This window comes from Triticum urartu, chromosome 2A (assembly GCF_056163025.1).
Source record: "Triticum urartu cultivar PI428250 chromosome 2A, HENAU_Tu73, whole genome shotgun sequence".
NCBI lineage: Eukaryota > Viridiplantae > Streptophyta > Magnoliopsida > Poales > Poaceae > Triticum > Triticum urartu.
The window spans coordinates 127,266,076-127,338,164 of NC_141874.1; the positions used below are offsets into that span (position 1 = coordinate 127,266,076).

Below are 72,089 nucleotides of genomic sequence, written 5' to 3' on the forward strand. Positions count from 1 at the left end.
CACATGGAGCAAATTGTGAATATATGGGCTCTCTCTCATGCAATTCACCTTGTGTATGACACTAAGGATGACATCACTTGGAAGCTTACGGCAAGCGGTCACTACCCCACCACTTCCGCTTATAAGCTCGATTCCTTGGCGCCACCCGCTCGCACTTGACTTATGTGGTTTGGAAGACTTGGGCGCCTCCCAAGGTTATTTTTTTTCTTGGGTTGCCATACAAAACCGGATTTGGACTGCGGACAGATTCGAGAGGCGTGGTTGGTCAAATTGCGGCTATATCCTCTTTGTAGGCAAACTGAGCAACCAGTGAGCCACCTATTCTTCAAGTGTTAGTTCACCTTGAGGCTTTGGGGCATGATCAGGGCTTGGCTCAACCTCGTCCACACTGATACTTCTCGTTGGATGGATGAGCGTTCCATCAAGGATTGGTGGATTAATATGTCTGAGAAGAATACGGGGATTCAGAAGGCGATGGCGTCCATCACCATGCTATCTTGTCGGACGATTTGGTGTGAACGGAACGCTAGGGTATTTCGGCACAAGTCCATGGTTCCGTCTATCATCTTCTCCAACATCAAAAGTGATGCCACATTTTGGGTCACTACCGCGTGAAGCATTTGGGAAACATCATGCCGCGAGAGTAATGGCTTTGTAATAATCTTTTTTGTTTTTGTCTGTAAAAGTAATTCTAAACTCCTTAATTAATGGATGAGGCAATATTTTGCCTCCATTTCGAAAAAAATAAATTACATGCCAATCATGCAAGAGACAAATCCCTATTTTTATTCAGGTCTCTCATTCACGAACTCATCACCAAGTTTTTTTCCAAAATCATTCCCGATCGTCAAATCATGATGTTTTGAACACTAACCAACAAAAGAGGAGACTAGATACTGAAGAACATCTGTATCGCTAATAGTTGCGAACTGAAAGCTATCATTGTCGCTTGGACACTACCGACATTGCTCACGGTTTTAAAGGATTGGGCGTCCTTGCAAAGCCGATCCAAGTCTTACTTCAGTTCAATTGGGTTTTCCCGATTTTCCACCGCATTAGCCTTCGTGGCTAGCAGATCCGCAACTTCTGCCTCATCGGCGCTAGGTTTTGCACACCCCATCATGTATTGAGTTATCTGAGAGGAATTTTTTGGCCAAAATGTAACCCGTACAGATATCTCAATTCCTATCGCCGCCCTGTTAATTCACCACTGAAGCACATCACCACCCGTTGCAGATCCTGGGATTTCACCATCGAAATTGTTCCGGCAACCAGTTCTACGACCGCGAGTTGTCGCGACCACGACCGCCAACGCCACCGAGAACTAACATCGCGGCCGTCACAGAAAGTGCGAGGATGGTGGGATTTCTCTTTTGTTGCCCAAATCGATTTCAATGTCAAGGAAAGACTACGCTCTAGATACCAACCGTCATGACGAGAGAGGTTTTCGATTGAAGATTTGAGGATTGGTCTCGCTAAGGTTTGGCTTGGGAGCGAAGATGAAAACGAACTAGTGAATATCCATTCCTATACTCTGATGACAGAATGACCATCACAACCACATAGCTCTGCTTATATAGCTCGGTGACAACGGTAAGATAAGCAAGGTAGAAGGCGAGCACGCAGCGAGCCGTTGGGTTCACTTGACTCCAGATGATCACAGCCGTTCGTTATCTGAACCGGTATCTGGGTTACTGAAGAATATAACACTAGCGGAGTGGTCTGAGAAGCGAGAAAATCAATCACCATCTTCAAATCGTGATGTTTTGGACACCAAACGACAAGAAAAAAGTTGATCACAACTTGTTTATAACCCATCAACAGACTCAAAGATACCCTCTGCCGCCGAAACGCCAGCACGGAGTTGGGCCAGTCAAAATCCACACGGGCGCGTAGCTAGGATTATTCCCGCTGCTGTCAAAAGCAGGCAACGTCGCCCGTCCCAACCAGTTGTTCGTGCGTGCAAGGCTGACCATCACAGGCGGACCTCCTTGGGGAAGGAGAAAGGCAAAGCGGCCGCAGCAGCTCAGCTCAGCTCAGCTAGCCACGCATTGCATCACATCGCCGGACTAAAGTCGCACGACATGTTCGCTTCTCATCGATCTATCTATCATCCACGGATAGCTCCCGCTCGTGCAGGTCATTTCCTCTCACACGTACGTACTCTCTGGCCTGGCGAACCGGTAGATTGGATAGGTCTCTCTCTCTCTGAGGTCGATCGGTCGAGAATGGCAGCTACGTCGCCGTCTACTCCGCCGCGGTGCAGAAGCCATGATGCATTCCAGTACTTGTGTTGCGCGTAGGTTCACACATCTTACATCGATATCCGACCGCCGGCCGGCCGGCCACCGCTGCCGCTCCTGCCTGCAGGCGACAAAAGCGCGAGACGGATGCATGGCGCTAGCCACCCTAGCTACCTAGCTAGCCACGACAAAAACTAAAGCGCTTTGCTAGACGTCGATTCTAGATGCCATGATAATGGTCCGCGCTTATACGTGAGGAAACTGTGGTACGCAACACATGCCATCGACCCCGATAACCCCTACATAATTATGGTCTCTGTAACATGACAAAAGCGTTACTCCTTCTACTAACTGCATGCGGTAACCAGAACAGCTTTCTCGAAAGAATTAGAGGTTCGATTACTGCTGCTACGTACAAGTTCAAAGAAAGAGCGCATATGTGCATACAAAAAGTGTGCATTCTAACTAGGGTTATAATTGCACCCGCGCAGCCTTAAACATGCTTACTTGCATGCATGTCTACATGTGTACTTATGCATGGTTGCCGTTGGTATCTATACCAGGTCTCAAAAGGCGTACGTTTTTAAGGTTCGATTCTTGGGTTATACTCAGTTGACGGTTGCCGTACAAGGGCTGCTGCAAGTGTGATGAGTGAGCCAAGTTGAGCAGGATGACATGTGTTAGGCTAGGCGAGACAAGGATTAAGGCTGCGGCTTAAGCTCGCTTTAACAGTATCCAAGGCCAGAAGAACACAGTATACTCTACTTGGCCAGCTCTCTCCTTTCGTGAGTACCAATGAGGAGAAGCTGCCCTCAGTCTCTGTCTCACGTGTGAAGCCAATTGTATATGTTCCATGACGCACCCAGGGCCGTCCTAGGGCAACACGGGCGGCGAGTTAAACTCAGTTGCCGGACGAGGCTACGGCTCGATCGACAAGATTTCCGGTCGTGGCCTACTGACAGGGGCTATTTCCGGTGGACAACTCTTACCTGACCATGGTGGTTTTTTGGGAGCATTGGATGCCGTCGCTCTTGGAAGATCTGTCAACAAAATGGTGGCTCGAACTCGAACATCCTTTGATGTCCATGCCGGATGGTTGAATCCATCAGCTACACGCTTGAATCTTTAACTTGTTGAATGTAGTGTTTTTGTGTTGTTCTTCCGGCCTTTAACTTGTTGGACTAACACTTAGAATGTAATTGGACATCGACGTTGTGTATGTTATCCCTTCTTGAAGGTGTTGTTGTCGAAAAACAACGACTTAGTCATGAATGTTTCGATTGTCTCTTGTCATATGTTCCATTATTAGTATGTGTTCAATATATTTTGTTTGTTGATGTAGATGTGTGCATCTAAGGATGCGCGGACTTATCTTTTGGCCTTTTTTTTTGGAAAACAAAACCATATATGCACCATCCACAAGCCTAGGTCGGCGGTACCCAACGTATCCACGCACCTTGCTCGGCGGTGACCACTGACTAATAAGTTACGTGGACCTTGCATGTCAGTTCAGATAACCAAAGTCAATTGAATATTGGTATAACACATTATAGTATGCGAATATGTAAATTTGAAGTCACAATGCGAATATGTAAATTTGAAATCACATATACATGAAGTATAAGGTGTACATTTAGTTCTCATTGTTCATCACATTCGAACATTAAATTATAACTACGGAATATTTGACTGCATGATATACAATACACAAACTCATGAAATTTATAAGGATAGAAAGTACTATATCTTCAAAGATAAGATGCCACATAGCCTTAAACCAAAAACAATAAATAATAAAGTAAAAATAAATGGAATTCGTTTGGAAGAAAAATAAAATCAGATAATCAAAGTATGAAGTTGTCTAGAAAAAACTGTACATTAAAATAACAAAATAATAAATGAATGTAAAAAAGTAAAAGAGAAAATGCTAGGGAACTAAAAATATGAAAGAGTCTAGAGAATAATGGAGGTTTGTTTTTATTTTCAGGTACTCCCTCCTTTTCCAAAATAATTGAAGTTCTAGAATTTTCATAATGAATCTAATGAAGTACATTTGGTTTTGTAGATGTTGATATTTTTATATATACTTGATCAAACTTGATGAAGTTTGACTTTCAGACAATTCTATAACTTCAAATACTTTAAAACGGATGGAGTATGTGCATATTATACATTGTGTTTAAACCCGAGCACGAAATCTACAAATAATGCATGCGGTACCGATGTAGTGGAGAAAATATCAGTGGTCAAGACTAAACGACAATCTCTCAACCATTGGATATAGGACAGCCGTCATTCAAAAGTATTCATACAATATATAGTGGTATAAATGTTGATACTGATATAGACATAGATGTCTACCGTGCCACAATACCCTAAATGTATAACGTGGTTTGATTGTTTATCTGTGTCATGATCTACACACTATTAGGCGTAAGATATTGAACTATACAATCTAATCATGACACATTCACTCTCTTCCAGTTTAAAAGGCCCAATTCAAAAATCTTCCCAATCCAGTCACATGGTGAGTGGTGGAATAATTTTTATAGTTTCTTTTTGCGGGAAATAATTTTAGTTTGCAAACAACATCCATCATTGCGCTCGCTTTGCCCAAAAATTTATGTTTACCGACGCATTAATTGCAAAGCATGCATGTATGATCACCAAATGACCAAAAATATATATGTGCATTTATGTGATTTCCCTTAATCTCTGCATACGTCGATTCAGTGCGCCTCAGAATTTAAACAAGTGATGGGGAGAAAAATGAGACTTAAAAAAATGAGATAGGCCCTCCGAACCGGAAAGAATGGAGTATGTATACTTCTAAAAGGAGCGAGTAATTGACTAAAATGACATGTTTCTATAATCCCAGACAATTAGATTGAACTAATCACGCCCTATGTATATTCCGAAACTGGTATTTAATACTCTGATTTTCCCTGTTTCGGATGCTTTCTGTTTGTCGCCGTGGCAACATATTAATTAATTAGCATAGTACTAGCACCACTTGATGGTGTAATTTCTCTCCTTTGCTTGCAAACTCAGCATGTCATTGCGTGGCATGCAGGAACAGCGAGGCGTCTCTGCTTTTGCGGCTTGTGTACGCTTTACGCTTGCTGTTGCCGCCACTATTACTACTCCTACTTGACAGCATTTTCATGCGAGATTATGATGGAGTTAAAAGCCGGTTTTGCACGCTCGCATGATTAGAGTAGGTTGCCTTGCCATATGGGGCAGCGTGTGCGCTTGACCGTTCCCAGTTAAAAGGCCTTTCTACTGTTCTACTTGTCGTAGTGCTACCAAACAGGCCTAATGACATGTGTTTAACTAATAATAATACTGCTAGTTTGCCCTAAAAATAATAGTAATAATACTGTACTTGGTAGTATGTCCTGTGCGAAATAAGCTTGGTATATATGAACTACAGAAGATGTATAGTGACTTAATTGAAAGGATCGGCACGACGCTCAGAGATGCTGAGGGAGCAGAGCAGGGCGACACAAGTGAGCAGCATGCATGTGTATCTCGCAGTCGCAGGCGGATATTTACTCTCGATTTCCACCGAAACCCCATGTTCCGATAAAACTGACGACGCAGCAACATGCATGCACTGTAGTGCAAACCGGACGAAAGCACGGCGCCATGTGTGATCTGTCCGGGCGCCACAACATACACACGTACACAAACACCCAGGGTCAACTGGAGCAGCGCATCGCGGGATTAAAGTGAGCGAGGTCCCGGCCATTGCAGCTACAGCACACACACGGGGGCAGGGGCACGGCTCACGAACGCGACAGGAGGGGGAGCGCACGTACTCGCTCGCTGGCTAGCGGGCCGTAGAGGGGGGGAGGCGCTACGACGACCGTCGTGCGGTCACGTCCGCCCGTGGCGCGCTTTAGTTTTCTGTACCGTGGCAGAGACATGCAGGGCTGCTGCCTGCTGCGGGATGCTCACCAGCAGCGCCAGCGAGCGTAGCAAATCTATGCGTCTACTTGCGGCCACAGCCTGCCTCCGCTCCGCTGCGGCGACTCATTGCGTAGCTTGGCTTTTGTCAGTGATTGTTGTACTAGTAGTAGTACATGCATGTTTTACTACTGCCACAACCTAGCTATAGTATGGATGAGGTTTTCTCGCTTGCTTGCTCGTGTGCTTTCTTTATCGCCGGCTTTATCTTTTTCTTGTTCATCGCCGTTCGTCCGTCCCTCATGCTCATGGGTCACTGCTTCGTCGAGTAGATGTGTGCTCCCCTCCCCTCCCACGTACGTACGGCGCTGCAGCATCTTTCTTGGGTTTCATCAACTCTTGGATGCTTCTGCCCTCTCTCTTGAGCTCTTTTACAGTCTTTACTAGTAGTAGTAGTACTGCCGTTTGCTTGCTACAGAATCTGATTCTAATTCATCTGTCCACGTTACACACTCTACACCTCTTATAGAACTAGCCTACCAGGCATTGAACATTGATATCCGTCCGACTACTCCTTGTATTCGAACCGAATCGGCAACAAAATCATCTTAAGCTACAGCACCGGAGAAGAGAAGAGCCGAGAGCAATGGCCCGTTCGCCCGGGTACAACGGCTCAAGATGGCAGGGCACGTTAACTCCGAGGAGCACTGCACTGGCGCCACTAGACAACGATTCCTAGCACAATAAAAAAGAAGATAAAAATGTACTACTGCCATTTCTCTGCTAATCTGCTTCAAGTTATGGTTGCCTCTGACAGGGCCAACCCATGCTAGAGGCGTTGAAAACTTTAAGAATCTGACGGAGCGGCTGTGCCCGCCCGCCTGGCCTGGCCGGCGTTACGCACCGTCAAAGTGTCAGGCGCGGCGCTCAGACCTCAGACCTCACAGAGTCGCAGTGCCACAGGCTGCTGCCCGCCTCTGAGTCTGCATCATGGCTGAGTAGTAAATGAACTCGGGCCAGCACGGCCAGCGATGAGTGAAGTGTACTGAGCCTAGACACCAGCTAATGGGGGGTCCCGCGCACGCACAGGCACAGTCAACAACCGGCCACTGGCAGCGACGCTCGCTCGCCGCAGATCTGCACGACAGATTAAATCGAGTTTACGTACGTACGGTGTAAGCAGTAACAACAACAACCTGTGCTGGTTTTCTGCATGCACGGATAGTTCTTCTTTTCTTCGAGAGCTTCTGCATGGATAGTTAGTTCAAAATACTATTATACGTACCCTTTGTTGTTGTCCATGCAAAATACAGTACGTGCTAGAGGAGAGACGTGCGATGTCTCCGACGCAAAATGTGGAGTGTCTTCTTCTTTTTTTTGACTCCTGGTTAGTGTAAGAGGAGTGAGTAAACTATGCTGGAGGTTCAGGCTTTTGGTTAATTTTTCCGACAAAGAAATCAAAGGGACCGCATGCACGCAGCCGGAGGCCCCCACCACGCCTTCTGTTGCTCCGGCGAGCGGCCGGCCGGGCGGGGCCCCCGTCCGTTTGACTTGCGCAAAAGCAAAAGCCTCCGTCCCTCCATGGCGAGAGCGCGCGAGACCACCGCATAGAGTAGATGGGTTAGAAAAACAGAGGGAGAGATTCCCCCTACGAGGAGGTGAGAGAGAGGAGGAGACGATGCGTGTCGTGTACAGCTTGTTTTTACATTTGTTTATGTCCTAGCTGCTGTTGCAGTGGGCGCCGGCCGGTGGCTTTCGCTTTCGCCAAGGTCAGCCATGGATTCCGCTCCCCTCCCGTCCTCTCCTCTCCTCGCGCGCAGCAGCTGAGCTGGGACTGAGACTGAGACTGAGCTGAGCATATGCGCGTGTGCACCGAGCTATACTATTATCAGATATAAGATAGGCAGGATGGAGGACCTGATTGCAATATGAAATGCGTGCAGTGACACAGGTGCTGCTTTCTTGTTTCTCTCTCTCTCTCTCTCTCGTCCTCGTAGTAGCCTGTCTGTTTTGTCGCATGCGTTTGGAGCCACTTGGCCAACTTGCTGTTGGAGTGTTGGGTCTTGGCTCCCACGGCCCCTCCCACCCTTGCACGCATGAGCCTATATCCATCTTTGTACTATTGCCAACCGTAAAATGTTTTCAAGGAACCATCGCATGTAGTAAAACGCACGTAGTACTATGTACGATACGCCCTGTGCATGGCTCTGGGTCCTACTTCCTCCGTTCCGAATTACTCGTCACAGGTATGGATGCATTTAGATGTATTTTAGTTCCAGATATATCTATTTCTGCTACAAGTAATTTGGAACGAAGTGAGTAGATGCCATGTGCACCATTATAGATTACACAGGTCACCACGACATACTCTGCGTATGGTCATAGATGCGATGCCTTCCCGCTGAGTGCTCACGCTGCCTGCGTGACTCGGCCATGCACCCCATGCAGGCAGACGAGACCAACGGATGTACGAACCGGTTATCGATGGCAGATGGAATTGAAACCCACCGCCGTAGCAGACGTACTAGGTACGTGCGTCAGCGCTGGCTGGTGAAACCTGTATGCGACGATCCCGAGCTGGCAAGGTCAAGGTACCGCGTATGGTGGATCGTAGCTTGCGGTACCGCCTAGTATACCAGTAGCTAGGGGTGCAAAATACGGCGGGGCATGCATGGGGGCAGTGCGTACGGGGATTGCATCGAGGCTCAAGGACGACGACGAACGGCGCTCTGCCTGTGTCGTGACATGGATGGAACGCGGAGCGGCCGGTGCACGCCATCGAGACTTAATATAAAACCGGTGCACGCACGGACATGTCGTGACATGGACGGTCGGGCTCGTTCGGTGCATTGCTTCTGCCATCCTTGCTTCTTGCGGTGGTCAGTCAGAGTCAACATTCACACGCCCCACGCATGCACGGCATTCTTTGCTGTGGTGCCACTAATGCTCGCGTAATTGCGACCGTGCTGTTGTACTGCCCGCTGTACAATGTCACGTGCTGGCATTGAGAGAGAGCTGCGTACTGCGATCGGTTTTGATCGGAGCGTGCTGACGACGGAGAGCACGTACGTACTCCACAAGTATTCAAGAAAGCAGGGTCATACGCCCAGAGGATTGGAGGAAAGATGCTCAAACGCAGGCTGGGAGAGACCGTGCACTCGTGGTCCGACCAGCACCATGCTACGTCACGTACGTACGTACATACATAGAAGTCTAGACTCTAGAGTTGGTTTAATGAAGGTATATACGCTAGCTAAGCACCATTTAGTACCCCAGTACTGCCATACTACCTACTCTACTACACAGTTGGTTGGCTCGATCGACACAGAGACTATTATGAGAAGGGAATGCCAAAATCCGACCCCAAGGACACACGCACACAAATCGGGTACACAACTTCAAATTCAAGTTGATTTTAAAGGATCTTTTAAGTTAATTAGCGTCGGCAACGGCATTTTCTTTACCCCATTTGCATTTCGCAATCCACTCGATCTTAAGATATTTCAAAGATCCCCTGATTCGGGCGGCGACGACACATTCGTGTCGTGTTCCTTCTTGGAGGCGCAGTCCAGGGATCGCAGGGGCGGCCAGAGAGTCGGGTTGTGGGTGTGATGGTGGCAGGTGGCAGCTTGGCTCGACACTTCACTGCCTTTTCTTCGGTGGCTCATCGTTGTTACCCTTGTTGCTGCGACTGTGGCCGACAGCTCTAGCCTTTCGGTGTAGCTTAACCGCGGACGACGACGGTGCTTGGAATGGTGTGCTCTGAGCTAGCAGGTCTGCTCCTAGTTCCTTCTTCATGTGCAGCTTAGACGTCTTCCTCTGGGTTCTAGGGTGAACCGAGCTGCCGCCTGCCGGTGCGGCATCCTTCGAGCCAGGATGAGAGGGCAGAGGCCCTTTGTAGTGGCAGTTCCAGAGGAGTGTCAGTGCTGTTTTCGAGTTTGGCTACGATCACGAAGCTTGCGCGGTGGCGCATCCTCTCAAGTCCGTAGCTTGTCCGGTTGGTGTAGGTCGTCCTGTAGGGTGTTGGCGGCAGCATGGCGTGCTTGCTATCGCTGCTGCCTTTAAGTCTGTTTCGCTTTGCTCCTTGTATCAGCAGCTTGTTTCTCTTCTTACTTTTCCTTATAAGTTGGTGATCTTGTAATCCTGGCCGATTGTTGGCTTTGTTAATTCAAAGCCGGACTCTTATTGAGTCTTCGTTCTAAAAAAAATATTTCAAAGATTTATGGTTGAAATTAATGTCAAATTCCTTAGGCCAAACATAGTGCTGTGAAACTTTCATCACCCAAACAAGGGCGGAAACCTCCTTGTTATGGACGGGATAGTTGAGTTGATCACCACTCAACTTCTGGCTATGGTAAACCAAGGGTCTTATCTTATGTCCTTAGAGCAACTTCAATCGGATGACCCATTTCGTTTTCCCGTTTGGGTCGACACGAACAAAAGTGGCAGCCCAACGTGCCGACACAAACTCAAATTACGTCTGCTTCGCGTCCGCGCCGACGCATTTGCGGCCCAAATTTGCATCTCAAATGCGTCGACGCGGACGCAGAACAGACGACACACGCGTCTTCACGGCGTCCGCCTCGTCCCCTCATCCAAACTACTCGCTAAACTACAGCGCGCGCGAGCAGCCGGCGCTTGCAATATGTTCATTTTGAAGACAATATGGTGATATTTCAAACATCAAAACAAGACATAGCATAAAATCACCCAACCAAGTTCATGACATAAAAGTTCAAAATCATGCCACATCACATCATCATCCAACCAAGTTCAAAATCACCCAACCAAGTTCATGACATAAAAGTTCACACAAACAAATGGCACATCGACAATCATGCCACATCCTCATCTTCGTCCGATTCTTCATCCTCATCCGAAGACGATTCTTCCTCCTCCTCTTCATTGTGTCGCGCCGCATTATCATGGGGAGCTCGGAAGGTGTTGGCAAGATCTCCAGCGGCATCATGCGAAGGTATCATACGAGGTAGTCCGTGGCGTCATGAAACGGCCGCGTGCGAGACCGGTGCTTGGAGGATTACCGGCGGAGGCGAAGCCAAAGCTCTCCGCGCTATGGTTTGCGTTGGCGGCAGCGGCGGAAGGGTCGCGGGTGTAGGAAGGGGTGAGGGGGATGTCGGCGCGGCCGTCCATCGGGCGAATTCGCTGGCGGTGGCGCGAGCGGGGCGAAAGCCGCGCGGTGGAGAGGGCGCGACGCGTGCGCTTGAGTATGCAACACACAAGAGCGGACACGCGAAATAAGTGGTGTGCGATGCTGTTTCGCCCCGCGCGCTGAACCACTTATGCCGTGGGCGCGTTATTTGTGCCTCAACGAGTATAAGGATTGCATCGAGGCTCAAGGACGAGAACCAGCGGCGCCTGTGTCGTGACATGGATGGGACACGAAGCGGTGCACTGTATCGAGACTTAAAATCAGTGCACGTACGGACCGGAGAAGATATCCAAGCATCACATGATACCATGTTTAAAAATTCAAACTTTTGAGTTTCAAAGAAATTCGAAGAAAATCAAGAGAACTCACAAGACATATGTCTACTAGCCCTAAAAAATCCAGATCCAAAATCGAAACACAAATTGAGAAATAAAAAAGACAAATTCTGCATGAATTGTGTCCCGAAAGACAAAAGCAAACACGACAGTATTCACATGTAGAATTGCCTTTTTTTGTTTCTCCATGCATATGTCAAATCTGAATTGGAATATCTTAGGGATGGTAGACAGATGTCGTGTGAACATCCACAAATTTTTTTAAACGCAAATTTTGAGGTTAGAAATATGGTATCATTCACTACCGGAAAACGGCCCTACCCCGACGGCCAAACCTATACCTACGGCAGCCGTCGGCCTAGTTTGAGATATGCCGACGGCCCTGTCCCGGCCGTCGGCTTAGCCTGGCCGTCGGGTTACACGGATCTATGCCGACGGCCGCCGTCGGCATAGGACGGCCTTCGACCTAGGCGCAGACATGCCGACAGCAGCCGTCGGCATACATCAACCGCCGGTATACCTGTGGGCCCGGCGACCCCGCCCGTGACTAGCGGCTAACGCCGTCAAACCTATGCCGATGGTCGGGACGGGCGGCCGTCGGCATATCTCCGCATGCCACATCACCGATCCGCGGCGTAGGTATGCTGACGGCAGCCGTCGGCATAGGTGCCACATCACCGATCCGCGACACGACGCCCACCAGAACCCTGCCGTCTCTATGCCGACGACAATGCCGTTGGCATAGCTATTTTTTTACATACTTTTTTGCATATGTTTTTATGCTTTTTTTTACATATGTTTTTATGTTTTTTTAAATATGTTTTCATGCTTTTTTTTATGTATTATATGAATATATATGTAGTTTGTAATTTTTTCCATAGATTATAAATATATATATAGTTTGTATTTTTTTCAAGCACATTAATAATGTGTCGTCATGTTCTTTTGAATATAGGTCCTTATATTTTATTAAAATCAAAAACAGCCATGCGACAGAAGTTGAGTGGCGATTGCAAACGCCTGGCACCCGTCTCCGGAGTGTGACCCCCTCACGTCCGCGGTGTGCCCCCCTCACGGACGGCGCCGCCGCCAGCATCTGGAGGGCGGAAACAGCCGCATCGGGTCTATACAAAGGGGACGTTGCTGTTGGAAATATGCCCTAGAGGCAATAATAAAATGGTTATTATTATATTTCTTTGTTCATGATAATTGTCTATTGTTCATGCTATAATTATGTTATCCGGAAATCGTAATACATGTGTGAATACATAGACCACAACACGTCCCTGGTGAGCCTCTATGGACTAGCTCGTTGATCAAAAGATAGTCATGGTTTCCTGACTATGGACATTGGATGTCATTGATAACGGGATCACATAATTAGGAGAATGATGTGATGGACAAGACCCAATCCTAAGCATAGCTCAAAGATCGTGTAGTTCGTTTGTTGTAGCTTTTCTGAATGTCAAGTATCATTTCCTTAGACCATGAGATTGTGCAACTCCCGGATACCGTAGGAATGCTTTGGGTGTGCCAAACGTCACAACGTAACTGGGTGACTATAAAGGTACACTACAGGTATCTTCGAAAGTGTCTGTTGGGTTGGCACGAATCGAGACTGGGATTTGTCACTCCGTATGACGGAGAGGTATCTCTGGGCCCACTCGGTAATGCATCATCATAATGAGCTGAATGTGACCAAGTGGTTGATCACGGGATCATGCATTACGGTACGAGTAAAGTGACTTGCCGTTAACGAGATTGAATGAGTTATTGGGATACCGACGATCGAGTCTCGGGCAAGTAACGTACCGATTGACAAAGGGAATTGTGTACGGATTGATTTAATCCTCGACATCGTGGTTCATCCGATGAGATCATCGAGGAGCATGTGGGAGCCAACATGGGTATCCAGATCCCGCTGTTGGTTATTAACCGGAGAGTCGTCTCGGTCATGTCTGCGTGTCTCCCGAACCCGTAGGGTCTACACACTTAAGGTTCGGTGACGCTAAGGTTGTTGAGATATTAGTATACGGTAATCCGAAAGTTGTTCGGAGTCCCGGATGAGCTCCCGGACATCACGAGGAGTTCCGGAATGGTCCGGAGGTGAAGATTTATATATAGGAAGTCAAGTTTCGGCCATCGGAAAAGTTTCGGGGATAATCGGTATTGTACCGGGACCATCGGAAGGGTCCCGGGGGTCCACCGGGTGGGGCCACCTACCCCGGAGGGCCCCATGGGCTGAAGTGGGAGGGTAACCAGCCCCTAGTGGGCTGGTGCGCCCCCCATGGGCCTCCCCTTGCGCGTAGGGTTGGAAACCCTAGGGGTGGGGGGCGCCCCACTTGCCTTGGGGGCAAGCCACCCCCTTGCCCCCCCCCCCTTGGAGATGGCATCTCCTAGGGCCGGCGCCCCCCCCCTTTAGGGGTCCTATAAATAGTGGGGGGAGGGCAGCCGCACCCTATCCCCTGGCCTCTCCCTCTCCCTCCCGTGACACTCCTCCGTCTCCCTGTGCTTGGAGAAGCCCTGCCGAGATCACCGTTGCTTCCACCACCACGCCGTCGTGCTGCTGGATCTTCATCAACCTCTCCTTCCCCCTTGCTGGATCAAGTTGGAGGAGACGTCTTCCCAACCGTACGTGTGTTGAACGCGGAGGTGCCGTCCGTTCGGCGCTAGGTCATCGGTGATTTGGATCACGACGAGTACGACTCCATCAACCCCGTTCTCTTGAACGCTTCTACGCGCGATCTACAAGGGTATGTAGATGCACTCCTCTCTTCCTCGTTGCTAGATGAATCCATAGATTGATCTTGGTGATGCGTAGAAAATTTTAAAATTCTGCTACGTTCCCCAACGGTGGCATCATGAGCTAGGTGTATGCGTAGTTTCTATGCACGAGTAGAACACAAAGCAATTGTGGGCGTGGATATTGTCGATTTGCTTGCCGTTACTAGTATTATCTTGATTCGGCGGCATCGTGGGATGAAGCGGCCCGGACCGACCTTACACGTACGTTTACGTGAGACTGGTTCCACCGATTGACATGCACTAGTTGAATAAGGTGGCTGGCGGGTGTCTGTCTCTCCCACTTTAGTCGGATCGGATTCGATGAAAAGGGTCCTTATGAAGGGTAAATAGAAATTGGCATATCACCTTGTGGTTTTGACGTAGGTAAGAAACGTTCTTGCTAGAAACCTATAGCATCCACGTAAAAACTTGCAACAACAATTAGAGGACGTCTAACTTGTTTTTGCAGCATGTGCCCTGTGATGTGATATGGCCAAAATGATGTGATGAATGATATATGTGATGTATGAGATTGATCATGTTCTTGTAATAGGAATCACGACTTGCATGTCGATGAGTATGACAATCGGCAGGAGCCATAGGAGTTGTCTTTATTTATTTATGACCTGCGTGTCAACATAAACGTCATGTGATTACTTTACTTTATTGCTAAAGCATTAGCCATAGTAGTAGAAGTAATAGATAACGAGACAACTTCAAGAAGACACGGTGATGAAGATCATGATGATGGAGATCATGGTGTCATGCTGGTGACAACGATGATCATGGAGCCCCGAAGATGGAGATCAAAAGGAGCAAATGATATTGGCCATATCATGTCACTATTTGATTGCATGTGATGTTTATCATGTTTTACATCTTATTTGCTTAGAACGACGGTAGCTTAAATAAGATGATCCCTCGTAATAATTTCAAGAAAGTGTTCCCCCTAACTGTGCACTGTTGCGAAGGATTGTTGTTTTGAAGCACCACGTGATGATCGGGTGTAATAGATTCTAACGTTCAAATACAACGGGTGTAAGCCAGATTTACACACGCAATACACTTAGGTTGACTTGACGAGTCTAGCATGTACAGACATGGCCTCGGAACATGGAAGACCGAAAGGTCGAGCATGAGTCGTATAGAAGATACGATCAACATGAAGATGTTCACCGATGTTGGCTAGTCCGTCTCACGTGATGATCAGACACGACCTAGTTAACTCGGATCATGTTTCACTTAGATGACTAGAGGGATGTCTATCTCAGTGGGAGTTCATTGAATAATTTGATCAGATGAACTTAATTATCATGAACTTAGTCTAAAATCTTTACAATATGTCTTGTAGATCAAATGGCCCACGTTGTCCTCAACTTCAACGCGTTCCTAGAGAAAACCAAGCTGAAAGATGATGGCAGCAACTATACGGACCGGGTCCGGAACCTGAGGATCATCCTCATAGCTGCCAAGAAAGATTATGTCCTAGAAGCACCGCTAGGTGACGCACCCATCCCAGAAAACCAAGACGTTATGAACGCTTGGCAGTCACGTGCTGATGATTACTCCTTCGTTCAGTGCAGCATGCTTTACAGCTTAGAACCGGGGCTCCAAAAGCGTTTTGAGAGACACGGAGCATATGAGATGTTCAAAGAGCTGAAAATGGTTTTCCAAGCTCATGCCCGGGTCGAGAGATATGAAGTCTCCGACAAGTTCTTCTGTTGTAAGATGGAGGAAAATAGTTCTGTCAGTGAGCACATACTCAAAATGTCTGGGTTGCATAACCGCTTGACTCAGTTGGGAGTTAATCTCCCGGATGACGCGGTCATTGACAGAATCCTTCAGTCGCTTCCACCGAGCTACAAGAGCTCTGTGATGAACTTCAATATGCAGGGGATGGAAAAGACCATTCCTGAGGTATATTCAATGCTAAAATCAGCGGAGGTGGAAATCAAAAAGGAACATCAAGTGTTGATGGTGAATAAAACCACTAAGTTCAAGAAAGGCAAGGGTAAGAAGAACTTCAAGAAGGACGGCAAGGGGGTTGCCACGCCCGGTAAGCAAGCTGTCGGGAAGAAGCCAAAGAATGGACCCAAGCCTGAGACTGGGTGTTTTTATTGCAAGGGAAGTGGTCACTGGAAGCGGAACTGCCCCAAATACTTAGCGGACAAGAAGGCCGGCATCACTAAAGGTATATGTGATATACATGTAATTGATGTGTACCTTACCAGTACTCGTAGTAGCTCCTGGGTATTTGATACCGGTGCAGTTGCTCACATTTGTAACTCAAAACAGGAGCTGCGAAATAAAACGGAGACTGGCGAAGGACGAGGTGACGATGCGCGTTGGGAATGGTTCCAAGGTCGATGTGATCGCCGTCGGCACGCTGCCTCTACATTTACCTACGGGATTAGTTTTAAACCTCAATAATTGTTATTTAGTGCCAGCTTTGAGCATGAACATTGTATCAGGATCTCGTTTAATTCGAGATGGCTACTCATTTAAATCCGAGAATAATGGTTGTTCTATTTATATGAGAGGTATGTTTTATGGTCATGCTCCGTTGGTGAATGGTTTATTCTTAATGAATCTCGAGCGTAATGCTACACATATTCATAATGTGAGTACCAAAAGATGTAAAGTTGATAATGATAGTTCCACATACTTGTGGCACTGCCGCCTTGGTCACATAGGTGTCAAACGCATGAAGAAGCTCCATGCAGATGGACTTTTGGAGTCTTTTGATTACGAATCATTTGACACGTGCGAACGATGCCTCATGGGTAAAATGACCAAGACTCCGTTCTCAGGAACAATGGAGCGAGCAACCAACTTATTGGAAATCATACATACTTATGTGTGCGGTCCAATGAGTGTTGAGGCTCGCGGTGGCTATCGTTATGTTCTCACCTTCACTGATGACTTGAGTAGATATGGGTATGTCTACTTAATGAAACACAAGTCTGAGACCTTTGAAAAGTTCAAGGAATTTCAGAGCGAGGTTGAGAATCAACGTGACAGGAAAATCAAGTTCTTGCGATCAGATCGTGGGGGAGAATACTTGAGTCACGAATTTGGCACACACTTAAGGAAATGTGGAATAGTTTCACAACTCACGCCGCTTGGAACACCTCAGCGTAATGGTGTGTCCGAACATCGTAATCGCACTCTATTGGATATGGTGCGATCTATGATGTCTCTTACCGATCTACCGCTGTCATTTTGGGGCTATGCTTTAAAGACTGCCGCATTCACTTTAAATAGGGCTCCGTTGAAATCCGTTGAGACGACACCGTATGAATTATGGTTTGGGAAGAAACCTAAGCTGTCGTTTCTAAAAGTTTGGGGATGCGATGCTTATGTCAAGAAACTTCAACCTGAAAAGCTCGAACCCAAATCGGAAAAACGCGTCTTCATAGGATACCCTAAAGAAACTATTGGGTATACCTTCTACCTCAGATCCGAAGGCAAGATCTTTGTTGCCAAGAATGGATCCTTTCTAGAGAAAGAATTTCTCTCGAAAGAAATAAGTGGGAGGAAAGTAGAACTTGATGAAGTATTACCTCTTGAACCGGTAAGTGGCGCAGCTCAAGAAAATGTTCCTGAGGTGCCTGCACCGACTGGAGAGGAAGTTAATGATGATGATCATGAAACTTCAGATCAAGTTACTACTGAACTTCGTAGGTCCACGAGGACACATTCCGCACCAGAGTGGTACGGCAACCCTGTCTTGGAAATCATGTTGTTAGACAACGGTGAACCTTCGAACTATGAAGAAGCGATGGCGGGCCCAGATTCCGACAAATGGCTGGAAGCCATGAAATCCGAGATAGGATCCATGTATGAAAACGAAGTATGGACTTTGACTGACTTGTCCGATGATCGGCGAGCCATAGAAAATAAATGGATCTTTAAGAAGAAGACAGACGCGGATGGTAATGTGACCATCTATAAAGCTCGGCTTGTCGCTAAGGGTTATCGACAAGTTCAAGGGGTTGACTATGATGAGACTTTCTCACCCGTAGCGAAGTTGAAATCCGTCCGAATCATGTTAGCAATTGCAGCATTATATGATTATGAGATATGGCAAATGGATATCAAAACGGCATTCCTTAATGGTTTCCTTAAGGAAGAATTGTATATGATGCAGCCGGAAGGTTTTGTCGATCCTAAGAATGCTGACAAGGTGTGCAAGCTCCAACGCTCGATTTATGGGCTGGTGCAAGCATCTCGGAGTTGGAACATTCGTTTTGATGAGATGATCAAAGCGTTTGGGTTTACGCAGACTTATGAAGAAGTCTGCATTTACAAGAAAGTGAGTGGGAGCTCTGTAGCATTTCTCATATTGTATGTGGATGACATACTGTTGATGGGAAATGATATAGAATTCTTGGAAAGCATAAAGGCCTACTTGAACAAGTGTTTTTCAATAAAGGATCTTAGAGAAGCTGCTTATATATTAGGCATCAAGATCTATAGAGATAGATCGAGACGCCTCATTGGTCTTTCACCGAGTACGTACCTTGACAAGATATTGAATAATTTCAAAATGGATCAGTCAAAGAAGGGGTTCTTGCCTGTATTGCAAGGTACGAGATTGAGCACGGCTCAATGCCCGACCACGGCAGAAGATAGAGAAAAGATGAGTGCCGTCCCCTATGCCTCGGCCATAGGGTCTATCATGTATGCTATGCTGTGTACCAGACCTGATCTAAACCTTGTCGTAAGTTTGGTAGGAAGGTACCAAAGTAATCCTGGCATGGAACACTGGACAACGGTCAAGAATATCCTGAAGTACCTGAAAAGGACTAAGGATATGTTTCTCGTTTATGGAGGTGACGAAGAGCTCGTCGTAAAGGGTTACGTCGATGCTAGCTTCGACACAGATCTGGATGACTCTAAGTCACAAACCGGATACGTGTATATTTTGAATGGTGGGGCAGTAAGCTGGTGCAGTTGCAAGCAAAGCGTTGTGGCGGGATCTACATGTGAAGCGGAGTACATGGCAGTCTCGGAGGCAGCACAAGAGGCAATCTGGGTGAAGGAGTTCATTACCGACCTAGGAGTCATACCCAATGCGTCGGTCCCGATGACTCTCTTCTGTGACAACACTGGAGCTATTGCCCTTACCAAGGAGCCCAGGTTTCACAGGAAGACCAGACATATCAAGCGTCGCTTCAACTCCATTCGTGAAAGGGTTCAAAATGGAGACATAGAGATTTGTAAAGTACATACGGACCTGAATGTGGCAGATCCGTTGACTAAACCTCTCCCTAGAGCAAAACATGATCAACACCAGAACTACATGGGTGTTTGATTCATCACAATGTAACTAGACTATTGACTCTAGTGCAAGTGGGAGACTGTTGGAAATATGCTCTAGAGACAATAATAAAATGGTTATTATTATATTTCTTTGTTCATGATAATTATGTATTGTTCATGATAATTGTCCAGGATTGGAGGAGAAATGCTCAAACGCAGCCTGGGAGAGACCGTGCACTTGTGGTCCGATCAGCACCATGCTACGTAGGTAGAAGCCTAGAGTCGGTTTAATGAAGGTATATACGCTAGCTAAACAAACATTTAGGCCTCCTTTAGTTTAAAGGAATTTCATAGGAATTCTAGAAGATAGGATTCTTATAGGATTTTTTCCTTTAGAGCCCTTTGGTTCATAGGAATGGATTCCTATTCCTACATAGGATTGGTTCCTATCCTCCACATTTCATAGGAAAATAAAAAAAAGCCTAGACTCAATGAAAAAATTCCTTTGATGTCAACCAAATGATATCTTGTTTCCTATTCTTACTCATAGGATTTGAGATACATGTCATCTCATTTCCTACAAGATTCCTATTCCTATGATAATCCTATCCTATGAACCAAAAGAGGCCTTAGTAGTAGGGACCTTATGCAAGTACGTACCACACAGTTGGTTATAGCTCGATCGGAAGAGCGACTTGTGAGAAAATCCGCACCCCAAGGATGCACACAAATCGGGTATGCCTGGTGTGAGAAGTGTTTACCGTTTGGTTTCGGATGAACTCCGCAATGGGCAGGTGGCTACTTCAAAGGCATCATCTAGTCTAGATGCCCTTTGGTCATGCCCCCTGCCCCCCCCAATCCTGAGGTTGCATGGCGCCTTGCAAACAATTCCCTTGCGATGTGGTGTAATAGAAAGAAATGTAAGTTGGAGACGAGTTCAATTTGCCCTATTTGTGTTGCTGATGACGAAGACTCCTTCCATACGGTTTGTATCTACACAAATGCAAGAGTCCCATGGCAAGCTATGGCTACTGAATGGACACTCCTTGATGTAATGGTGATCAAACCAACTAGGCTTGATTGGTTCATCCAGCTGATCTGTGATATTGATGAGCCCACGCGGGTTGAATTGCTGATGCTCCTCTGGAGATATGGCACATTCAGAATGAGCTCATGCAATTGAAGCCTGCTCCCCCAATGGATGTCTCTGTCAAGTTCCTTATGAGCTACTTAGCTATCCCTTCACCCTTTAGCAATCCATCCTGATGCCGGCCATGTTAAAGGAAAATCCCGATACAATATTGCTTCGCTCTCACAAGACATACATGCAATAATAGTACCACTGATCTTCTCCCTTGGAATCGATCGGTTATCGGGTGTGTTCAACTTAACACTGATGGATACACCCTGGATGGAGTTGAAGGATCTGGTATGATGGATCTATCCTTAGCAGACCGCCAACCAAATCGGTTGAACAAATCCCGAGAGAACATCTCCCTTCGGTTGCACCCAAAGACCGTGGGGGTCTCCTCCTGTCGTGATTCTAATTCCGGGAGAGAGGGAGAGAGAGAGAGAGAGGAGAGATCAGGGATGGAAAGGGAGAGAAGAAATATAATAGGACGGAAGAGACAACTTACATGTCGGCCTCATATGTAAGTTAACAGTCAAACAAAACAATCAAACAAATGATTTGTTTAGAAGCGGGCCCGACCTGACATAAACAGATCAATTTTAAACCACATGTGTCATTTGGGTGTCTTGAAAAAGCAAACCACCAACCTGCTAGGTATGTGCGACAACAAGAATGGTACATTTTTGAAACCCTAACCCCAAAATGATAGTTTTATGCTATCCACCCATTGTGCATCCAATTGCCCATAATCGCTTGGTGCATCCGGTGCCCTTGTTTTTTTAGAGAAAAGCCATAAGCCCGATTTATAAATAAAATCCCCATACAATATTCATAGACACAACAAGCCAACATACTTATGGCTTTTCGACACTCTTACTTTAACTTCTCAACAAGCCAACATTTGGGTGTCCAAGTAAAATAATTTAAGGAAATATTTGTTCTGCGTTTAACTTCTTAATGGATTCGTCACTCTTAGTTATCGAAATAGGCTACGACTGATCCCCCTACACTTGTGGGTTAGCAGCGTGCGCCGCGCGCCGCGAGAGGCAACGTGCACGGGAGAGGGACGGGGTGGAGCAGTCCGCGCGCCGTCACCGTGGGCCAGAGACGAACCCTGACGAGGAGACGCGTCTCCTCGCATGGGTCTACCGTCGGCCCCTCACGACGACGAAGACAGACACTTGCTGCCTCCGACGGAATAACGCCAAGGCGCTCCGGCTTGCTACCGAGCAGTCGGAGCGCGAGGTGAAGGAGGCAGCGGCAGAGAAGACTCGAGAGAAATTTGTCAATGTCTGTTTGCAGTCGATCTTGTGTTTCTTTGTAGCCGATCTTTGTTGTCCGTCGTTTGATCATGTATAGTAGATCAACATGGATATAAGGTGCCGGATATGAGGTATGCGGATGCAAAGTGGCAAATATGAGTGTGTTCGGTCAGTGCCCTGCAGACGTTTGAGGTTCTAGATTTACCACGAGTGTTGCTACACGTACGATGAAATTCATCCAAAGTTGTGTACGATAAGACTGATCTAGGTTTGTGGGCCACATCAGATTGAATCAAGCAGGTGTCTAGTCGTACAGAATCGGATGAGAAAAGATCGTATGCAAGGCAATTCCGATTTGCCACGGTTGTAGATGCTCTAACTACTACTATTGCAGTCTAAGTCAGAAAAAAAAAACACTACTCGGCAGGCTCTCCTCGCTGTCATTTCCCATCTCACAGCGGCGCCGCACCGCTGGCCTCCCCTCGGCCCTCAGCCGCTCGGCTATATATGCCGACGACTACGACGGCAGGAGCAGAGCACAGGCAGCGCACGCGCCACGCTCACCCCACCACCACCACGACCGGCGCCCACGCCCACACGCGCACCCAGCTCCTCCCTTCTCCCTCCTCCCCACACCTCACTTCACCTTCCCAAAGTGCATCTTTCTCTTTCGCTTTGCATGTCAACGCGAACAAAAAGAGCCTCCTCTTCCACCTCCACCACCACCGTCTCCTCCGCACGAACCTTCCTCCCCACCACCACCACCACCACCCCTCTGCCTCTGCGCCTCCACTCACTCGGGCGCCAGATATAAAGCCGGCGACCTCACTCGCACCGCCAGCGCCAGCTTCTTCCACCCGCTTCTTCTGTATTTTCTCCTCTGTTCGGTCCAAGATCTTGGAGCTGGCGGACATGGCGGCGGCGGTGGCTTCGAGCGGCGGTAGGAAGCGCAAGTGCGAGGAGCTGTCTGCGCCTGAGCTTGGGCAGCTCCACGAGGACATGCTCGAGCGCGTCCTCGCGCGCCTCCCGCCCGCCAGCTTCTTCCGCCTCCGCGGCGTGTGCCGGCGCTGGCGCGAGGCCGCGGGGTCGCCTGCCTTCCTCGCCGCCTGCGCGCGCGTCCCCGCCCGGGACCCCTGGTTCCTCATGCTGTCCAACCAACAGGAGGAGGAGGAGCCGCGACCTCCCTGCCCCGCCGTCGCGTTCGACGCCGCCGAGAAGACCTGGTCGCAGTGCTGTGCCGCCCCTGGCCCCGTGCCGGTGGCCGCGGCGGGCGGGCTCGTGCTCTACCGCGCGCCTGAAACCGGCGCGCTCACCGTGGCCAACCCGCTCAGCGGCGTCTCCCGGGCGCTCCCGCCGCCGCCTCCGGCCGCAACAGACGCGCTCTACGCCGTGGCCATGTACGGATCACCCTACCGCGTGGTCCTCATCCTGGGCGAGCTTCCGCACCTGTCCATGGCGGTGTTCGACTCCTCCAAGAACGCGTGGGAGGACGCCGTGCCTCTGTCGCGCAAGACAGAGGCCTCGCCCGCGGACACGCGAGCGCCGCACGACGACGACGACATTGACGAGGACATGGACGGCGACGGCGACGGCGCGGTCTATTACCTGAGCAAGTCCGGCGACGTGATGGTGTCGAGCACGCAGCGCAGCGCGTCGAGGCAGTACTCGTCGGCCGTGACGTGCCGCAGCGACGGCGGCGAGGCCGTGGCCTACTTCCTGAGCCACTCGGGCGCGGTGGTGGCGTGCGACCTGGCGCGCCGCGTGTTCGCCGAGCTCCCGCGGATCCTGCCGGTGCACTTCGAGTACTCGATCGACGTGGTGGCGTGCGGCGGCCGGGCCTACGTGGTGGTCCTCTCGGACTACCTGGACACGGCGAGCCTGCGCCTCTGGGAGTTCTCGGACGGCGCGTGGCGGCATGTGGCCGCGATGCCCCCGGCCATGTCGCACGCCCTGTACGGCAAGAAGGCGGACGTGAACTGCGTGGGGCACGGCGGGCGCGTGATGGTGTGCGTGAGCTCCGGCGACGCGGGCGCCAACGGGTGCTTCATGTGCGACGTGGGGAGCAACGCGTGGGAGGAGCTGCCGCGGTGCGCCGGCGGCGACGGCGAGGCCATGGACTTCGTGGCCGCCTTCTCCTTCGAGCCGAGAATGGAGGCCGCCGTCTGACCGGATCCCCTCGCCGTTGCTTCCGATTGATGTGTGTAGCGTAGTGTAGCGTACGTGGTAGTGGTCGTAGTAGTAGTACGATGATTTGTTGCAGTAGTAATTCGGGAGATGTTTTCATGGAGATCAAATCAGCCGTCTGTCTGTCTCCTGGGACGTGCGCATGTGTCGCCAATTCTGTAGCTGCCACCGGCTTCCGTAGTTTTTCTCGATTCCCGTGCCGGCGGCAGAGCTCAGTGGCGAGTGGCGACTGACTGCTCTTCTCTTCTTTCCTTAACAAGCAATTGACCATTCTATGCTATGCGTCATAGTAGACCTTTTATTGTAGTATTATTTTTTATCTTCAGACCCCAAGGATTTCAAAAGAATTACTGTGCACTCCTGCTGAATGTACATGAACTAGAGAAGCACTGTACCCGGCTGATCTACCGACGGGGGCAACCAATATCTAGCATCTCTTCTTTTTTTTTTTTGAAATGAAAGGGGTCTAGCATCTCTTCTTAAACTAACAACACATGAAGATGAAGCAAATGGCATCGAGATGCAGCAAGCCCAGAACGATCGTGTGCCATTGCAAGTCTCCATTACTATCTTGTCCAAGAAACTAAACGAGTTGAGTCGGAGGAGGAGAGAAAAAGTAAAAGGGAGGGAGGAAACGGAGAGGAGCACTATAGAAGAGAAGAGCGGCAGGGCAGTGATCCTTTGTCTTTGGCGCAGCGCAAGTGCGCGCCCACCCACCCAACCCGTCCGTCCATGCAACAGCGAAAGCGAGCGCGCGAGAGGCTTTGCTCCCGAAGGGGGCAGTGCGGCCGGCCGTCACTGACACGGTGTCGCTCGCTCTAGCTCGGCGTCAGAGCCTCGCCGCGAGACACGACGGCCGGCCGGCCCGCCCGCCGGCTAAAGTCGCCGGCAGCCGAATCCCCACGGGGATACCGCCTGCCCCCTGCTCCCGGCGCCGCCCTCTGCTTGGATTCGTTCAGTTGGGCGAAAAAGAAAGACGGGACGAGGCGAGATCTGGGCGCGGAATTGCGCCGCTGCTGCATGCGTCGCTCGCCCGCTAGGCTGTCGCTGCGTGCGCGCCTAGCGTACGTACGTGCGTGTTGGCTCGCTTTTGTTCCTCCACGGCTTTGCTTGCTTTGGGCCGTGGCTGCGCTTTAGCCGCAAGTGCAAACAAAGCTCCGCCAAAGCGTGCTTACGCAGCTTTAGTAGCTAAGCAGCATTTTTTTTCTTTGCCGCCTCTAACCAACACCAGTGACAGCATCTCAAAAAAAAAAACACCAGTGACAGTGAGCGCCTGTTCACCGCAGTAACCCCTCCTCCCGTGCGGCGAGGGGGCCCCTCCTGCGCCATCGGGATCTCGATCTTGGGCTCGCGCGGGGCGTGAGTTACCACTGCCGCCGAACCGCGTCGCGGTCCATGGGCCGGCATGCAGCGTAGACGTATGATTTTCACCCGGCTCTGGACCGAGCGTCCCCTCAAAAAAATAAAAATAAGTACTGGATCGAGCGGGGCGTGGCGTGGCGTGGTGGGGTGGACTTTGGCGGTGTGGGGCGCAGGGGACCGGGAATCATGAGGCCACGCAAAGGAAAATGATGGAACGGTTGACAAGGCGACGGCCTGGGTTTACCATCCATCATCCGCCACACCGTATCATTGCGCTTACATCCCGCGGCCACCGATCCAGGGACACGCGCCACCGCGTTTTTCCGCCCTTTTCCTCTTCTGTTTTTCTTCTGCTTGGCCTTGGGCTGGGCGTGCGGAGCCGCAATCATCCCCAGCTAAACCAGCTTCGCCGCTGACTTGTGGCCTCTCTCTAAGCTAAGCTAGCACTAGTAACATTTGACAGTCAGACAGTCTCGGCCTGAATCTACCGGTAGTAACAACACAATGCTGCTTCATGGAGCGTCTGGAGCAGGACAGGCTGCTGGTCCAGGACGGTGGACCGAGCGAGACACTTTCGGGCCCATCGGAGTAATGTATGCTACTGTGGGTGGACCATATGCAAGTGGGCGGCCACTCGAGTCACATGGAAACATTTCTACGCATCTACCGTGTCTCGGTCCCTAGAAAAATACAGTATCATTGCTCTTTTAACACTGCGCTCATTGCTCCTTTTACGCAGTTAAACGTGCATTTGCAGGTTTTAAAGCGTGCTGTTTGACAAAAATAACCAAAAAGGTTTTAAAGTGTGCCCGTTGATGCGCTCCTTTCATAACAATGGCCCCTATTGGGCTGCTGGAGATCGTCTTATGTAAACTGACAGGCCCGCTCATCAAACATCTACTATCCGTTCCGTTCTGATTTTATAACATGTCTTTTACAGGTAGCATGGTCCAGAAGCAGAAGAAACTCAAACCTCCAGTCACAGAACTGAACACCTGGACAGTGAGATTCCCCCCCATAACATTACTCAAAGATAGGATGCGCTGCCGATGCGACATCTCAGTTGATATCAAGGTTTACTACAATCTTGCATCCCCCAGGCCCTAAGAACAAGGCAAACAGCGCATGGTTTTGCAAATATACAATTCTCGAGATTTTGTAAGGTCTACTTCAAGGGCTACATGTAAAACAAGCCCGCACAAGTTAGGTTGATTCATCCATTGAACGGGGGTGGCACAACTGCATGACCTTATTTTGACAGAAAGTTTAATTGTATCCAGAGTTTGAATTGCCCGTTTAATCTCCTCCGCTTTCAATCGTAGTGCCGGTGGGCGCTTCATCACGGCTAACATCACGGAATTCGTCCATGAATTTCTCATGGAATTCCTTGAATCTGGATATGATTGCAGGGATTTTGTCCTCCTGAGGCAAGATCGTGCATCTGAAGTGATATGTTCCAGGAGCCTATACAAAATTAAAGATGCAACAGAAAATGTTAGTGAAAAGTCAGTTAACGCTCTGAACCACAAAAATGAACCAAACAGCTTTTAGTGAGGCTTTGAGACTACCAACCTGACCAAATCCAGATCCAGGAACGACGACAATTCCAGTCGCTTGAAGAAGGTGGAGAGCATAGTATGCATCTGGGGCAGCACCAGCTGCTTGGGCAGCACCAATCGCCTTCTGGGGTAAATGAAGGCGAGGGAACAAATACATTGCACCCTCAGCTTTGTTGCAGGTGATGCCTTCTAAACTGTTGAATGCTTCTTCCAAGGCCTATGTAAGGTGAAGAAAGTCAACAAGGATAAGGTCCTTAAACATCTTCAGGTGATAAAGCATAAAAGATGGGAAAGGGAAGTTATGCTTTAGGTTGCAGTTCAACTGGAGCATTGACCAATCTTACAAATCAAAATAGGTGGGAGCACTAAAAAAAGGGCGGAACAAACCTTTGCACGCCGAGCTAGCGATGAAATAATACCATCTCTCTCTACCATGAAGGATTCATAGGATTCATCCCCTACCTGTAAAATGAGTAATCATTTGTATAGGTGCCATAACTATTCCACTTTGCAACTGCTCCATACATGATATACTGACCTTGGGTGGGTTCATTATGAGGCTAGAGAGAATTTGGCCAGAGATATTGGAACAAAGATTCACTGATGCCACCTTGTAAATCTGTTCTCTTACATCGGCATTAAATCCAGTTACTTCCATGTAGCCTCCTCGTTTACCACATTCTCCATAGTAACCTAGCAGGACACAGAAAAAGCCTTACCATGTGCCAAGAGATGCACAAAGAAAAGGACCGCAGACAATAGAAGGATTCAATTACCTTTCGAAACTGACTGGAATGATACCAAAGGAAGATCATCATCGGTGTATCCCATTGACCGTGCAATCTTTTTGAAAGAGTGGAACTGCTTATCCTCAACATATATGTTTTCTTGGTAAACCTAGGGTAAATGAATAAATGAACAAGTACACTTAGAATACCCATCAAATTTATATGGCATTTATAGTAGCTTGTGCATATTTACACAGGCAAACCTTTGAATACAGATTCTGGACTCACCTCATCTGCAAGAAGAACAAGTCCTTCGTTCTTGCAGAATTCAACAATTTTCTTTTGGTTTTCCTCCGCAAGAACCTTGTGAAAGTAAAAGGTGTCAAATAACCACTCCACCGAGATCAAATTTCATGAAAAAGAAGACTTAAAACAGTATATGTCCGTAAGTTATCTGTCTGTCATGGTCTATCTATGTAAGTATGTACCACAGCAATAATAGCTTACTGACACACAAATTTCCCGAGTATATCACTGGGAATGTCTTTTAGGCTTTTTTGCAGATAAAAGTTTCATCAATAATAACCTGTCCAGTTGGGTTTCCCGGATTTATGACCACGAGCGCTCTGACAGTGATACCCTTAGATCGAGCCTCATCTACTTGTTTTTTAAGCTCGTCAACCTCTAGCCCCCACCCTGTCTCTTCATCAAGGAAATAAGGAACCTGAAGCCAAAATTATTCCAGAAATTAAATCATCAAACGTGAAGATCCAACACTTCAAAGCATCAGAAGCACTGTTGTAGAACATACAAAAGAACCACCATGAAGGGCAATTGATGCAGAATACAGCGGGTATTGTGGAAGAGGGCAGAGAATGCCATCCTTCTCAGACCTTATCAGTAGCTGCATCATCATGTGGACCTAGGTGAAAAAGAAACTAGACTGGATTAGTGATGACAAGCTAAAACAATGTGTACAGTCAGGCATTGACTTCTAACTGGAAGAATCAATGTCCTTGTTGCTAGTAAATGATTCACCACTGTTCATATTAATCCAGTATACAATATACATACTGCTGGGCTTGCCCCATCTGTAAGGAAGATGTTATCTCCACTAGCATGGAAACCATCACGGGCAGCAATACCGGCAGCAATTTCATCACGCAAACCTTTCACACCCTGAAATAGACAGCTGGGTGAATGATCAAGATTGGAACCATAACAACATTCTTCCAATAGTATGTAGATACCTGACTGTGGCTATATGCTCCTGTCGCTCTTCCTGGGATCTTCTCTAGAATTTGCCATGCTCTCTCTATAGCATCTGAACTGTATGAAAACATGTATATCAACATCCCAAAATGCAGCAAGGAATATGAGTAGTTAGGCTACTAGCTATCACCAAAGTGATCCACAATATGGTGAAACAAATCAGTTAAAAGATGAAAATTGAATTCACTATTTTTTTCGTGAATATGTTAAAAGATTTTGGTATCATTTCATTAAAATAGAGGGAGAAATAGTTCTACAAAACAGGCCTCTAAGGGAGGTAGAAGCCCGACACCCAAATACACATGCCACTATTCTCCTGGGATGATCGTGTACAACCCTAGGGCGCCAGCTCTGCACCAGCCTGAGCCTCATCTTCAATTGCACGAAGCAGCTGGCTGACGCTTGGCATTGCGCTGTTGACAGTGCAGTCATTTCAATGTTTCCAGAGAAGCCAGACTGTGAGGATGATAAAAGAGGCCATGCCCTTCCACCGGTGCTAGAATTTGTCACCAATGGAGGATCGCACCCACAAAAGCACCTCGTGACAAGGAGCGATCTACCAGCACGTGCGGCATGGACTCCGGCTATTGATCACAGTGCACGCATGCTGGGGAGTGGGGCAAACCCCGAATATTCGCTATTAGCATGCAACTAAACTCAGAATATTGTGGCAATTCCTTTCTGGGAAATTTCAGCTCAGTGCCATAGCAATGCATAATTAGGAAAGTATCCTCCAGTCTGAGGATGTGATTTAGTTATTGATTGTGAATCACAGACTGTTCTGGTTTCTATAAGCTGAACAGATCACATGGATTTTCATTTTTTTTTGTCAAAAAGGAGCTAAAACCCTGGCCTATGGATTTCCATATCTGCCTTAGCCTAGTGCCTCACTCTAGAAATTTAGTCCCCTTCATCTTCCTTCAGTCATTCAGTGTATGCACTAGAAAATAAGTGTCTAGGACAAAAGTCTACAATAAGAGAGTGAAGAAAATAAAAAGAACTTTTCCTCAAGCAAAGGCAGGCTACATAACTACATAAGGGGGTATGCAAAGCAGCTACTGTACTTCTTGCACTTAGGGTCATCCGGTGTATGCACTGCTAAGTTGCAACCTGTTTAAAATGACCGATACAAAATCTAAGCCATGTTGCTAGGCTTACCGCAGCGCAAAATCATCAGTCATTAGTGTTGAGACAGCCTATTGTTCGAAAAGGCCGATACAATAACTTTGTCAGCTTAATACTCATCCAAGTATAGAGTGGTTTCCAACTTTCCATACCTGTATAGAGCATGAGTTTCACTTTTGTCCAAGAGAGCTGGATGATCACATAAAGAGAGGACCTGACAAAGGCAATGAGCAAATAAGCAACAGTGGAGCAAGCATTCATCACACAACTATAATCCAAGGCGGACAAACTCACTTCTCTGAAAAATGTAACAGGTTGTTGACCAAGGGAATGAGGATTTCCAATGTTACAATAGAGTATCTGCATCAAATTAGATAAACGAAGGTAAATCCATCGATAAAGTAAGTGTAGTGGAAAAACCTTCCAACAAGCGTCGAGTTGATGGAATAACAATAAAACCTCATCAAAAGGAAGCGATTCTGGATTTTTGTGTAACTCTTGTTCTAAGTTCTGCAGGACAAAAATACAAAGACCATGATTCAGGTTTCTAAACAATCATACTAGAATTAAACATAGGAATGAAGTAGCACAAATAAGTATAAATTCTGCAGTTGAGTATGGCAGTAAGACTAATTAGTACTCTGTATTTGACATCTGTAAATATACTTGGGACAACAACAAAAAACTGCTAAATCTGAGGAGAACATTCAACATACCTGAGCATGTGTAACAATCTCTCCACGAACAGCATATTTGAACTCCAAGACCTAAATGAACAGACCAAATCACATCAAAAAATATAATGCCATGTGCCAGTATGAACGTTAAAGCTTAAATTTGTGCTATTAGAATCCCATCGCTGCTGAGAAGTACACATGTTATTTATGCCCAATCATACAGTACACACACAGATTCGAGCTCCACTTGCACGCGTATCAACATCGAATGACTGACTTTAGCATCCCCTAGCAAATGTCGGAAATTTGTAACTCCTATCCTAGGGTCTGATTGCTCGTTTGACCACGAACCGAGCAAGCATAAAAGGGGTAGGTAAAAAGTTTAAGGTCGCACCTTGGGGTTGATGGTGTCGAGTGACACTGGCGGCGTACCGGCGGCCGAAGTGGACATGGCCCTCGCCATGTAGGCAGCCATCGCCGAAGGGGAAGGTCGAGACAGCGCCGCGGCCGGAGCCGGAGCCGGAGACGGCGAGGCTGCTCTGGTGGCGCCGCGCAGGGAAGCGGCCACCGCGCGGCGCGCCCTGTCGGTGAGGAAGCGGCGCATGGTGGGGAGGAGCGACTGGACGCGGCGGCGGTGATGCTTCGGGCGACGCAGAGATCGCGACGGCTATTGCAGAGGGAGATGCGGAGGTGGTCAGAGCACAGCGCGACCCTTTTTTGGGGGGTCAGTTTTGTTTTGCGTCCCCTCCAAGAAAGAAATGAGACTACGCCGATATAATTCCTCAAATGAAAATTTTGCTTGCCCGGAAAGAAATAAAGTGTTTAAATTTGTTTTTCTGGTTATTTCCGAACCTTTTAGGGTCTGTTTGATTTAAAACGATTTCAAATGGATTTTGGAGTTACATTCTTCAGGTTTTTTTTGAACATTAGTACACACACAAGTGCTCATGTACACGCACATACACTCACCCCCACGAACGCAAGCACGCACACCCGATCCCTATGAGCACCTTCGAAAGACTGAGCCGGCATATCATCTTGAGATTTATGAAGTCACCGTGGACGCCTCGTCGTCGACAGGAACGTCTCCTCCCACTGAATGTGCATCGCCGGAAATTCTAAAATAAATCCAGGAATAAATGCGAGCACCAGGATTTGAACCCTACTGGACTGGGATACCACAGTCCTTCTAACCATTCAACCACAGAGTTCTTCAAGGTTGTTACATGTGTCATTTCTTTTTTTAAGAGAGAGAGAGAACGAGATTTTTTTTATTGCTCAATAATACTTGTATCTCTTATTAAAGTGTGCTATTCTATAATGTTTCTTTAGCAGACCCCCCGCTAATCTGAAGCGATACATTACTCAAGCAACAGCCTTCTCCTCAAGAAGAAAAAAAGTAGGGTTTCCCTGCCTCGCGCTAGCACTGCCGCCGGTCTACCTCATCTCCAGTGGCCCTAGGGGCATGGAGGCGTGGTGAGCATGGCCCTTGCCGGCGGGAGAGATCTTGCTCCGTTTTTAGGTGTTTTTGTGTTGTTTGGAGTTTGTGTCTCGTTCAGAAAGACGAGGCGGTGGCAGCTCCCTGAAGATGGAATAAATTTCACCCCGCCGTCTAGCGTCGTTGGAGGGCATGTGGATGAGTGTCTACGGCGGATCTCACAGGATTCGCTTGAGGCTGGTCTTTGGTGGATCTGCTTGGACCCAATTTTCGTTCGTCTTCATAGGTGTGTCTACAGATTGGATCCTTTCGATCTATATTTCTCTTCATCGGCGATGGTTGCTGTTCTGGTGCGCTGGTCTTGTAAGGCCTTAGCAGAACGACTTCATGACTGTTTACTATAACAAGTTTGGCCCGACTCCGGTGAAGGAGAGGTGATGATGGTGTTGCGCCTTCGGCTCGCTCCAATGCTTGTAGTTGTCGCTAGGTGGTCTACGGACATCGATGTAATTTTTATTATTTCTATGTTCTTTGTATTATCATGGCATGAATAGATAGAAAGTTTCCTCACAAAAAAAGGATTATCCTCTATTCCAGGCGAGTGAATCTCGTCAAGAACTCTTTGTGCTTTGAAAACAGACATAAAGATACATTTTTGTGCTCTAAATCAGACTGGGAAAGTCAAAAAATTTAATTGCCCCGATAATCAAACATGTCTCCCCTCGTTGAGGAGGATGAGGATTTTAGTAGGGCATGTGCATCCCTATTGTACTCTCTCCGCTCATGGTCAAACATGACAAATTGCCTTCCCCCTATAATTCTCCTTCGGAATCAAGCCATAGTTGGTGAGTTTATTATTGTATTGCAGAGTTCTAATCACATCCAAACATTTAGAGAAAACTGTTGGGAGATGTAGAAGAAAACAAAAAGTTTCACGCTTACGCACACCCAAGATTAATATGAAGATGTATAACGGGTTGGGATCAAGATCGTTGCCGTCACCAAGTTGCAGCAGATGAAGAATGTGTCGGTGTAGATCGTATTTGGAGTCCCTCGAACAGTCCCTCGAACCGAAGACCGAAAGCGCACGGCCTCTCTACTTGGTTGCAAGCGTGCAACCTTCACAATCCGGCAGCGCTTTGCCGTCCAGAGCTAGTCGTCGCCGAAGAATTAGAACCACACTGGGCTTCTAATTATGAGGATTAGAGGAACTAGATCAAGCCCTAATTAGTCAATTATGACCAACTAGAACTAGGGCTAGATGAACTATAGAAGGCTCCAAAACTTGTGTGCACAATTGTGACCAATACCTCAAGTATATATAGGTTGGAGGGGAAGAGGAGTGTCGTTACCAAGGAGGGAAAACCTCCTTGGGGCGTAGACAAAGGGGGGAGGAGTTGGACTCCTGACCTAGTAGGATTCGGGCGCCCACAAGGAAGGGGGGGGGGCATCTCCACTTGGGCCCTTATGGCCCAAGTTGCCTTCCACCTCTTGGCCTTTAAAGGTCCGTTGACATTTAAATTAGTATAAAAGCCTTCAAATAATTACTAGACCCTAATATATATAATTTAACATCACTAGAAACATTTTACACCTATATATTAATTATCAGTAATACCCGGGATTACCCGATACGTACTCTCCGAAACCCTTCCAGTGACCCTGAAACACTTCCGGATCTTCTCAAAACTATTTCGAATATTAATGAAATAATTCCAAAAATTTATTATCATCACTCCTGTCCTACTAACACTCAGCAAATTGTGATTGCCTTAAACTTGTGATCCCATAGGTTTGGTAACTCATAGACATGAACGAAAGCGTTCATTCAATGACCGATAGCGGAACCGTGGACGTCCATATCAATCCCTATGAGCACACGAATGATATTCGAGTAAACCTTTGGTTTCATGCGATGTTCCCTTTGCTTCGCGATACTTTACAAAACCTAAGATGCATCGGTATCCTCCTGAGTCATCACATGCTCACTATACCGAAATCGTCGTTACGGGTTTTGTTCTTCTTTCTCGTTGTCATGTTCCTGCATCCCCTTGACGTAGTCACCTGTGTCTAGCCAGACAATGATGGATGTCGTCACACCGAGAGTGCTCTAAGAATATCTATCCATTGTCGGAGGACAAATCCCACTCTCGAGCTATCTAGTCCCTTGTCAAACTTTCCGACGAACCTATAAGTTGTCGTTATGATCACCGTGTTATAGGTGATGTTTGAGCAACCCCAAAGTCCACCATACGGTAAGAAGTGACTATGATACTTTCATGGTCTAAAGAGCAAAATCACATGTTAACACTTCGTGTTATTACAATTGATTACAGACGATATTATCTCAATTCATAACAAACAAGTTTGGGTTGATTCAATGTGATCGTTCTTCCAACATCATAATCTCAATGTTGTTTGAGGATGTCCTTACACTTAACGATATCCTAAGATCCGGAAAACGTGATCACCAACAACACTTGAGCTAGTCTTAGGGGCGAGACTTGGAACCTTTGTTTTGTCCGTTTATCATTTCACACGTGCATACGAGTTTTCAACTGAATCGCATATTCTAGGATCATAGTGGTTATAGCATGAAATATAAACTCTTAATTATGAGCATGGAAATATAGTAATACAATATTATTGCCTCTAGGGCATATTTTCGATAGTCTCCAACTTGCACTAGAGTCAATAATCTAGTTAGCATATTTTCTTTTACACCAGTGGCAATCTGGTGTTTGTTCATGCTTTGCTTGTGGTATAGCCTTCGTCCTATCAGATCTTGACAACTTCAGATTTGTGTGTGTTATTTGCATATCCATGCACCTATCATGCTTTCACAAGAATTCATAATTTATGTGAAACGACCTTTGTATATATCGAATCACCGGTAGAACCTTTGATTCCTTAGATTGAGCTACAGAACCTATCGAGAATAGTGTTTTATTTGCACAATCATCTAGAAATACCAAGTTCATAAATGAACCTTTGATTCATCACCCTCTATTGTTGCTTCTAAACCAACAACATATTCAGCCTTCTGTTATATAATTTACCACAATAACTTCCTTGGACCAATTCCGACTTACCGTGCCACAATTAATCATTTAGTTGAAAACGGAAATCATTTGGAGCATTGATGAAGATTTTATCAATGTACTACCTACAATGAGTCTGTATTGATGTAACTGTTGGGGAACGCAGTATTTCAATTTTTTTGCCTACGATCACGCAAGATCTATCTAGTAGATGCATAGCAACGAGAGGGGAGAGTGTGTCTACGTACCCTCGTAGACCGAAAGCAGAAGCGTTTAATAACGCGGTTGATGTAGTCGAACGTCTTCGCGATCCAACCGATCCAAGTACCGAACGCACGTCACCTCCGCGATCAGCACACGTTCAGCTCGATGATGTCCCTCGATCTCTTGATCTAGTTGAGGCCGAGGGAGAGTTCCGTCAGCACGGTGGTGTGGTGACGGTGATGATGTAGTTACCGACGCAGGGCTTCGCCTAAGCACTACAACGATATGACCAAGGTGTGTAGCTGTGGAGGGGAGCACCACACACGGCTAAAAGATCAACTTGTGTGTTCTAGGGTGCCCCCTCCCCACGTATATAAAGGAGGGAGGAGGGGAGGGCCGTCCGGCCCCTAGGGCGCGCCCAAGAGGGGAGTCCTACTAGGACTCCTAGTCTCTACTCCTAATGTCTCGGTTGGTAGTCTCCGTCGGTTAATTTTCGTCCCACCTATCATGGTTTTTTTCGTCCTCCCTCCCACCTCACTGTTCCAAAAAAATCAACCACAACCATAGTTCTCTCGCACGGCAGTTAATTTTCGTTGGTTCTTTTCCGTCTCCCTTCTCACCACACCGCTTCCTCTCGCACGTCGCAAAAAAACCAGGAACTGAGCCTCGTCGCACGAAACGAAATCAGAGGAACGAGGCCCCCTCGACTCCTCACTCGATCTGTTTCCAAGGGTGTGAACGCCGCCGCCGCCGATCCCATCTTCCCCGGCCACATGCCTCGTCGGCAGCCTCCTCTCCCCCATCCACGCCGACGACCTCCCTCTACCCAGCCCTCTTCGTCAACCCATCTCTCCAGCCCACCCGATGCCACGATGACCTAGCAGGCAGGTGGGAGGAGCCCTGCACGGCCATGGAGACAGCACCGACGGCCTCCTCCTCCCCCTCACCTTCTCTCCCTCTCCCAAGGGAGGGAAGGGAATGGAAGGGATCCGACGGCAAGGGGAGGCAACGCCCAGATCCGCAGCCGCACCGATGGGCCGCCGTCCCTCGAGGTCGTCCATGGAGGTCCAACCCGGCTGCAGCCATGGACTGAGACGCCCAAAACCCTAGCTACCTGTGGAGGTCCGAAGCCTCAACCTCCAAGGAAAGGACGCGCGCCAGCTGCAGGCCATCTCCGGCGACCTCCGACCATGGTGCGCGCGCCTCCTTCCCTTGTCTTGTCGGTTTCTTCATGCCCCTCCTTGTGATTCCTTCCCTTTTCTTTGTTTTCTGTGCAGGTTGCTCGGATCTGGACCAACTGCTGCTCCTACTGCTTCAGGTGGACGAGGACAAGCCCTCCCTCATGGTTGCTGCGGCTGCCTACTCCCTCCTACCCCCTGGCTTGGTGTGGTGAGCTCCACCCCCTTCCCTGCACATCTCATCTTTTGATTGCAAATGGTCTGGACACAACTTGGTGGTGTTTGCTAATGTGCACGTATCCGTCCAGTTTGAACATGCGTGCAATCAAATTGCTATATATTGTGTTGTTTGATTCTTACTTGCTTGCTTGAGCAGAGGAAAATCGTGTATAGATAGACACAATCATTGTTCTTCATTTTTGCTAGCCCAAAGTCATTCTTCCGCACCACATAATTCTAATTGCTCGTTTGTATGGATTTCAAGTAATCTCTCTAGCATCCTTATTCTAACAAGTGGTTTGGTGCATGTTATTTATTAATGAACTTGATCAAAACTTCTTTATTTTAAGTACATTTGTACTTCCGGTTTATTCATCCAATTAGATTTGCAAACAACTTGCTTTTCTAGCATTGTCATTTCTTGTTGGCATTAGAAGATGTCTCTGCTTCAAATTATCACTTGCAATTGAAGGAAATATGCCCTAGAGGCAATAATAAAGTTATTATTTATTTCCTCATATCATGATAAATGTTTATTATTCATGCTAGAATTGTATTAACCGGAAACATAATACATGTGCGAATACATAGACAAACATAGTGTCACTAGTATGCCTCTACTTGACTAGCTCGTTGATCAAAGATGGTTGAGCTTCCTAGCCATAGACATGAGTTGTCATTTGATTAACGGGATCACATAATTAGGAGAATGATGTGATTGACATGACCCATTCCGTTAGCTTAGCACTTGATCGTTTAGTTTACTGCTATTGCTTTCTTCGTGACTTATACATGTTCCTATGACTATGAGATTATGCAACTCCCGATTACCGGAAGAACACTTTATGTTCTACCAAACGTCACAACGTAACTGGGTGATTATAAAGGTGCTCTACATGTGTCTCCAATGGTGTTCATTGAGTTGGCATAGATCGAGAATAGGATTTGTCACTCCGAATGTCGGAGAGGTATCTCTGGGACCTCTCGGTAATGCACATCACTATAAGCCTTGCAAGCAATGTGACTAATGATTTAGTTATGGGATGATGCATTACGGAATGAGTAAAGAGACTTGCCGGTAATGAGATTGAACTAGGTATTGAGATACCGACGATCGAATCTCAGGCAAGTAACATACCGATGACAAAGGGAACAACGTATGTTGTTATGCGGTTTGACCGATAAAGATCTTCGTAGAATATGTAGGAACCAATATGAGCATCCAGGTTCCGCTATTGGTTATTGACCAGAGACGTGTCTCGGTCATGTCTACATAGTTCTCGAACCCATAGGGTCCGCACGCTAAAAGTTCTATGACGATCGGTATTATGAGTTTTTGTGTTTTGATGTACCGAAGGTAGTTCGAAGTCCCGGATATGATCACAGACATGACGAGGAGTCTCAAAATGGTCGAGATGTAAAGATTGATATATTGGACGACTATGTTCGGACACTGGAAGTGTTTCGGGAGGTTTTGGACATATACTGGAGTACCGGGGGGTTACCGGAACCCCCGGGGAGTATATTGGGCCTAATGGGCCCTAGTGGGAGAAGAGGAGGGGCGGCCAGGGCAGCCGAGCGCCCCCCTTTCCTTCTCTCCTTTCTCTCCCTTCCTTCCCTTCTCCTACTCCTACTTGGAAGGGGGGAGTCCTACTCCCGGTGGGAGTAGGACTCCTCATGGGGCGCGCCATAGGAGGCCGGCCCCCTCCCCCTCCTCCACTCCTTTATATACGGGGAGGGGGGCACCCCTTGGAGACACAACAATAGATCATTGATCTCTTAGCCGTGTGCGGTGCCCCCCTCCACCATAATCCACCTCGGTCAAATCGTAGCGGTGCTTAGGCGAAGCCCTGCGTCGGTAGCTTCATCAACACCGTCACCACACTGTCGTGTTGAGGAAGCTCTTCCCGGAAGCTCTACTGGATCGTGAGTTCGCGGGACGTCACCGAGCTGAACGTGTGCTTAACGCGGAGGTGACGTACGTCCGGTACCGAGGATTGGTCGATCGTGAAGACGTATGACTACATCAACCGCATTGTCATAATGCTTTCGATTACGGTCTACGAGGGTACGTAGACGGAACTCTCCCCTCTCGTTGCTACGCATCACCATGATCTTGCGTGTGCGTAGGAATTTTTTTGAAATTACTACGTTCCCCAACAGTGGCATCCGAGCCAGGTTTATGCGTAGATGTTATATGCACGAGTAGAACACAAGTGAGTTGTGGGCGATACAAGTCGTACTGCTTACCAGCATGTCATACTTTGGTTCGGCGGTATTGTTGGATGAAGCGGCCCGGACCGACATTACGCGTACGCTTACGCGAGACTGGTTCTACCGACGTGCTTTGCACACAGGTGGCCGACGGGTGTCAGTTTCTCCAACTTTAGTTGAACTGAGTGTGACTACACCCGATCCTTGTTGAAGGTTAAAACAACACTAACTTGACGAACTATCGTTGTGGTTTTGATGCGTAGGTAAGAACGGTTCTTGCTCGCTCGTAGCAGCCACGTAAAACTTGGAACAACAAAGTAGAGGACGTCTAACTTGTTTTTGCAGGGCATGTTGTGATATGATATGGTCAAGGCATGATGCTATATTTTATTGTATGAGATGATCATGTTTTGTAACGGAGTTATCGGCAACTGGCAGGAGCCATATGGTTGTCGCTTTATTGTATGAAATGCAATCGCCATGTAATTGCTTTACTTTATCACTAAGCGGTAGCGACAGTCGTAGAAGCAATAGTTGGCGAAACGACAATGATGCTACGATGGAGATCAAGGTGTCGCGCCGGTGACGATGGTGATGATGACGGTGCTTTGGAGATGGAGATCAAAGGCACAAGATGATAATGGCCATATCATATCACTTATATTGATTGCATGTGATGTTTATCCTTTATGCATCTTATTATGCTTTGATTGACGGTAGCATTATAAGATGATCTCTCACTGAAAATTTCAAGGTACAAGTGTTCTCCCTGAGTATGCACCGTTGCAAAAGTTCGTCTTGCCGAGACACCACATGATGATCGGGTATGATAAGCTCAACATTCTTATACAACGGGTGCAAGCCAGTTTTGCACATGCAGAATACTCGAGTTAAACTTGACGAGCCTAGCATATACAAATATGGCCTCGGAACACTGAGACCGAAAGGTCGAGCGTGAATCATATAGTAGATATGATCGACATAGTGATGTTCACCATTGAAAACTACTCCATTTCATGTGATGATCGGTTATGGTTTAGTTGATTTGGATCACGTGATCACTTAGATGATTAGAGGGATATCTATCTAAGTGAGAGTTCTTAAGTAATATGATTAATTGAACTTAAATTTATCATGAACTTAGTACCTGATAGTATTTTGCTTGTCTATATTGATGTGGATAGATGGCCCGTGCTGTTGTTCCGTTAAATTTTAATGCGTTCCTTGAGAAAGCAAAGTTGAAAGATGATGGTAGCAATTACACGGACTGGGTCCGTAACTTGAGGATTATCCTCATTGCTGCACATAAGAATTACGTCCTGGAAGCACCGCTAGGTGTACAACTTGCGCCGGCAACTGCAGACATTGTGAATGCCTGGCAGTCGCGCGTTGATGACTACTCGATAGTTCAGCGTGCCATGCTTTACGACGTAGAATCGGGACTTCAACGACGTTTTGAACGTCATGGAGCATATGAGATGTTCCAGGAGTTGAAGTTAATATTTCAAGCAAATGCCCGGATTGAGAGATATGAAGTCTCCAATAAGCTCTACAGCTGCAAGATGGAGGATAATATTTCTGTCAGTGAACATATACTCAGAATGTCTGGGTATTGCAATCACTTGATTCAACTGGGAGTTAATCTTCCGGATGATAGTGTCATTGACAGAATTCTTCAATCACTGCCACCAAGCTACAAGAGCTTCGTGATGAACTATAATATGCAAGGGATGGATAAGACAATTCCCGAGCTCTTCGCAATGCTAAAAGCCGCGGAGGTAGAAATCAAGAAGGAGCATCAAGTGTTGATGGTCAACAAGACCACCAATTTCAAGAAAAAGGGTAAAGGGAAGAAGAAGGGGAACTTCAAAAAGAACGACAAACAAGTTGCTGCTCAGGAGAAGAAACCCAAGTCTGGACCTAAGCCTGAGACTAAGTGCTTCTACTTCAAACAGACTGGTCACTGGAAGCGGAACTGCCCCAAGTATTTGGCGGATAAGAATGATGGCAAGGTGAACAAAGGTATATGTGATATACATGTTATTGATGTGTACCTTACTAGAGCTCGCAGTAGCACCTGGGTATTTGATACTGGTTCTGCTGCTAATATTTGCAACTCGAAACAGGGACTACAGATTGAGCGAACATTGGTTAAGGATGAGGTGACAATGCGCATGGGAAATGGTTCCAAAGTCTATGTGATCGCCGTCGGCACGCTACCTCTAAATCTACCTTTGGGATTAATTTTAGACCTAAATAATTGTTATTTGGTGCCAGCGTTAAGCATGAACATTATATCTGGATCTTGTTTGATGCGAGACGATTATTCATTTAAATCTGAGAATAATGGTTGTTCTATTTATATGAGTAATATCTTTTATGATCTTGCACCCTTGAAGAGTGGTCTATTTGTGTTGAATCTCGATAGTAGTAACACACATATTCATAATGTTGAAGGAAAAAGATGCAGAGTTAATAATGATAGTGCAACTTATTTGTGGCACTGCCGTTTAGGTCATATTGGTGTAAAGCGCATGAAGAAACTCCATACCGATGGACTTCTGGAATAACTTGGTACTTGCGAACCATGCCTCATGGGCAAGATGACTAAAACGCCGTTCTCTGGAATAATGGAGTGAGCAACAGATTTATTGGAAATCACACATACTGATGTATGTGGTCCAATGAATGTTGAGGCTCGCGGCGAGTATCGTTATTTTCTCACCTTCACAAATGATTTGAGCAGATATGGGTATATCTACTTAACGAAACATAAGTCTGAAACATTTGAAAAGTTCAAAGAATTTCAGAGTGAAGTGGAAAATCATCATAACAAGAAAATAAAGTTTCTACGATCTGATCATGGAGGAGAATATTTGAGTTACGAGTTTGGTCTATATTTGAAACAATGCGGAATAGTTTCGCAACTCACGCCACCCGGAACACCATAGTGTAATGGTGTGTCCGAACGTCGTAATCGTACTTTTACTAGATATGGTACAATCTATGATGTCTCTTACTGATTTACCACTATCGTTTTGGGGTTATGCTTTAGAGACGGCTGCATTCACATTAATTAGGGCACCATCGAAATCCGTTGAGACGACGCCTTATGAACTACGGTTTGGCAAGAAACCAAAGTTGTCGTTTCTTAAAGTTTGGAGTTGTGATGCTTATGTGAAAAGCTTCAATCTGATAAGCTCGAACCCAAATCGGAGAAATGTGTCTTCATAGGATACCCAAAGGAAACTATTGGGTATACCTTCTATCACAGATCCGAAGGCAAGACATTTGTTGCTAAGAATGGATCCTTTCTAGAGAAGGAGTTTCTCTCGAAAGAAGTGAGTGGGGGGAAAGTAGAACTTGATGAGGTAACTATACCTGCTCCCTTATTGGAAAGTAGTTCATCACAGAAACCGGTTCCTGTGACACCTACACCAATTAGTGAGGAAGCTAATGATGATGATCTTGAAACTTCAGATCAAGTTACTACCGAACCTCGTAGGTCAACCAGAGTAAGATCCGCACCAAAGTGGTACGGTAATCCTGTTCTGGAAGTCATGTTACTTGACCATGATGAACCTACGAACTATGAAGAAGCGATGGTGAGCCCAGATTCCGCAAAATGGCTCGAGGCCATGAAATCTGAGATGGGATCCATGTATGAGAACAAAGTGTGGACTTTGGTTCACTTGCCCGATGATCGGCAAGCCATAGAGAATAAATGGATCTTCAAGAAGAAGACTGACACTGACGGTAATGTTACTGTCCACAAAGCTCGACTTGTTGCGAAAGGTTTTCGACAAGTTCAAGGGGTTGACTACGATGAGACTTTCTCACCCATAGCGATGCTTAAGTCTGCCTGAATCATGTTAGCAATTGCCGCATTTTATGATTATGAAATTTGGCAAATGGATGTCAAAACTGCATTCCCGAATGGATTTCTAGAAGAAGAGTTGTATATGATGCAACCAGAAGGTTTTGTCGATCCAAAGGGTGCTAACAAAGTGTGCAAGCTCCAGCGATTCATTTATGGACTGGTGCAAGCCTCTCGGAGTTGGAATAAACTTTTGATAGTGTGATCAAAGCGTATGGTTTTATACAGACTTTTGGAGAAGCATGTATTTACAAGAAAGTGAGTGGGAGCTCTGTAGCATTTCTAATATTATATGTGGATGCCATATTGTTGATTGGAAATGATATAGAATTTCTGGATAGCATAAAAGGATACTTGAATAAGAGTTTTTCAATGAAAGAGCTCGGAGAAGCTGCTTATATATTGGGCATCAAGATCTATAGAGATAGATCAAGACGCTTAATTAGACTTTCACAAAGCACATACCTTGATAAAGTTTTGAAGAAGTTCAAAATGGATCAAGCAAAGAAAGGGTTCTTGCCTGTGTTACAAGGTGTGAAGTTGAGTAAGACTCAATGCCCGACCACTGCAGAAGATAGAGAGAAAATGAAAAGTGTTCCCTATGCTTCAGCCATATGCTCTATCATGTATGCAATGCTGTGTACCAGACCTGATGCGTGCCTTGCTATTAGTTTAGCAGGGAGGTACCAAAGTAATCCAGGAGTGGATCACTGGACAACGGTCAAGAATATCCTAAAATACCTGAAAAGGACTAAGGATATGTTTCTCGTTTATGGAGGTGAAAAAGAGCTCGTCGTAAATGGTTACGTCGATGCAAGCTTTGACACTGATCCGGACGATTCTAAATCGCAAACCAGATACATGTTTATATTGAACGGTGGAGCTGTCAGTTGGAGCAGTTCTAAACAAAGCGTCGTGGCGGGATCTACATGTGAAGCGGAGTACATAGATGCTTCGGAAGTGGCAAATGAAGGAGTCTGGATGAATGAGTTCATATCCGATCTAGGTGTCATACCTAGTGCATCGGGTCTAATGAAATTTTTTTGTGACAATACTGGTGCAATTGCCTTGGCAAAGGAATCTAGATTTCACAAGAGAACCAAGCACATCAAGAGATGCTTCAATTCCATCCGGGATCAAGTCCAGGTGGGAGACATAGAGATTTGCAAGATACATACGGATCTGAATGTTGCAGACCCGTCGACTAAGCCTCTTCCATGAGCAAAACATGATCAGCACCAAGACTCCATGGGTGTTAGAATCATCACAATGTAATCTAGATTATTGACTCTAGTGCAAGTGGGAGACTGAAGGAAATATGCCCTAGAGTCAATAATAAAGTTATTATTTATTTCCTCATATCATGATAAATGTTTATTAATCATGCTAGAATTGTATTAACCGAAAACATAATACATGTGCGAATACATAGACAAACATAGTGTCACTAGTATGCCTCTACTTGACTAGCTCGTTGATCAAAGATGGTTGAGCTTCCTAGCCATAGACATGAGTTGTCATTTGATTAACGGGATCACATAATTAGGAGAATGATGTGATTGACATGACCCATTCCGTTAGCTTAGCACTTGATCATTTAGTTTACTGCTATTGCTTTCTTCATGACTTATACATGTTCCTATGACTATGAGATTATGCAACTCCCGATTACCGGAAGAACACTTTGTGTGCTACCAAACGTCACAACGTAACTGGGTGATTATAAAGGTGCTCTACAGGTGTCTCCAATGGTGTTCATTGAGTTGGCATAGATCGAGAATAGGATTTGTCACTTCGAATGTCGGAGAGGTATCTCTGGGACCTCTCGGTAATGCACATCACTATAAGCCTTGAAAGCAATGTGACTAATGATTTAGTTACGGGATGATGCATTACAGAACGAGTAAAGAGACTTGCCAGTAATGATATTGAACTAGGTATTGAGATACCGACGATCGAATCTCAGGCAAGTAACATACTGATGACAAAGGGAACAACGTATGTTGTTATGCGGTTTGACCGATAAAGATCTTCATAGAATATGTAGGAACCAATATGAGCATCCAGGTTCCTCTATTGGTTATTGACGAGAGACGTGTCTCGATCATGTATACATAGTTCTCGAACCCGTAGGGTCCGCACGCTTAAAGTTCGGTGACGATCGGTATTATGAGTTTTTGTGTTTTGATGTATCGAAGGTAGTTCGGAGTCCTGTATATGATCACGGACATGACGAGGAGTCTCTAAATGGTCAAGAAGTAAAGATCGATATATTGGGCGACTATGTTCAGACACCGGAAGTGTTTCGGGAGGTTTCAGACATATACCGGAGTACCGGGGGGTTACCGGAACCCCCCGGGGAGTATATTGGGCCTAATGGGCCCTAGTGGGAGAAAAGGAGGGGCGGCCAGGGCAGCCGCGCGCCCCCTCCCCCTCTAGTCCAAATTGGACAAGGAGGGGGGCGGCGCCCCCCTTTCCTTCTCTCCTTTCTCTACCTTCCTTCCCTTCTCCTACTCCTACTTGGAAGGGAGGAGGGGTCCTACTCCCGGTGGGAGTAGGAATCCTCATGGGGCGGGCCATAGGAGGCCGCCCCCCCTCCTCCACTCCTTTATATACGGGGAGGGGGGCACCCCATGGAGACACAACAATAGATCATTGATCTCTTAGCCGTGTGCGGTGCCCCCCTCCACCATAATCCACCTCGGTCATATCGTAGCTGTGCTTAGGCGAAGCCCTGTGTCGGTAGCTTCATCAACACCGTCACCACACCTTCGTGCCGACGAAGCTCTTCCCAGAAGCCCTACTGGATCGTGAGTTCCCAGGATGTCACCGAGCTGAACGTGTGCTGAACACGGAGGTGCCGTACGTTCGGTACTGAGGATCGGTCGATTGTGAAGACGTACGACTACATAAACCGCGTTGTCATAACGCTTCCGCTTACGGTCTACAAGGGTACGTAGATGACACTCTCCCCTCTCGTTGCTATGCATCACCATGATCTTGCGTGTGCATAGGAATTTTTTTCAAATTACTACGTTCCCCAACAGCAATATGGATTGTTCTTAAAAGTGGCAAATGCCGCATCATTACTTACGGTTCTGCCGATTGTAGGAGAGCAGTATTCTTCCATCTCCAATCAGAAATAGCTGCTAACTAAGCGCATCAATTAGAAGAGAAGTTAGAGCTGACGGGAGCATTTTTCAGATTTTGTTGTTCAATCCAGTTAAATCTATTAGCTTACTGGTTGTGGTATAACTCTTTCTAGAATTTACAATGTGGTTTCCATGCCTATTGATTTAACTTGATGAGAAAAATCAAACCTATGTTATTCAAAATTTAGTGGGGACCGTTCTTGATTTTTGAGTGCACTGCCTAGAAGGTAGATCTGAATAAATCTTCTATAAAATAAACATATTTTATTGTTAAATTTTGTATTTTTTATAAGCAGATACCATTCATTGTTTTTTCATTTACAACTGCACATGTTCAGTTATGTGTCCATATATGCGGTACGGAGTTTTAGATATGAAGCAAACAGTTCAAGGTATTTCGTATTGGTAGAGCTTAATCCGTGATGTGTGATGCTTTCTAATGGCACTGTATATTGTATAATTTAACATATAACTCGTTATAATTCTGTTAAGTCATACTTATACATCTTACAACCAACATGTGTAGTGATCTACTCAGCCACCTTCTTAAAAGTGAAATTTCTTGCCAATTATAGCTGCATGCAAGAATTGATTTTCTATCTGGTAGCTATTAGTATGTTTTAGAAGGGAGATTACTTTGCTTCAGGGTACAAGATGTTGTGATCTTTGTTTTTATTGCCTTCTTGTATTTCTGACATTGACTTCCTTCTTTTCCTTTCATTCTCAGTGAACAAAGGAAGCCTTGCGCCAAGGAGAAGCAGAACACTCGTTGTTTCTTGTATTCACCATATTGTAGGAAGAAATGTCCAAGGTAATCAAAATTTATTGGGGATACCCATGCCCGCAATTAGATTACAATACATTTTTTTTATGATAGTTGAATGGTGCTCAAATCTGTGTCCTAAAAGTAGCTCAATGGTATTTACCTGAATGAGTGCCCACAATGTCCAGTAGAGGTGTGATGTTAATCTGAAGGTGTTTGTTTCAGTCTAAGGCAAGGAAGTTTTAGAGGCCATCAATAGCTTTCCAAAGATACAATGTTTGTGCAATTCAGAATAGTGATGGTCAAGATATCCCCAAATAGCAGTTCTGCTGTTCCAGGATTTTCAGTCCAAGCAGATTTATGTTTTGCAAGAAATAGTCTACTTTTTACAGGCAGAACCAGTTTTTCGCCACAACATGAATTTCTTGCTGATATACTAAGTGTGCTCATATGCTTGATTTGGTCAAGTAGAGCAAGCTTTACATATTTCTGAATTCAGTTAATGGCAGAAGTTACAATTCTGGTTCCTTTTCAGTTGGCAATGGGCATCATATATTTCGCATTGTGTTGTTGCAAAGTAGTACTGTTTAATGATATGGTCTTACCACTAGCTCTACAAGGATATTATCCATGGTCCCTGCTTGTATTGCATTGCATAGATACCACAATTTGTTTGATAGCTTGACTGAACTTTGGCCGCTGCTCCATCGATGGCCAAATCATAAGTTGCAGCTTGATCTGGGACTTGCAGTAGGAAAGCAAGCATCGATGTCTTCTTAGGTAAGTGAATTGTATCCTTGTTGAACTGTACATCTCGAGTTATTTAACTAAACATGCTCCACTGTTATTGTCATGTCAAGATTAAAATCTTTCATGCATTATAATACCAGGCACTAAATGCCCATGCTATTTTTGGTTAGTTTGACTCGGAGGGAGTTGTACTCCAAGAGTCCATGAGATTTCATTTCCAAAATGAGGATAAACTGACAGTAGGTACAACTGACTGAAGGAAATATGCCCTAGAGGCAATAATAAAGTTGTTATTTATATTTCCTTATATCATGATAAATGTTTATTATTCATGCTAGAATTGTACTAACCGGAAACTTAGTACATGTGTGAATACATAGACAAACAGAGTGTCACTAGTATGCCTCTACTTGACTAGCTCGTTAATCAAAGATGGTTAAGTTTTCTAGCCATGGACAAAGAGTTGTCATTTGATAAATGGGATCACATCATTAGAGAATGATGTGATTGACTTGACCCATCCGTTAGCTTAGCACGATGATCGTTTAGTTTGTTGCTATTGCTTTCTCCATAACTTATACATGTTCCTATGACTATGAGATCATGCAACTCCCGAATACCGGAGGAACACTTTGTGTGCTACCAAACGTCACAACGTAACTGGGTGATTATAAAGGTGCTCTACAGGTGTCTCAGATGGTGTTTGTTGAGTTGGCATAGATCGAGATTAGGATTTGTCACTCCGTCTATCGGAGAGGTATCTCTGGGCCCTCTCGGTAATGTTCATCACTATGAGCCTTGCAAGCAATGTGACTAATGAGTTAGTTGCGGGATGATGCATTACAGAACGAGTAAAGAGACTTGCCGGTAACGAGATTGAACTAGGTATTGAGATACCGACGATCGAATCTCGGGCAAGTAACATACTGATGATAAAGGGAACAACGTATGTTGTTATGAGGTTCGACCGATAAAGATCTTCGTAGAATATGTAGGAGCCAATATGGGCATCCAGGTTCCACTATTGGTTATTGACCAGAGAGGTGTCTCAGTCATGTCTACATAGTTCTCGAACCCATAGGGTCCGCACGCTTAACGTTAGATGACGATATAGTACTATATGAGTTATGTATGTTGGTGACCGAATGTTGTTCGGAGTCCCGGATGAGATCACGGACATGACGAGGAACTCCGGAATGGTCCGAAGACAAAGATTGATATATGCGATAATAGTGTTTGGTCTCCAGAAGGGTTCCGGAATTCACCGAAAGGGGTTCCAGATGTTTCCCGAAATGTTTGGGTACGACAACACTTTATTTGGGCCAAAGGGGAAAGCCCACAAGGTTTTTGGAAAGAGCAAAAGGAAGTTTTGCGGAGTCCAGGGGCCAGATGCTAGTGTCCAGACTCCGGGATCCCTGGTGTCTAGTCCTGGAGTCCGAGAAGGACTCTTGCCTTTCTGGTGAAACCTACTTTGTGTAGGCTTTTACTCCAAGTTTCGACCCCAAGGCTTAAAAATATAAATAGAGGGGTAGGGCTAGCACCCAGGACACATCAAGAAACACCAAGCCATGTGCCGGCAACCCCGTCCCCTCTAGTTTAGCCTCCATCATAGTTTTCATAGTGCTTAGGCGAAGCTGTCGGTGTCAAAACCGGCGGATCTCGGGTAGGGGGTCCCGAACTGTGCGTCTAGGCCGGATGGTAACAGGAGACAAGGGACACGAAGTTTTACCCAGGTTCGGGCCCTCTCGATGGAGGTAAAACCCTACGTCCTGCTTGATTAATATTGATGATATGGGTAGTACAAGAGTAGATCTACCACGAGATCGAGGAGGCTAAACCCTAGAAGCTAGCCTATGGTATGATTGTTGATGTGTATGTTGTCCTACGGACTAAAACCCTCCGGTTTATATAGACACCGGATAGGGTTAGGGTTACATAGAGTCGGTTACAATGGTAGGAGATCTTCATATCCGTATCGCCAAGCTTGCCTTCCACGCCAAGGAAAGTCCCTTCCGGACACGGGACGGAGTCTTCAATCTTGTATCTTCATAGTCCAGGAGTCCGGCTGAAGGTATAGTCCGGCTATCCGAACACCCCCTAATCCAGGACTCCCTCAGTAGCCCCCGAACCAGGCTTCAATGACGATGAGTCCGGCACGCAGATTGTCTTCGGCGTTGCAAGGCGGGTTCTCCTCCAAATTCCGTGCACCTGTTTGAATAAAGTCCGGTTTCTTGTAGATGTTGCGCTCCTTGGCTTCTACGCCCAATAATGGCCGCTTCCCACGTGTCAAACGAATATGGAAAGTCTGAGTGTTTTTACATTCACACCCCTAGCCGCGTAAATGTGCTGCCCTATTTAAGGGGACGGGGATTTAGATCCAATCCACACCTTCTCCCCTCCGCGAGTGTTCATCAGAGCGCATCCGACAAAGGTCCATTCCACCATGGCCAGCCGTCGCAACTCCTCCCCTCGCCCTTCCAGCCCTAAGCATGAATATTGGGAGAGATGTTCCACCCCGCATAGCGAGCTAGTGACGCTCCAGACCAAGGGATTTCTCCCCCCGGCCTATATGGTCCCAGTTCGAGCCGGTCTTGCCGTCTACAACGGCGGAGAGCAAGCAGAGAATGCCCCTAATCCCTCCAAAGGAGAGTGGGTGTGCCTTGTCCCTTACTTAATAAGGGGGCTCGGATTTCCAATCCACCCATTTCTCTGGGGGCTGCTGGAGTTCTACGTCCTCCAGCTACATCATCTCACGCCTGCCTTAGTATTGCATATCGCGGGCTTTGTATCCCTCTGTGAGCTGTTCTTGGGTGTTGAAGCTCATTTCGGACTGTGGAAGGAGCTATTTTGCCTCGTGCCCCGTTCCAAGAAGGGGTCAATGTATCAGGTGGGCGGAGCCGAAGTGTGGCGCATCGCCGGGACCGGATATCTGTCGGAACCCCAAAGAAGGGGTCCGAAGACTGGCCCTCGGAATGGTTCTATATAGAAGACGTCCCTCTGCCGGATCCTGTCCGGATCGGCCTCCATGAATTCAATAGTGCTCCCTTAAAGAAGCGCCTAAGTTGGCACCCACGGAGCCCTCAGAGGGAAAGTGACAGGGACATCATTTACCTGATGGGCCGAATAAGATTGTTAGCCCATTCCGGACTAACCATGATCGGGGTTATGGCCGAATGCATTATGCGGGGGGTGCAGCCGCTTCAGTATAGAAGCCACCCCATGTGGGACTTCAACGGGGAGGACGACACCACCCGCTACGGTCGTAAGGGGCCGGATTCAGCTCCCGCTCTACTAAAGATCTTGTCCACTTTGTATAAGGGAGAAGAGGAGGAATTTCTCCGCGTCAACCCTCAGGGTGGATTCTCCATGCACAATCCCCCGAGCTGGGTAAGCAGCCGTATTTACTTGTCCATCCGTTTCGTATTCCCATTGTTAAATATTCAGTCTGACGACTTTAACGCAGGAACTGCGCCGGGCTGTTAAGGAAATAAGCAGCCCTCCTCCACAACCCGAGGACCCAGGACGGTCCCTCGACCCGGCCTCTCAAGAGGATCCGGATATATCTGTGGAGCTGATTGATGGAGTGTTCCATCAACTGAGCGAGGACAACGCCTTGGTGGCCATTAGGCCGATTACCCAGGGCTAATCCTGACGCCCCAGGTACCTGAGATCGAAGTCCCAGTACCCCGAATAGGTGTCCGCCCACTCGTGTTCAGTTTCCTGATTGCAACCGAACTTTGCAGGGGAGGTTTTTAAGGCGGAAGGCCGAACCTGCGGCGACAAGCCAACGAGGGGCCGTAGGGCCCCGTGGGCCGAAAAGAAGTGCAGTCTGGACCGAGGCGTCAGCGCAAAGGTATGGCGCGCCCCCTTATCCCAGGTGTTATACCTTCGAGGCACATTGACACTCGTGCTCTCTTCAGGACAAAGAGACCTCGCCGGACTATACCCGGAGAGGCTGCCAATCGCGCCTCCACCAGCCAGGTTCCAAAGCCTGGTCCGGAGGCGGAGGCGAATGCAAGGTGTGCGCTAGACGCTCCTCCGACGGAGGATGTGGACGGGTTGTCTGCCACCAACTCTGAGGTGGAGAGTGCCATGAACCACAGGGGTCACCGGACAATTCTTCGCGACGCTTGTTTCTCCCAAGGGGCGTTAGATGCCTTCAACTCGGGAGATGCGCACCTCCGTGCCGCTCAAAATGGTCCAGCCAGAGCCACGAAGCAATATGTAAAAGACATACGGGTAAGAAAATTTTGGTAATTATATATATAGCAGTAGCCCCCGAGACTTGAAACAGTTAGAATAACTGATTTAAGGATCATTTGATATGCAGGTTCTTACAGAAAAGAATTCCCTACTGTCCAAGGAGCTGGAAGAGTGCAAAGCGCAACTAGAGGCCGCACTAGCCGCGGCAGGGGAGCCTAAGGAGACCCCCTCTGGTAATATACACTTCGAAAGATAAGTATTTTGCGAAGCACGGCTTTGGTGCGAATCTAACAAATGAAATTGCAGATGGCGCCGGATTGAATCCGGAAAGGCAACACCTCCTACGCCAGCTAAAGGCTGGTGAGAGGGTGCTGATAAAGGTGATGGGGGAGAAGAACGATCTCCAAGATGCCAACACCAAGCTGGGCGTCGAGCTGAAAGATGTTCGTGCCCAGCTGTCAGACTCCGTGAAGGAGAATCAGCGGCTTCGGCGCGGCATATTTAGTAAGTGCTTGAACGAACCTTTTGAAAGAAAGTTCAGCGGGGAAGTCGACTAACAGAGCAATTTCTGTAGGTGTGCTAACATGTCGTCCTGCAGAGGAGATGCCCGGTTCTACGGGTGACCTTCTTCCTAAGCTCTCGCAACTGCTCGATCGAGTTCGGCAGGCGATGCGAGGCGTCGCCCAGGCCCTGTGGCCATCCGTCTCCATGCCCGAAGGTCTTGGAGAGCTTGCAGAGAAGCTAAAGGGAGCATGGCGGCGCTTCCGATTGTGGAAGATATCAGCCTGTCGTCAAGGCGCTAGGGAGGCCTGGGCCATGGTGAAGACGCGGTACGCAAAGGCTGACCCCAACCACATGGCCGAGGTCGGTCCCGTAGGGCCTGATGGGAAAGAGATCCCTGTAAGCTTAGTATACGGCCAAGTAGAGTTGGCCGCAAAGTATTCCTAGCAGGACTGTAAATTAGACAGCCTATTAGATGGTATTGAAGAGGAATACAACCAGTCAAAATGACTATGTAATTTAATTGACATTTATAATGCCTTCTAGCCGGATTGTAGATCATTTGTCATGGCCAACCTTTTCGCTTCAGCCTCGGGACCTGACGGTTCGGAGTGTGTCCGAATTCCCATGCGGTTATATAGGAACCGGGGAATGCATGGAGACCAGGCGTAGGGGTCATTAGGGCGTGAACAGACAAGTGCCCGACTAGGTATGTTATATTACATGGTTAGTAAGAAACATCTTCCAGGGAGAATAGTTCCATTAGGGGTTCCTTTCCCTGGGAGGCATGCCCTAAGGTGCATGTCCATGCTGCGAAAAAAAACGCAGGAAAAACATCTGGGGGCGTATAGATAAAAATAAAAAAGACCATCTTTAGTTCACCGACCGAATATTCCCTTAAGAACGCTAGCTTTCGGCTTCACCCAGTCTGAGGTACACGTCCGGCTGACCCGGCAGTAACAATCGCAGAGGTGCTCCCTTTACCACCTAGCCGAACAATCGGGAACGTAGGGGTAAGCACAGGAGCCAGGCAACCCAGCTTGGCCAAAACTTAAGTCATATCGATGCATATAATGGTGAATAAAAGGTACATGCGAAAGTGTGACACATGTGTTGGGCATGAAGCTCGCATGAATAAGCTTCTGTTTAAAGAAGCCCCCAGGTTTAATGAGCACGGATAGCGCGTCACTTTATGAGCCTTTAGAGGCTATAAGAGAGAGAGAATAATAAGAGAAATGTAAGACAGAAAATATAAAAAATGGACAGAGGAAGGAGACGAACACAGAGTCCGGCGCTAGGCATAGAATCTTCGGAGACGGGCTGCGTTCCATGGGTTTGGCTCGAGTCGGTTATCCGATGCATCCCGCAGGCGGTACGCTCCACCAGTTAGGACTTGGTCAATTATGAAGGGACCTTCCCACTTGGGCTTGAGTTTGTCCTTTTTCTTGTCCGGTAGTCGTAGAACTAATTCGCCAACGTTGTAATTTTTGGCCCGTACTTCTCTGCTTTGGTATCTTCGAGCCTGCTGTTGATAGAATGCGGAACGGGCTTTTGCCACGTCACGCTTCTCCTCCAATGCGTCCAAGCTGTCCTGCCGATCGAGCTCGGCTTCTCTTTCTTCGTACATGCGCACTCGAGGTGAGTCATGAATTATGTTGCAAGGCAAAACTGCCTCTACGCTGTACACCATAAAGAATGGTGTGTATCCGGTGGTGCGATTCGGCGTGGTCCGCAGCCCCCAAAGTACGGAGTTGAGCCCCTCTACCTAGTGCGTGTTAGATTCCTTGAGGGACCGCACTAGTCTGGGTTTGATGCCGCTCATGATAAGACCATTTGCACATTCGACCTGGCCGTTAGTTTGTGGGTGATAGATGGAAGCATAATCGAGCTTGATGCCCATGTTTTTGCACCAGAGTTTTACCTCGTCGGCCGTGAAGTTCGTGCCGTTATCAGTGATGATGCTGTGGGGGACGCCGTAACGGTGTACAACCCCGGATATAAAGTCTATCATCGGTCCGGATTCGACCGTCTTAACAGGCTTGGCTTCTATCCATTTGGTGAACTTATCCACCATGACCAGTAAGTATTTTTGCTTGTGGGTTCCGCCTTTAAGGGGTCCAACCATGTCAAGCCCCCAGACCGCGAAGGGCCAAGTAATGGGGATGGTTTGGAGGGCGGTGGGTGGCATATGGCTTTGGTTTGCAAAGAGCTGGCAACCGGTGCATCGTTGGACTAAGTCCTGAGCGTCTGCCCGGGCCGTCGGCCAATAAAAGCCTGTACGGAAGGCCTTGCTTACAAGGGACCGGGCTGCAGCATGATGACCGCCGAGTCCGGCATGAGTTTTAGCCAGGAGATTCCGCCCCTCCTCTTTGGAGATGCACCTTTGAAGGACTCCGCTAGTGCTTTTCTTATAAAGCTCTCCCTCGTGGACTCTGTAGGCTTTGGATCGCCGCACTATGCAGCGTACCTCATTTTGGTCCTCGGTGAGTTCCTGCCTAGTAAGGTAGGCGAGGAATGGTTCTGTCCACGGGGCGATGACGACCATTATTACGTGGGCTGAAGGTGTTATTTCATTGGCAAAGCCTCCGATTGTGTCAGAATGTTCGGTGTCGGGCAGTGCGGTTTGGTCCGGGCTGTTATTGTTCGGCTCCCCTTCCCATGCTACGGATGGCTTGAACAGCCTTTCCAAGAAGATGTTGGGGGGGACTACATCGCGTTTTGCGCCGATGCGTGCCAGGACATCTGCCGCCTGATTATTTTCCCGGGCTATATGGTGAAATTCAAGCCCCTCAAAACGAGCTGACATTTTTAGGACGGCGTTGCGGTAAGCTGCCATTTTTGGATACTTGGCATCGAAGTCTCCATTTATTTGGGATATTGCGAGGTTCGAGTCCCCGCGCACCTCTAGGCGTTGGATGCCCATGGATACTGCCATCTGGAGACCATGTAGAAGGGCCACATATTCGGCTACATTGTTGGAGTCCGTGTACATAATCTGTAGTATGTATTGAACTGTGTCTCCTGTGGGGGACGTCAGAATGACGCCAGCCCCCAGTCCGTCCAACATCTTGGAGCCGTCGAAATGCATGATCCAATTTGAATATGTGCCGTACTCTTTAGGGAGTTCGGCCTCCGTCCATTCTACGACGAAGTCGGCCAAGACCTGTGACTTGATGGCTCGTCGTGGCTTATAAGTTATGTCGAACGGGAGGAGCTCGATGTCCCATTTCGCAATCCGTCCCGTTGCGTCACGGTTGTTTATAATATCGTTAAGTGGTACTTCCGAGGCTACTGTTATTGAACACTCTTGAAAGTAGTGTCGTAGCTTCCGGGATGCCATGAATACCGCGTACGCAATCTTTTGATAATGCGGATACCGTGATTTTCAGGGAGTGAGGACAGTGGACACATAATAGACCGGCTTTTGAAGGGGGAATTTGTGTCCGTCCGCTTCTCGTTCGACGACGAGCACTGCGCTTACAACCTGATGTGTTGCTGCAATGTATAATAGCATTGGTTCGCCAATGTTTGGCGCGGCCAGGACTGGGTTTGTTGCTAGTATGGCTTTTATTTCATCGAGTCCGGCCGTGGCTGCGTCCATCCATTTGAAGTGTTCGGTGCACTGAAGGAGGTGATAAAAGGGTAGGGCCTTTTCTCCCAAGCGGGAGATAAAGCGGCTTAGAGCCGCCACGCATCCGGTTAACTTTTGTATTTGTTTGAGGTCCTTTGGGATATCCAGTTGCGACAAAGCTCGGATCTTGGCTGGATTTGCTTCAATTCCTCTACCGGATACAATGAAGCCCAAGAGCTTTCCGGCTGGAACGCCGAAAACGCATTTTTCCGGGTTGAGCTTGATGTCGTATGTTCGGAAGTTATCAAATGTGAGCCTCAAGTCGTCTACTAGAGATTCAACATGTCTTGTTTTGACGACCAAATCATCTACATATGCCTCCACTGTTTTGCCGATCTGGCTTGCCAGACATGTCTGAATCATGCGCTGATATGTTGCGCCGGCGTTTTTGAGCCCGAAGGGCATCGTGTTGAAGCAGAATGGCCTGTATGGTGTGATAAAGGCCGTTGCGGCTTGGTCTGGTTCTGCCATCTTGATTTGATGGTAGCCAGAATATGTGCCGAGGAAACACAACGAATCGTGTCCTGGGTAGCATCGATAATTTGATCGATGCGGGGGAGGGGGAAGGGATCCTTTGGGCAAGCCTTGTTAAGGTCTTTAAAATCAACACATAGGCGCCAGGATTTGTCCTTCTTTGGTACCATCACCAGGTTTGCTAGCCAGTCCGGATGTTTTATATCTCTGATGAATCCGGCCTCCAATAGCTTTGCTAGCTCCTCTCCCATGGCCTGTCTCTTAGGTTCAAAAAAACGCCGAAGAGCCTGTTTGACAGGTTTGAATCCTGTTTGGATATTTAAGCTGTGCTCGGCCAGCCTGCGTGGGATTCCTGGCATGTCTGAAGGGTGCCAGGCGAAAATGTCCCAGTTCTCTCGTAGGAACTCTCGCAATGCGGCGTCGACATCAGGGTTTAACTATGCCCCGATGGAAGCTGTTTTATTGGGGGCCGTTGGATGGACTTGGAATTTGACTATTTCGTCCGCCGGTTTAAAGGAGGTGGACTTGGATCTTTTGTCGAGTACCACATCGTCCCTATTCACCGTAGAGCGCAGTGCAGTCAGCTCCTCAGCCGCTAGGGCTTCGGATAGTGCCTCAAGGGCCAGTGCGGCTGTCTTGTTTTCGGCGCGGAGTGCTATGTCCGGATCACTAGCGAGAGTGATGATCCCGTTAGGCCCGGGCATCTTGAGCTTCATGTACCCGTAATGGGGTATTGCTTGGAAGATTGTAAACGCTTCCCGCCCTAGCAGAGCGTGATAGCCGCTGCTGAACGGAGCCACCTGGAACGTGACCTCTTCGGACCTGTAATTATCGGCGTGCCGAACACCACATCTAGTGTGATTTTCCCTGTACAGCGTGCTTCCCGACTGGGGATTATTCCTCTAAAGGTTGTGCTGCTTCGCTCAATGCGGTTCCAGTCTATTTCCATTTTTTGAAGAGTCTCCTCGTAAATGAGGTTCAATCCGCTGCCGCCGTCCATGAGTACCTTGGTAAGACAAAAGCCGTCCAGTATTGGACTGAGGACCAATGCGGCTAGTGCTCGGGCTGTTCAGAATTTAGGTTCATCACTGGCGTTAAAGGTAATAGCCGAGTCACTCCATGGGTTTATTGTTGCTACTTGGTAGACTTCGGCAAGGCTGCGGAGTGTCCTTTTTCGCATATTATTTGATGCGAAAGTCTCGAAGACTGTTAATACCGTATTGGTGTCTCTGGGGTGGCTTTCTGTGGCCTCCGGAATTAGGAGATTTTTGCCAATTTTGGCCACCTGCTGGAGTATCCAACATGCTCTGAGGCTGTGAGTTGGTGTGGCGTCCTCTGTACTGTGAATTTTACAGGGTCCATTAAGCCACCCTTCCAGTACGGTTCCATGCCCTGTAGAGGGTTTTTGCTTTTTAGTGCTTGACCCGGGTGACTGGTGATGATGCACCCTTTTATTTTGGACTGGGTTTGTATTCAGGGCCAGATTGTCCCAAAATTTTATTTCGGTTTTCCAGGCGCTTTCCATCGCACAGTACTTTCGTACAATGGACGCCAAGTCAGCGAAGCGTGTAATATCACGGCGACTTATGGTGTTGAGTATTCCCTTGTCCGTGCAATTATTGCAGAAGATTGAGATTGCGTCTTCCTCGCGGCAGTCCCTTAGCCTATTCTTAACCAGGAGGAATCTGGCCCAGTAATGATGTACTGTTTCATCGGGTTCTTGCCTGATTTTGGATAGATCGCTTATGTTGGGGTGGGTGGGTGGAATTAAATCCGAAGCCTCACCTAATGAATCCAGCCCGTCGCCTGACTCTAAGTTCAGGTCTTGAGTGATATCCTCCCTCCGCGGGTATCCGGCTTGGAGGGATCGGGAATCCGGACATAGCGAGTCCTTAAGATAGATGAAGGGTCGCTGCACTGTCCCTCTACCACGGCAACGTGATGGGTGACTTGGGGAGAGTTAATCTCTCTCAGATCAGTTTTAGGCCCAATCTGGTCGTAATCCGTAGCGACTCCAGGGCGGCGAAGTGATCCAAGAGCTCGTTTATGGAGGAAAACTCTATTGGATCTAACTGCTTGGCGAGTGATCTAACAGCTCGGCGAGTTCCGAGTTGACATGAAGATTGTTTTCGATGGCTTGAGAGGTCATCGTTGGCGCAGAAGCCGAACAGGCGGTCATAAGAAAGCCACCTAACCGGAGGGTTTGGCCGACAACCAAAGCTCCCTTAGCAACGGTGCTGTCTTTAAAGACGGGGCGAGGCATCCTTCCTGATGGCGACGACACAGAGGAACTCTCAATGAAAGCACCAATGTCGGTGTCAAAACCGGCGGATCTCGGGTAGGGGGTCCCGAACTGTGCGTCTAGGCCGGATGGTAACAGGAGACAAGGGACACGAAGTTTTACCCAGGTTCGGGCCCTCTCGATGGAGGTAAAACCCTACGTCCTGCTTGATTAATATTGATGATATGGGTAGTACAAGAGTAGATCTACCACGAGATCGAGGAGGCTAAACCCTAGAAGCTAGCCTATGGTATGATTGTTGATGTGTATGTTGTCCTACAGACTAAAACCCTCCGGTTTATATAGACATCGGATAGGGTTAGGGTTACATAGAGTGGGTTACAATGGTAGGAGATCTTCATATCCGTATCACCAAGCTTGCCTTCCACGCCAAGGAAAGTCCCTTCTGGACACGGGACGGAGTCTTCAATCTTGTATCTTCATAGTCCAGGAGTCCGGCTGAAGGTATAGTCTGGCTATCCGAACACCCCCTAATCCAGGACTCCCTCAGAAGCCCTCGAAGATTGTTCTTCACCAACACCGTCACCACGCCGTCATGCTGCCGGAACTCATCTACTACTTCGCCCGTCTTGCTGGATCGAGAAGGCGAGGACGTCATCGAGCTGAACATGTGCTGAACGCGGAGGTGCCGTACGTGATTGGGACGGATCGTGAAGGTGTATGACTACATCAACTGCGTTGATAAAACGCTTCTGCCTTCGGTCTACGAGGGTACGTAGACACACTCTCCCCTCTCGTTGCTATGCATCACCATGATAGATCTTGCGTCTACGTAGTTTTTCTTGAAATTACTGTGTTTCCCAACAGTGGTATCAGAGCCATGTTTATGCGTAGATGTTATATGCACGAGTAGAACAAAAAATGAGTTGTGGGCGTGGGTATATTCATCTTGCTTGCCGTCACTAGTTGATTCTTGATTCAGCGGTATTGTTGGATGAAGCGGCTCAGACTGACATTACGCGTACACTTACTCGAGACTGCTTCTACCGACGTGCTTCGCACACAGGTGGCTGGTGGGTGTCAGTTTCTCTAACTTTAGTTGAATTGGATTCAATGAGCAGGGTTCTTTCTGAAGATCAAAAAACAATCACTATACCGCGTTGTGGTTTTTGATGCGTAGGTAAGAACGGTTCTTGCTCAGCCCGTAGCAGCCACGTAAAACTTGCAACAACAAAGTAGAGGACGTCTAACTTGTTTTTGCAGGGCATGTTGTGATGTGATATGGTCAAGACATGATGCTAAATTTTATTGTATGAGATGATCATGTTTTGTAACACAGTTATTGGCAACTGGCAGGAGCATGTGGTTGTCGCTTTATTGTATGAAATGCAATCGCCATGTAATTGCTTTACTTTATCACTAAGCGGTAGCGATAGTCGTAGAAGCAATAGTTGGCGAGACGACAATGATGCTTCGATGGAGATCAAGGTCTCAAGCCGGTGACGATGGTGATCATGACGGTGCTTTGGAGATGGAGTTCAAAGGTACAAGATGATGATGGCCATATCATATCACTTTTATTGATTGCATGTGATGTTTATTCTTTATGCATCTTATTTTGCTTAGTTCGGCGGTAGCATTATAAGATGATCTCTCACTAAATTTCAAGGTATAAGTGTTCTCCTTGAGTATGCACAGTTGCTACAGTTTGTCATGCCGAGACACCACGTGATGATCGGGTGTGATAAGCTCTACGTTCACATACAACGGGCGCAAGCCAGTTTTGCACACGCGGAATACTCGGGCTAAACTTGACGAGCCTAGCATATGAAGATATGGCCTCGGAACACTAAGACCAAAAGGTCGAGCGTGAATCATATAGTAGATATGATCAACATAGTGATGTTCACCATTGAAAACTACTCCATCTCACGTGATGATCGGACATGGTTTAGTTGATATGGATCATGTGATCACTTAGATGATTAGAGAGATGTCTATCTAAGTGGGAGTTCTTAAGTAATTTGATTAATTGAACTTTAATTTATCATGAACTTAGTACCTGATAGTATTTTGCATGTCTATGTTGTTGTAGATAGATGGCCCGTGCTGTTGTTCCGTTGAATTTTAATGCGTTCCTAGAGAAAGCTAAGTTGAAAGATGATGGTAGCAACTACACAGACTGGGTCCATAACTTGAGGATTATCCTCATTGCTGCACAGAAGAATTACGTCCTGGAAGCATCGCTAGGTGACAAACCCACTGCAGGAGCAACGCCAGATGTTATGAACACCTGGCATAGCAAAGCTGATGACTACTCGATAGTTCAGTGTGCCATGCTTTACGGCTTAGAACCGGGACTTCAACGACGTTTTGAATGTCACGGAGCATATGAGATGTTCCAGGAGTTGAAGTTAATATTTCAAGCTAATGCCTGGATTGAGAGATATGAAGTCCCCAATAAGTTCTACAACTGCAGAATGGAGGAGAATAGTTCTGTCAGTGAACATATACTCAGAATGTCTGGGTACCACAACCACTTGACTCAGCTGGGAGTTAATCTTCCTGATGATAGTGTCATTGACAGAGTTCTTCAATTACTGCCACCAAGCTACAAGAGCTTCGTGATGAACTATAATATGCAAGGGATGGATAAGACATTTCCCGAGCTCTTCGCAATGCTAAAGGCAACGGAGGTAGAAATCAAGAAGGAGCATCAAGTGTTGATGGTCAACAAGATCACCAGTTTCAAGAAAAAGGGTAAAGGGAAGAAGGGGAACTTCAAGAAGAACAACAAGCCATTTGCTGCTCAAGTGAAGAAACCTAAGTATGGACCTAAGCCTGAGACTGAGTGCTTCTACTACAAAGGGACTGGTCACTGGAAATGGAACTGTCCCAAGTACTTGGCAGAGAAGAAGGATGGCAAAGTGAAAGGTATATTTGATATACATGTTATTGATGTGTACCTTACTAATGCTCGCAGTAGTTCCTGGGTATTTGATACTGGTTCAGTTGCTAACATTTGCAACTCGAAACAGGGGCTACGGATTAAGCGAAGATTGGCTAAGGACGAGGTGACGATGCACGTGGGAAATGGTTCCAAAGTCGATGTGATCGCCGCCGGCACGCTACCTCTACATCTACCTTCGGGATTAGTTTTATACCTAAATAATTGTTATTTGGTGCCAGCGTTGAGCATGCACATTATATTTGGATCTTGTTTGATGCGAGACGGTTATTCATTTAAATCATAGAATAATGGTTGTTCTATTTATATGAGTAATATCTTTTATGGCCATGGACCCTTGATGAGTGGTCTATTTTTACTAAATCTTGATAGTAGTGATACACATGATCATAATATTAAAGCCAAAAGATGCAGAGTTTATAATGATAGTGCAACTTATTTGTAGCACAACCATTTAGGTCATATTGGTGTAAAGCGCATGAAGAAACTCCATTCTGATGGACTTTTGGAATCACTTGATTATGAATCACTTGGTACTTGTGAACCATGCCTCATGGGCAAGATGACTAAAACTCCATTCTCCGGAACAATGGAGCGAGCAACAGAGTTATTAGAAATCATACATACTGATGTATGTGGTCCAATGAACATTGAGGCTCGCGGCGGATATCGTTATTTTCTCACCTTCACAGATGATTTAAGCATATATGAGTATATCTACTTAATGAAACATAAGTCTGAAATATTTGAAAAGTTCAAAGAATTTCAGAGTGAAGTGGAAAATCATCGTAACAAGAAAATCAAGTTTCTGCGATCTGATCGTGGAGGTGAATATTTGAGTTATGAGTTTGGACTTCATTTGAAACAATGCGGAATAGTTTCGCAACTCACGCCACCTGGAACACCACAACGTAATGGTGTATCCGAACGTCGTAACCACACTTTATTAGATATGGTGCGATCTATGATGTCTCTCACTGATTTGCCGCTATCATTTTGGGGTTATGCTTTAGAGACGGCTGCATTCACGTTAAATAGGGCACCATCACAATCCGTTGAGACGACACCTTATGAACTATGGTTTGGAAAGAAACCAAAGTTGTCATTTCTTAAAGTTTGGGGCTGCGATGCTTATGTGAAAAAGCTTCAACCTGATAAGCTCGAACCCAAATCGGAGAAATGTGTCTTCATAGGATACCCAAAGGAGACTGTTGGGTACACCTTCTATCACAAATCCTAAGGCAAGATATTCGTTGTTAAGAATGGATCCTTTCTAGAGAAGGAGTTTCTCTTGAAAGAAGTGAGTGGGAGGAAAGTAGAACTTGATGAGGTAATCGTACCTGCTCCCTTATTGGAGAGTAGTTCATCACTGAAATCAGTTCCAGTGATTCCTACACCAGTAAGTGAGGAAGCTAATGATGATGATCATAAAACTTCTGATCAAGTTACTACCGAACCTCGTAGGTCAACCAGAGTAAGATCCGCACCAAGGTGGTACGGTAATCCTGTTCTGGAATTCATGTTACTTGACCATGAGGAACCTACGAACTATGAGGAAGCGATGATGAGCCCAGATTCCGCAAAATGGCTTGAGGCCATGAAATCTGAGATGGGATCCATGTATGAGAACAAAGTGTGGACTTTGGTTGACTTGCCCATTGATCGGCAGGCCATAGAGAATAAATGGATCTTCAGGAAGAAGACTGATGCTGACGGTAATGTTACTGTCTACAAAGCTTGACTTGTTGCAACAGGTTTTCGACAAGTTCAAGGAGTTGACTACGATGAGACCTTCTCACCCGTAGCGATGCTTAAGTCCGTCCGAATCATGTTAGCAATTGCCGCATTTTATGATTATGAAATTTGGCAAATGGATGTCAAAACTGCATTTCTTAATGGATATCTTAAAGAAGAGTTGTATATGATGCAACCAGAAGGTTTTGTCGATCCAAAAGGTGCTAACAAAGTGTGCATGCTCCAGCGATCAATTTATGGACTGGTGCAAGCCTCTCAGAGTTGGAATATATGCTTTGATAGTGTGATCAAAGCATATGGTTTTATACAGACTTTTGGAGAAGTCTGTATTTACAAGAAAGTGAGTGGGAGCTCTATAGCATTTCTGATATTATATGTAGATGACATATTGTTGATCGGAAATGATACTGAATTTCTGAATTGCATAAAAGGATACTTGAATAAGAATTTTTCAATGAAAGACCTCGGTGAAGCTGCTTATATATTATGCATCAAGATCTATAGAGATAGATCAAGATGCTTAATTGGACTTTCACAAAGCACATACATTGACAAAGTTTTGAAAAAGTTCAAAATGGATCAAGCAAAGAAAGGGTTCTTGCCTGTGTTACAAGGTGTGAAGTTGAGTTAGACTCAATGTCTGACCACTGCAGAAGATAGAGAGAAAGTGAAAGGTGTTCCCTATGCTTCAGCCATAGGCTCTATCATGTAAGCAATGCTGTGTACCAGACCTGATGTGTGCCTTGCTATCAGTTTAGCAGGGAGGTACCAAAGTAATCCAGGAGTGGATCACTGGACAACGGTCAAAAACATCCTGAAATACCTAAAAAGGACTAAGGATATGTTTCTCATTTATGGAGGGGACAAAGAGCTCATCGTAAATGGTTACATCGATGCAGGCTTTGACACTGATCCGGATGACTCTTAAGTCACAAACCGAATACATATTTTTATTAAATGGTGGAGCTGTCAGTTGGTGGAGTTCCAAGCATAGCGTTGTGGCGGGATCTACATGTGAAGCGGAGTACATAGCTGCTTAGGAACCAGCAAATGAAGGAGTCTGGATGAAGGAGTTCATACCCGATCTAGGTGTCATACCTAGTGCATCGGGTCCAATGAAAATCTTTTGTGACAATACTGGTGCAATTGCCTTGGCAAAGGAATCCAGATTTCACAAGAGAACCAAGCACATCAAGAGACGCTTAAATTCCACCCGCGGTCAAGTCAAGGAGGGAGACATAGAGATTTGCAAGATATATACGTATCTGAATATTGCAGACACGTTGACTAAGCCTCTTCCACGAGCAAAACATGATCAACACCAAGACTCCATGGGTGTTAGAATCATCACAATGTAATCTAGATTATTGACTCTAGTGCAAGTGGGAGACTGAAGGAAATATGCCCAAGGGGCAATAATAAAGTTGTTATTTATATTTCCTTATATCATGTTAAATGTTTATTATTCATGCTAGAATTGTACTAACCGGAAACTTAGTGCATGTGTGAATACATAGACAAACAGAGTGTCACTAGTATGCCTCTACTTGACTAGCTCGTTTATCAAAGATGGTTAAGTTCCCTAGCCATGGTCAAAGAGTTGTCATTTGATAAACGGGATCACATCATTAGAGAATGATGTGATTGACTTGACCCATCCGTTAGCTTAGCACAATGATCGTTTAGTTTGTTGCTATTGCTTTCTCCATAACTTATACATGTTCCTATGACTATGAGATCATGCAACTCCCGAATACCGGAGGAACACTTTGTGTGCTATCAAACGTCATAACGTAACTGGGTGATTATAAAGGTGCTCTACAGGTGTCTCAGATGGTGTTTGTTGAGTTGGCATAGATCGAGATTAGGATTTGTCACTCCGTCTATCGGAGATGTATCTCTGGGCCCTCTCGGTAGTGTACATCACTATGAGCCTTGTAAGCAATGTGACTAATGAGTTAGTTGCGGGATGATGCATTACAGAACGAGTAAAGAGACTTGTCGGTAACGAGATTGAACTAGGTATTGAGATACCGACGATCGAATCTCGGGCAAGTAACATACCGATGACAAAGGGAACAACGTATGTTGTTATGCGGTTCGACCGATAAAGATCTTCATAGAATATGTAGGAGCCAATATGGGCATCCAGGTTCCGCTATTGGTTATTCACCAGAGAGGTGTCTCGGTCATGTCTACATAGTTCTCGAACCCGTAGGGTCCGCACGCTTAACGTTCGTTGATGATATAGTACTATATGAGTTATGTATGTTGGTGACCGAATGTTGTTCGGAATCCCGGATGAGATCACGGACATGACGAGGAACTCCGGAATGGTCCGGAGATAAAGATTGATACATGGGATAATAGTGTTTGGTCTCCGGAAGGGTTCCGGAATTCACCGGAAGGGGTTCCGGATGTTTCCCGAAATGTTTGGGTACGAGAACACTTTATTTGGGCCAAAGGGGAAAGTCCACAAGGTTTTTGGAAAGAGCAAAAGGAAGTTTTGCGGAGTCTAGGGGCCAGACGCCAGGGTCCCTGGCGTCTGGGTCCAGACGCCGGGATCCCTGGCGTCTGGTCCTGGAGTCCGAGACGGACTCTTGCCTTTCGGGTGAAACCGACTTTGTGTAGGCTTTTACTCAAAGTTTCGACCCCAAGGCTCAACATATAAATAGAGGGGTAGGGCTAGCACCCAGGACACATCAAGAAACACCAAGCCGTGTGCCGGCAACCCCGTCCCTCTAGTTTATCCTCCGTCATAATTTTCGTAGTGCTTAGGCGAAGCCCTGCGAAGATTGTTCTTCACCAACACCGTCACCATGCCGTCGTGCTGCCGGAACTCATCTACTACTTCGCCCGTCTTGCTGGATCAAGAAGGCGAGGACGTCATCGAGCTGAACCTGTGCTGAACGCGGAGGTGCCTTACGTTCGGTACTTGATCGGGACGGATCATGAAGGTGTACGACTACATCAACCACGTTGATAAAACGCTTCCGCTTTTGGTCTACGAGGGTATGTAGACACACTTTCCCCTCTCGTTGTTATGCATCACCATGATAGATCTTGCGTGTGCGTAGGATTTTTTTTGAAATTTCTGCGTTTCCCAACGCTGACATGCACTATTATTAGGCACTTTACACTTTACACGCCGAGGATAAACTGACAGTAGCTACCGAATTGGGATTAGTAGCACGCTGAGGATAAATATTCCCCCACGAGGTAGCTAATTTCATAACTTACCACCATTTCCTAAAAGTAGAACTGGGCAGCATTAGCCAACCACATGGGAGGATGTTTTAAACAAATAATTAAACTGACAGTAGCTACCAAATTGGGATTAGTAGCACACTGAGGATAAACACTTTACATGTTGCGACCCCTACTTTTATTTAGTTCTTCTACGCTTTAGTTCTTGCAATGAGGGATCCATGTTCTGTTTTAGAAAGAGTGCAAAAATCTGGGCCACTGTGATGCTTCATCATTTTGTCATGTTGTCTTGCTGCAAGGAAATATATACATCAATTTGGCCTGCATTTGAACGTGCTTGCTCCTGTTTTTGATGCATTTCTATTCTGTTAATTTATAGGTTCTTGCTTACACTGGGAATGATGAGGCTAACAAGTTTTTCCTTGGAGGTGAGATGTCACTTGACAACACGAAGGTAACTATCTGGAAATTCGGGACCAATTAGAACTAAAATCATATGAGTTTATCAGTCTAGCTAAGAGTTCGTTTCCTGCTAATGGTTTAGCATGGCTGAGTCATATGTGTTTACTTCACTAATTAATAAGAATTATTTTCTCTTGCCAGCTTCAGCTGCAGCAGCGTCTTGCCTGCATCATATATTTTGTATTATGTTTTTGTGGGCATGCTGGTTCTGAACTTTGGCATCGATGGATAGAATTTCGTGCAAACTATAATGTTGTTGTTCAAGTGTAGGATAATTCGTTTTGATGTCTCTGTTGTGTGTGCGCGTGCAGGTGCCAAAGGCGTCTGATAGAACTCAGGTAAAGGCGAAGGAGGTTTGGCTCTCGGACATGCGTCACACTTGATGATAACGACGTGCAGACTGTAAGTTATGTTTCTCCCTGTTTGATTCAAGCTTGAAATATTCATAGATGCTACACTTCAGTCAGTAAATGAACAAAAAAGGTGGCACTGATCTTTTAGTCAGTTTTCTGTCAATGACCATAACTTCTGGGGTAACAAGAGTAGCACATTTTGCCAACATTTTCAGGTTTATATGAATAAGGACGAAGTAGTAGTTCATGGGTTATCCCTAATTTCCCCTCTTAGGCGAATATCTAAGCTAAAGATAGTTGGTTGTGTAATTTAGATATCACCTTAGCAACCGCCAACCGTACATCTGCTGTTGTTGTTGATTTATTATTATGACTGGTTTCTCATACATAGACAACGACAATTCTAGAATATCATCGTCCAATTCTAAGCATATAGGTTTTAGTATCGTCTCTACTTTTGTGCTGGTTGCCTAATACCATCTACCAAAATGTAGTTAGTAGTTACCTATGTGACATAATTGCCTTGTTGATGCCGACTGATATGTGATAATTTGTAGTAGAATGTCTAGTAAACACATAGACATGTATAAGGTGGCATATGTATTTCTTACCTATTTTATTTATTTTATCATTATAAGAAAAGTATGGATCCCAAGTTCAAAGCCATATCCAATTAGTTTGTCTCTCAAAAAAATACAAGAAATGCTAAAGGATGATTTACCCATGAAGGCATGGACCGAGATTGCTTTAATTTGGTCGTACGGAAGATTATGTTTGATGACATCCAAATGGCACAAAAAACAAAACAATTGATAGAGAAACATTGACATGAAATTGTGGGTATGTTTTTATATTCATTATATACTTTTTCTATATTCTAATTTTTTAATCACCTTTCTAACCAATTATTTTATATACTGATTTTTTAATTGTTTTGGCTGGAGACATGCTTGCTGGTGGCTGGTGGCTGGTGCCTTGCATGGACCTGGTGGTGCCGTCGGCCGCGGCACCGCCGCCACCGTCGTTGCAGCAGCTAGGCCGGGAGTAGCCGAGCAGGGGAGAAGCATAATTGTTTTCTATATTGGTGCTCCTCCCACCGGCCAGTTGAGGGTTGGAGTCATCGGCCAGCGCCGTCGTCAGGCATCAGCTAAGTTAAAGAATTGGGAATCGGTCGACTGGCTGGTTTGTACGAGTGGGCTGCTTTTAGTGCTTTGCCGATTCGGCCTTCAGATTGTTGCCTGCTTAACTACTTGTGGGATGTATAAGCACAAAAAACAGTGCAAAAAATTACAAACGAAATATAATATTTCAAAAAAGATGTTCATCACCATAAAAATGATAATTTTTTAAAAATATTCTGGAATTTTTATTTAAAAAACACCTCAAAATAAAAATATCCGTGCTTTCTGAACAACCAAAAAATACTTTCATCTGATGAAATGAAAGTGCATAGCTGAAATAGGTATGACGAACATTGTTAGGGTACGGCCAAATTTCATGGTCCAAAAAAATTATAGTTAAAAAAGGCATGCCTAAGCGAGTGCTTAAGCGCGCCTAGGCTCTAGACGTTGGCAAAACGCATTGCGAATAACTACGCTTAATCTACGCATAAGTATGCGCTTTGGTCAGTAAGGGAGGCCAGCGTCCTTGTTTCCTCTTTGGTGCTAAGGAGGCCAGCGCAGGCGAAGAGTACCGAGGCATCAGGCAAAGGTTGCCATATCGATGCAACGAGACTAGGATCAGGAGGACGACAAGACGGAGGTCATTGTGGAGCCCAAGATGGCGTCACCACTAGAGCTTTTGGCAGGCGAAGACCACCTTTGTCAGGATAGCTTGTACTAGCTGCCCCCCTTCAAATTAGCCCGCCGTTGTTGGCTCCCTTCCCGCTCGATATTTGGGAAGAGGATCAGGGCCTATATAAGTAGAGCTAGCCACCATAGAAGAAAGGGACGGATCTGAGGATCTCATCTTAGCTCGATCCAACCCGACCGAGAGCCTACACACAAGAACACCTCAACCTCAGGAGGCTGTTCTTCCCTTGTATTGTTCATCATCAGCCCTAGAGGCAATCCACCACCACCGTACTGGAGTAGGGTATTACACCACAACGGTGGCCCGAACCAGTATAAACCTCGTGTCTTTCTGTGTTGCGAGTTCGTCGAGTTCGTCCGCGAGATCTTAGCGAGCTAGGGCGTAGATCAGTAGGAGGGAAAGACTTCGCGCGCACCCTAGTGTTCGAACCTTAAGGGTTTGCCGGAACCCCACATCCGACATTTGGCGCGCCAGGTAGGGGTGCACCGGGGCTCCTCTCCACCAACCTGCGCCCTGTACTGCCGCACTATGCCCCCATGGCAGGTGCCCCGCCACCCACCTCCGCGTCCAACACCGGCAGCAGGGAGTCTGGGTACCGAGCCCTGGCCCCCGCCCTGTGGCGAGTGCAGTGGCCGGCCAAGTTCAAGCCGGAGATGCCGTCGCGTTACGACGGCACGGCAGACTTGGCACCATTCCTGCTAGCATATGAGGAGTCCGTCCTCAAAGCCGGAGGCGACGACAAGATCATGGCCAACTGGTTCCCCATGGCCCACGCCGACGAGCCGCGCGCCTGGCTGCTCGACCTCCTGGGATCCACGGTGGCATCCTGGGGGAACTCCGCCACCTCTTCATCGCGCGCTACGCGGTGCCGGTGCACCACGCAGTCGCGGCACTGCTGGGTGGCTCCCAAGAACCACCTTCGGATCGCCACGTCAAAACTTTCTTCCGTCCGATTGGGGCAGCCCCCAAGCGGCCAGGGGCTCCACCGGGTTGGGCTGCGCCGGAGGCCGACCTCACCTTCGGCTCGGAAGACCACCCCGACTCCACCGCCGGCTCCGGGAAGCTCCCGATGCTCTGCACACCCACCATCTGCAACATGGCCGTTACTAAGACCCTCATCGACGGCGGCGCCGGCCTCAACTTGCTCTCCGTAGAAGCCTTCAGTCTCCTTCATGTGCCGCCAGAACGGCTCGGCCTCAGCAAGCCCTTCACAGGAGTGGGTGGTGGAGCCGCTCACTCTCTGGGGCAGATCCGCCTCCCTATCACCTTTGGCACGCGAGACAACTATCGCACCGAGCTGGTGGACTTTGACATCGCCCGCATCGGTCTCCCGTACAACGCCATCCTCGGGTACCCGTCTCTCGCTCAGTTCATGGCGGCGACTCACCCAGCCTACAACCTCATGAAGATGCCTGGGAGCAAGGGCGTCCTCACCATCAAGGGGGACACTAAGGAGGCCGTGGCGGCACTCAGGCTCGCCTTCAAGACCGCGGCAGCAGCACAGTCAGCCGGCGCCGGTACGCCCGAGGCCAAGGAGATCGCGCCCACCAAGAAGAAGCAGCTGTTCACTCAAGACAAGGCGGAGACCAACCAGGTGCCGGTCAGTGAGGACGGGTCTTCAGGAGCCACCTTCACCATAGGAACCGGCCTTGACCTGGGACAAGAAGAAGCTTTGATGAGATTTTTGCGCGCGAACAAGGAGATATTTGCGCGGGAGCCCAATCAGCTGGCAGGGGTTCCGAGAGAGGTAATCCAGAATCATATAAGGGTGTGCCCCAACGTGCGCCCCGTGAAGCAGCGATCAACACGACAGTCCATAGAGAAGCAGGCCTTCATCGTCCAAGAAACACGCAAGCTGGAGGCGGCAGGTACCATCCGAGAAGTTCGATACCCCGAATGGCTGACGAACCCCGTCGTAGTACCAAAGAAAGGCGGGAAGGAACGGATGTGCGTCGACTTCACCAACCTTTACAAAGCGTGCCCCCAGGATCCATTCCCGCTTCCACGCATCGATCAAATCGTCGACTCCACCGCCGAGTGTGACTTGCTATGTTTCCTGGATGCATTCTCAGGATACCACCAAATCAAGATGGCGGCGGAGGATGTGGAGAAGACAACCTTCCTGACACCATGCAGGGTGTACTGCTACACCTGCATTCCCTTCGGGCTGCGCAACACGGGCGCAACCTTTCAACGGTTGATGCAAATCGCCTTGGGGCGGCAGCTCGGCAGAAACACAGAGGCCTACGTTGATGACATAGTGGTCAAATCTCGCGAGGCGAGGACATTGATTCAAGACTTGGAGGAGACCTTCGAGAGCTTGCGCCAAGTGAACTTGAGGCTTAACCCGGAGAAGTGCGTGTTTGGCGTCCCCTCCGGCAAGCTACTGGGGTTCCTTGTATCCCACAGAGGGATCGAGGCGAACCCGGAGAAGATCAAGGCCATCGAAGACATGAGCCCGCCACAGACCCTCAAGGAAATGCAGAAGCTAGCAGGGCGGGTGACCGCGTTAGGGCGTTTCATCTCCAAGCTAGGCAAGCACGCCTTACCCTTCTTTAAGCTCATGAAGAAGAAGGGCCCGTTCGAGTGGACCCCGGAGGCCGACCGGGCCTTCCAAGACCTCAAGAGATACCTCACC

At 47.0% G+C, this 72,089-nt stretch overlaps 2 protein-coding genes across 2 annotated transcripts; one reads left to right on the plus strand and one right to left on the minus strand.

Annotated features, from left to right (window-relative positions):
- Positions 1 to 22,605: 22,605 nt before the first annotated feature.
- Positions 22,606 to 24,557, plus strand: LOC125536288 (F-box only protein 13-like). Its single transcript, XM_048699482.2, has one exon. The coding sequence runs from the start codon at positions 22,608 to 22,610 to the stop codon at positions 24,264 to 24,266; it is 1,659 nt and encodes a 552-aa protein (XP_048555439.2). The 5' UTR covers positions 22,606 to 22,607; the 3' UTR covers positions 24,267 to 24,557.
- Positions 24,558 to 26,649: 2,092 nt separating this feature from the next.
- Positions 26,650 to 31,766, minus strand: LOC125536291 (alanine aminotransferase 2-like). Its single transcript, XM_048699483.2, has 15 exons — positions 31,402 to 31,766; positions 31,047 to 31,097; positions 30,790 to 30,840; positions 30,625 to 30,690; positions 30,483 to 30,544; positions 29,184 to 29,262; positions 29,008 to 29,112; positions 28,745 to 28,855; positions 28,520 to 28,657; positions 28,222 to 28,296; positions 27,982 to 28,102; positions 27,744 to 27,898; positions 27,593 to 27,667; positions 27,219 to 27,422; positions 26,650 to 27,110 (listed from the first exon to the last, which is right to left on the minus strand). The coding sequence occupies exons 1-15, from the start codon at positions 31,609 to 31,611 to the stop codon at positions 26,943 to 26,945; spliced, it is 1,671 nt and encodes a 556-aa protein (XP_048555440.2). The 5' UTR covers positions 31,612 to 31,766; the 3' UTR covers positions 26,650 to 26,942.
- Positions 31,767 to 72,089: the final 40,323 nt, after the last annotated feature.

Excerpts from the sequence above, each read along its gene's own strand:
- LOC125536288 (XM_048699482.2), top strand. The coding sequence starts at position 22,608 with ATGCCGACGACTACGACGGCAGGAGCAGAGCACAGGCAGCGCACGCGC.
- LOC125536291 (XM_048699483.2), bottom strand. The coding sequence starts at position 31,611 with ATGCGCCGCTTCCTCACCGACAGGGCGCGCCGCGCGGTGGCCGCTTCC. Across the intron at positions 30,691-30,789 it reads AATCGCTTCCTTTTGATGAG|ATACTCTATTGTAACATTGG; the intron begins GTTTTATTGTTA and ends AATTTGATGCAG. Across the intron at positions 27,668-27,743 it reads TCATAATGAACCCACCCAAG|GTAGGGGATGAATCCTATGA; the intron begins GTCAGTATATCA and ends CTCATTTTACAG.